The following is a 69,411-nucleotide window of genomic DNA, read 5'->3' as shown; positions in this document are numbered from 1 at the left end:
CTCTATACCCTCTTCAGGATGCTGGAGGGTTCTGGAGTTTGCCCAAGCAGTCCACATGTGTTTCGTGGTGGATTTGGAGAAGTGTAATCGACCGGGTTCCCTTGGTGTCCTGTGGGGTGATCTGGGAATATGGGGTGAGGCGGCCCTTGCTGCTGGGCTGTCCAATCCCTGTATGGATCCAGAGCAGTGAGCTTAGTTACGCGTGCGGCATTAGAAGTCAGACTTGTTCCCAGTGCATGTTGGACTCCGACAGGAGCTGCCCTTTGTCACCGGTCCTGTTCTATTATTTTTATGGACAGGATTTCACAGGCGCGGCAGGGAGCCTGAGGGGGTCTGGGTTTGGCGGCCACAGGATAGCTTCTCTGCTTTTTGGCTGATGATGTTGTTCTGTTGGCTGCATCTGGCCAAGACCTACAGTGTGCTGGGGTAGTTTGCAGCTGAGTGTAGAAGCGGCTGGGATGAGAATCAGCACCTCCAGGTCTGAGGCCATGGTCCCTCGGTCGGACAAAGCATAGCTTGCCTTCAGGTTTCCAGGGGAGCTACTGCCTCAGGTGGAGGAGTTCAAGTATCTTGTGGTCTTGTTCACGAGTGAGGGAAAGTGAATTTAATTTATACATATTTATCACATACTTATCTCCCTGTACATTTTTACCTGTATGTACACTTATAATTTACTCTTGTACCTATTATCCTGCACTTGCTGCTTATTGCACTCCTAGACAGAACCTAAACTGCATTTTGTTACCTTGTATTTGTACATGTAATGACAATAAAGTTGAATCTAATCTAATCTAATCTAATCTAATCTAATCTAAAGCATTTGTAGACCACAATAATAATACAAAAAAACAAAAAACAAAACTAGTGCTGCAAGAGAGCAAAGCTCATCAAATTATGTAGAAGCTGTACACGCTTTATTTAAAGGAAATGGAAAATGCGGTTGAGGTGACTGTGCATTGCTTTGAAAAGCTGTAGCTTGATCTGCATTTTCTGCAAAGGATAGACACAGTAGAGAAGGTCATGTTTCTTTTGTGTTTTTTTGTACAGGATCATTCAGATCGCTTCCAGTGTAAATGTATTCTACTTTACAATTTTACATCATTAACCTTAACAGATGTTTATCTAAATCAATTCCAATAATCAGTTTATGATTTTTGTCAGATGTTTCAGAACATGATGTAGGTATTTTTCACGAAGTCCAGCTGAACAGAAAGCATCAGTCTGAGCTGCAGCATGACTGACCAGTGTATGAAATCTCCTGGTATCATCAGAATCGTGATTCTGGACAACTAACATTACTGATGTCTGCTAAGGTCAGCGCACTGCTGCAGGACGAAAACTGCTAGTTAGGTACAATCAGAATTGGGTCGTCAGACAGTTACAAAGCAGATGTGAGGATCAACACAGTCACACTAGATATTACTGGACTAACAGAGTCAGATTCAGGTCTTTATTTCTGTGGAACAAAATCAACGGAAATGCACTTCTCGACAAACCCATCAGACTACAAATGGAGGGTTAGTTCTGCTTTGACATTTCATATCTTCCATCTTCATAATGATTTCAATGAGGAAAATTGTAATTTTCAATCTGTCACTATATCATTTGACTAAAAGTCTCCAGAAAGTTTTTTCTATAACAGTGCCATAGAAGAACCATTTTGTTTTCGACAAGAACCTTCCAGTGCACATTTCATGAAAGAAGCATTGTTTTTTTAGTGTGATTAACATTGAACCGTCTATAGAACCATAGAAACATTACTAGTGTGCATCTTAAGACAAAACAAATCCATTGACGTTTTATGGTCAGCTGAATCAGCTCAGATTTACATTAAGTCTTGGACTAGGCTCAAGCCTTGTCTACATTTTATAAAGTGCTCACATATTTAAAATATTTTCAGACAAGCTAACACACAGAGAGAGCAAAGTTCCCTCCATCACAGAGCTGCCAGAGGATGATGAGAACACAGGTGAGAGCGCACATCTCTAACTCTAAAATAAGAATTTCCCAGCACTTGTGTAAACATTATATAATGCACAGAAATCAAATTAACTTTTCATGTTTTATGTACACAAATCTGCATTTTGTGGAGAAAATGTTTGAAAAAGTACAGCATTTTATAATCTAAAGCCTTTCTGGGACTTCTTTAGATGCCAAGCAATGCAATTTACAGAATGTGTATCACAATATTTTACTACAGCATCAAATATGAACCAGGATTAGAGTCCCAATTATGATTATTTTGATAATGTTATTTGAATAATTCTGTCGGTCTGTATAGATGGAGTGACTCTGACAGGCGCGTGCTGATGTTCGGTGGAGTTGGTCTGGCTGTGTTTGTGTTTTTCTGGCTACAGTCTTCGTGAGGAATAATCATTCACTATCACGGCTGGCAGAAAGGATGGGCTGCGGCCAAGCGCTCAGTTTATCATCAAAAGTCAGCTAAATGATACACAATAATCAGGATTGCTGTAGGTCACAACTGACATTGGTTCACCAATGTGGAATTATTATAAGCTGAATTCAAGAGGTAATATACATGCTATCTGTTTCTGACACATTAAGCTTGATTAAATCAAAATGTTTTCAGTGTTAAATCTGCTGTTTAGAACTATTGGTCAAACAAATTGCACTTAAACTAAGAAATAGAAATGCATTTTTCTGTCAGAAAACCTGTGTTGGGGTGGTGTGGTGGTGGCCTGGGGTCTGAAATTAAGGAATTTTGTGTGATATTGATAAATAAATAATATTTTGCTGAATGTATTTTTGGCTGGTTTAGATCTGTCATGGATAAATAAATGGCAATACAACTGCCAGTAGGTGACAGCAAGTCCCTGATTTATTAAATGATCTATTGAAACATTTCAATCAAACGATTCGTTCAAAACAGCTGACTATTTAGGAAGGGTGGATAGTAGGCTATTTACATTGAATGGATGGTTGAATCACTGGATCACTTGATTCTTTCAAAAACAAATCAATTCAAGGAATATAATTCAATTCAAGGAGATGTTTTGTGCTATAAAATTAATAGCACATATTCTGATATTCAGAAAAGTACATTGATTTTGCAAAGAATATAAAACAGAAACTCATATGTCCATCCATTCTTTGGGTCATGACCCAGAGCTCATGACCATAGGTGAGAGTAGGGATATAGATTGGCAAGTTAATCGATAGCTTCACCATGACAGGCCAGTACATCGACAGCATTACTGCAGAAGCTGCACCGATCCGTCTGTCGATCTCTCGTTCCATCCTTCCCTCACTCGTGAACAAGACCCCAAGATACTGAAACTCCTTCTCCTCCTTCACCTGAGGCAGGAGTTTCCCACCAACCTGAAGGGCGCATGCCACCCTTGCCCAACTGAAAACCATACCCTCAGACTTGGAGGTGCTCATTCTCATCCCAGTCGCTTCACACGCTGTAGGTCCTGGCTAGATGCAGCCAAAAGGACAACATCATCCACAAAAAGCAGAGATGAGATCCCTTACCCCGTATTCCCAGATCACCATCCACAGGACATAATGAGGAACCCGGTCAAATGCCTTCTCCAAATCCAGAAAACACACGTGGACTGGTTGGGCAAACTCCCAGGAACCCTCCAGTATCCTGAAGAGGGTATAGAGCTGGTCCAGTTTTCCATGAAACCGCATTGTTCCTCCTGAAGGTTCGACTATCGGACTAATTCTCCTCTCCAGTACCCTGGCATAGACTTTCTTGGGGAGGCTGAGGAGTGTGATCCCCTATAGCTGGAGCACACCCTCCGGAACCCCTTATTAAAAATAGGAACCACCACCCTGGTCTGCCAGTCCAGAGGTACCCCCGCCTCCACATGATGCTGCAAAGGCGTGTCACCCAAGACAGCCCCACAACATCCAGAGACCTAAGGTACATAGGGTAGATTTGCTCTTGCGCACCTTCACCTGGTCTGTTCCTCGCTGGTGGAACGATCTGCCCGTTGCCACTAGGGCAGCAGAGTCACTAGCAATCTTCAAAAACCAACTCAAAACTCATCTTTTTCGTTTACACTTGATCCAACATCGATAGCACTTTCTTCTTCTCCTGCTCTTTCCTATCTTGTTCTTTCCTATTCTTTAAAGAAAAAAAAGCCTTGTGTCTGCGTTAGGTAAGCCAAGACCCCACTCAGAGCACTTATGCACTACTGCCCTTTTGTTGATATTAATTGCTTCTATTGCCTACCTCATTTGTACGTCGCTTTGGATAAAAGCGTCTGCTAAATGACTAAATGTAAATGTAAATGTTTGCCACTGAGGAGCTTCTGAACTACTTCGGTGACCTTATCTAGGGTGATAGTCGAGTCCTCCTCTAGGTCCCAGGCCTCTGCTTCCTCAGTGTAAGATGTTAGCAGGATTGAGAGATCCTCAAGTATTACTTCCACTGCCCGACAACGTCCTCAGTCAAAAGTCAGCAGATTCCCACTCCTGTACACAGTGTTGGCACGGCACTGCTTCCCTCTCCTGAGGTGTCGGACAGTATGCCAGAATCTCTTCGAGTCTGTCCAATAGTCCTTCTCCATGGTCTCACCGAAACTCCTCCCAGACCTCGGTTTTCACCTCCACAACCACCAGAGTAGTGGAAAGTCCAGTCCCTTCAATAAGATGGGTTCCGGAGCCCATCTATCTCCAGTCGGTACCTCTCAACCTACCGGCTCCTTCCTCCCAAAGGCCCCCGCCTTCAGTTGCCGCCCAAACCACAAAGCACCGGCGCTGGACCCGGCCACCAGGCGCTCGCATGCCAGCCCCAACCCCAGGCCTGGCTCCTGGCAGTGTCCTACCGGGCGACTTCATGACATCACATTTAGACAAGACTAATAAAATGAACAAATTAGTAAGAGCTAAATTCGGATGACACGGTAGAAAAACCGTCATCAGGGCGTTTCCCAACCAGAAGCCGTGGGTAGACAAAACTATCCGCGACTCTCTGAGATCCCGCTCCGCAGCCTATAATCACGGGATTGTCAACGGGGATATGTCTGAATACAAGGCTGCGTCGTACAGCGTCGCAGAGCGTAAAAGGAGGCAAAGAGGCGCTACGGAGAGAAACTTGAGTCACAGTTTCAACACAGTGACTCTAGGAGCCTTTGGCAGGGACTGAGAAACATCACGGACTATAAAGCGCCAACCTCCAGAGGAGAGCGCGGATGCTTCTCTGGCAGACAGCTAAACACCTTTATGCTCGTTTGAGGCTGCAGCTAATCACGCTAGCGCCGCTAGCGCGCATGATGAAAAGCACGCGCGCCGAGAGAGCCGGAGAGAAATCGCGTTCACCATTTGGAGCACGACGTAAGGAGGGCATTCAGGAGAGTGAACACCAGGAAGGCAGCAGGACCTGGCGGCATCACAGGTCGGGTTCTGAGAGCCTGTGCTGACCAGCTAGCACCGGTGTTCACTGAGATATTTAATCTTTCCCTGAAACAGTCTGTAGTCCTCTCGTGTTTCAAAGAGTCCATCATTGTTCCTGTGCCAAAAAACCTCAACCATCTTCCCTTAATGATTACCGCCCTGTAGCTCTGACGTCTGTAGTGATGAAGTGCTTGAGAGACTGCGTCAGAGACTTCATCACCGCATCACTACGGACACACTCGACCCACTACAGTTTGCTTACCGCCAAAACCGGTCTACGGAGGATGCCATCACACACCTCCTCCACACAACCACAAGCCACCTGGATTTTAGGAAAGGAACTATGTGAAAATGCTGTTACGTGGACTATAGTTCAGCGTTCAACACCATAGTTCCCTCCACGCTCACCTCGAAGTTGGAGGTCCTGGGACTCAGCCCATCCCTGCGTCACTGGATCACCAACTTCCCTGACCGACAGACCACAAGCCGTGACGGATGGGAAAACACACCTCATCCTCCCTCACTCTCAGCACTGGAGCCCTCAGGGTTGTGTTCTGAGCCCCTGCTGTACTCGCTGTACACACATGACTGTGTGGCCACTACAAACTCCACCACCATCATTAAATTTGCTGACGACACTGTCGGTGGTGGGCCTGATCTCCAACAACGATGAGATGGCCTACCTTCAGGAGATCAACAACCTGGAGAGATGGTGTCAGGAGAACAATCTTCTCTGAACGTCAGCAAAAACAAAGGAGTTAATAGTGGACTTCAGCACGAAGCAGGTGCGCTCTTACCATCCCATCAAGATCGACGGGACCCCAGTGGAGAGAGTGGACAGTTTCGGTACCTGGGTGTTCACATCACGCAGGACCTGTCTTGGTCCTGTCACATCAACACCCTGGTGAAGAAGGCCCGGCAGCGTCTATACCATCTGAGGCGCTTAAGGGACTTCAGACTCCCATCTCAGGTGCTCAGGAACTTTTACACCTGCACCATCGAGTGTCCTGACGGAAACATCACCTCCTGGTTTGGAAACAGCACCATGCAGGACAGGCGAGTCCTTCAGAGGGTGGTGCGGTCAGCTGAGCGCACCATCCGCACTGAGCTCCCTGTGCTGCAGCACATCTACAACAAGCGGTGCTGTACCAGGGCCAGGAAGATCGTGGAAGACCTCAGCCATCCCAACAATGGACTCTTTTCTCTGCTGCGTTCAGGAAAGCGCTTACGTTCCCTGAAGGCAAACACAGAGAGAATGAGGAGGAGCTTCTTCCCTGCAGGCCATTGAGTCTGAACCAGAGAACACCCAGCACCTAAATACCGGGAATTCCCATGTTCACCCCTCTTTCCCAGATACTCGCCACTTACATTTGGACAATTGCACTAGCCACTTTGCACTGGACATTGCACAGCCACTTTACACTACACTTTACACTTTATATCTTATACTTTATATTTATATTCTATTTTATTTTATTTTTATATTCTACTTTGCACACTTCTTTTTATATATATTTCTTATATTTTATATTTATATATACATTTAAATTTTGTTTCTATTTTGATGCTGGGCAGGTTGTAAAGAACATTTCACTGCATGTCATTACCATGTATGTATGTGTATGTGACAAATAAAATTTGAATTTGAATTTGAATTTGAATTTAAATTCACTGAATACATGGGAAGATGAAGAAGATACTTCCCTTAAGAACAGTTATAATAATTATATAAAACATTTGCTGATTTACACAAAGTCATGAAACCAGCTGGTGTTGAAAAATACTTCAATCACACTCACACACATAATGTTATGTTTCCATGTTTTATGGGGACTCTATAAGCGTAATGGTTTTATGTACAGATTGTATTTTTGTTAGTGTCCTACACCAACCCCTACCCCTGACATTTAAAAAAATGAAATCCTGTATGTTTTATAAACTTGTTTACTCATGGGGACCTAAAAAAGACCCCACAAGGTCAGCATTTACTGGTATTTCTATCCTTGTGGGGACATTTGTTCCCTTTACCTGTTATGCCAGTAGGTGGCGAACAGTGACTGCTAAAATGTAGGTCTAATAATCTCTATTATGCATAGTTTTGTCTATTTAAAAACAGCTGTTTTTAGACTAAAGAGAAAGTTTTGAGTTCTGAAATTTATAAATTGTACAAAGCGACCTTTCAAAAAAGTAAAAGGTAATAAATCTCGAAAGGTCAAAGTATTTTGTTTTCTATAGGACCCCCATTATTGTTATCAAATAAACAAAGCAGATCAAGTAAAACCAATAAATGATGTATTTTTGCACTTTCTGTCAGAAAACCTGATCATTAGCAATGCAGATTAATATTGTCTATTACACCTATCGGTATTTAATTTGTTTTACCGCATAAGAAAGTGCACAGTCTTACAGTCTGGGATGTACAATGTATATTCTTGTAATATTTGTGACCATGCATATTAAAGGGCAATTCTAAAGAGGTTTTACATTTTAAGTGACAATTCCCATTCAGCGTGTGAAGTTCAGCAAGATTTAAGCAACTGGAGACAGATTTGTTTAGAAAGAACAGTTGTAAATAAAAAGAAAAAAAGTCTGACAAATCTGATTTATTGATAATTATTTATTTTATTCATAAATACAATTAATTATAATAAAAAAAAGACCAATAGGCCAATAAGTGCTCCTCTGCTGCCATTTCCTGCTTATGGTAATTGTGTCATTTGATCACCACAAGGTTCATTTTGGTTAAATGGGAATAATTTTAAAACTTAAAGTGCTTCCAGTTGTGTGAAAGGCTTGAAAGTCATTGAAACAAGCTTGATTTTCTCAAAAGTGTACAAAGCCTGAGGTCGCTCCAGAGTCAAACTTATAAAGGAGAACAGATATGAGAAGTTAATGGAAGCCATGCAGCTGAACATAATCTCACAATCAAGGGAAGACAGAAACTAGGGCACGCGGTGGGTGGAAACAAACAGTCCAGAGATGTGACACTTTTACTTTTTAACAATACAGATGAATAGTTTGTTTTCAAAGCATGAAAATGGTAAGCCAGTAACGCAAAAGGATGATAGCGAACGCTGATTTCTCAGTGGATCTCCATTGAGTGTCACCAGATCAACAAAAACAATAAAGCTGGTTTTGGTTTTGGATTTATGTTTTGAGTTATGTTTTGGAGTTCTAGTGATGTGATGTTTTTGCCATATAACCTACCCCTAATTTTTATATTATGCATAATCACGAACATCAAACAGCAAAGCACAATAAACCATAGCTTTAAGAAAACGCTTTTCAAATGAAGTAGAAGCTGCATAATCTTTCCTTAAGAAAGGAAGAGGAAACGCTGTGGTTAGTGTCTCTGCTGAACTGAAGGCTGCAGATCAATGCTGTTAGAAACGAAAGACGATGGAGAAGGTCGTGCTCTTTTGTGTTTTTGCACTTGATTGTTCAGATCACTTCTAGCGGTAAATATATTCTCTTTTGCAATTTCACATCACTGCACATTCAAAGAATCATGTTTTTTTCCAGTTTCAGAACATGGTGTGAGTCTGTTAAGGTTTCGGATGAGCAGGCGCATCGCTCTGAACTGCAGCTTCACTCATAAAACTGATGATATAGCCTGGTATCGCAGAGTCCCAATCTTGGAAGACTAACTCTGCTGGTGTTTGCCAGCAGCATCGGAAAAAACCTGTTTACAGACTCTTACAGTCGCCTGACACTTACAGCAGACACAGCGAGGAAAACAGTCTCGCTAGTGATCTCTGCACTAACAGAGTCGGACGCAGAGTCTTTATTTCTGTGGAAAAAGTGTCATGATTTCAGGAATGCACTTCAAAACCCCATCAGACTAGAGATGGAGGGTTAGTACTGCTGACTTTTCAGTTTTCTCAGATTTTCATGCTGTTTTTAATGCTGAGCATGATTTATGTGTTCATGACACTCAGCGCCATGAAAGAACAGGTTTTGTTTGATTGCCTTGTAGTGAACAGTTCTTTAAAAGCATTGCTTTAGTTTGAAGAATTTATTTTAAAATTCTGTTTTCCACTGGAAGGATTTGGTGGCTGCTGGTCTGTTTGTGCTCCAGATGTGAATAATCTCTGACTTTAAATCATATGTTAAGGAGTGATGGTATAATTTCAGGCCGTGAGGACGAAGATCATTCTGATGTAGAGATCTCAGGTGAGAGCTCTTTATTTTAAGAGCTCGGAGTCAGTGTCTGTTTCTTTATTCTGTCGTTTCTGAATGTTTTCTGTAGACAGGAGCTGACTCTGGCGGAGCGTGTGATGGTGTTGGCGGAGCCGGTTTGGCCCGTGCTTGTGTTTTTTTCTGGCTACGGTCATCGCGGGAAGACGCATTTACATTCACGGCTGGCAGAAAGGATGGACCGCGGCGAACGCGCTGGTCTGACGCTGCAAAACCAACTATTTTTCACAATAATCGGCAGGATACGTCTGTGGCGTCTGAGCAATGATTCACGATCTCGCTCGGACTCTGGAGGAGCATCAATGTCCACAAACTTGTTCAAATAAACATCTTCAGCGGGTTGTTGAGAGTTCTGATCAAACAAGCAACAATAAAACCAAAAAAAATCACATCGCTGTTGTATTTTTGATGAACAAGTTGTAGAAATGAACACAGTGATTATAATAAACAGAAATAAATATGGGAAATGCTATATTTCTGTGTGACTAATCTGCAATCCTAAAACAATTTAATTTATTACAATCGCTGTATGATTATTATTGTACAACTGCTGTGGTTTAAATCTCTAGTAAACTACAAATAAAGAAAAAAATCATTATCTGTTCGTTTTGTGATAAAACTGTTCTTGAAATGCTGTGGTTGTGAGACAGGAACCTCTCTGATTTGATGTCACATATCAAACATCTGTGTTTTTTAGATGAATGAATAATATTCATGAAGCACATTTAAAACTCAGCTAACAATAATTACACATAACAACAAACTATGAAATGAAGTAGTATTTCAGGTTCGTACAGTGAAAAATCTGATAAGATTGTTTTTAGTCTTAAAACACTGCTGTTATCTCCTGTCACGATTGCTTTCTGCTTCGTCTTACATAACTTCATAATTTTGAGTTTGATTAACTTAAACCGCTTAAAGCCTTTAATTAATTACAAAGCTGTTTAGTCTCTGATATCTGAATTCAAACTGACTGAGGAATGAACTTCTAATTGAATTTAAATAGTTTATAGTACTCATAAGTACTGGTATGGCAATCCGTTTTCTTGAATCAGAGGTAACTGAAGAAGGAAGCGGAAAGACTGGTTTGGTGTCTCTGCACTGAAGGCTGCAGATCAGATCTTCACAGACGGAAGACGATGGAGAAGATCGCCTCTTTTGTCTTTTTTCCTACAGGGTTCTTCAGATCAGCTCCGGCGGTAAATCGATTCTACTTTACAATTTCACACCATCGATCTCTTTATTCTTAGACATGAAGGATGGGTTTGTGACGTTTCAGGAGGTGATGTGACTCTGTGGAGATTCAGTCTGAATGGAAACATCACTCTGAACTGCAGCGCAAACGACAGACGCAGAATCTCGTGGTATCACCAGAATCCTGGCTCTGGACGACTCACGCTACTGACGTCTCTCGGTTATGTGCGAACCCGTGAAAGAAGCCGCATGGTATTTACAAGAACGGGCTCCAACACGACCTCGCTACTCATCACTGGACTAACAGAGTCAGATGCAGGCCTTTATTTCTGTGGAAAATCAATGCATTCAGAAATGCTCTTCAACAAACCTATCAGACTAGTGATGGAGGGTTAGTTCTTCTGTTTCTCAGTTCATTCATCACTACTACAGTATGTTACAGTTACAGTTTTTTAATGCAGTGCCAAAGAAGAACCATTTTATTCCCACAAACAACCTTCTAGTGATCGCTAGCATTGTTTTCTTCTCGTGAAGAACATTGTAAAGTACCTTTTGTGCGATGGAAAGATTCTGTGGATGTTTACGCTCCAGATGTGAATGATTCCTGACATCAAGCGTGTCGTTGTTAATAATAAAATCGAAACTCTTTGTGTTTGAGTAAGTTGTCACATATTGTAAATATTTTCAGACGAGCCGACGGACGGAGAGGTCAAAGTTCATTCAGTCACAGAACCACCAGAAGAGGCTGAGATCGCAGGTGAGAGCGCAAAAATGATCGTCGCTCGTATTTTAATTTAATATAATTTAATTCATTTCAATTCAGGAAGTAAAATTATTTATTTATTCACTTACATTATTTTATTTCAGGAATACAGCGCATTAGTGCGTGTGTCCGAGGTTTAATGATGGATGTTAGAGAAATAGTTCTCCCCAAAAAAAAAACAATTATTTAATTATTCACTTTCATGTAGTTCCAAACCTGTATGAATTTCTTTGTTTTGCAGTACAGTGGTTTTAATTGTTTTATCTGTTTCTGTGTCTCTGTGTATGTGTATGTATGTGTATGTGTGTACGCGTGTGTGTGTATGTGTGTGTGTGTGTGTGTGTGTGTGTGTGTGTATGTATGTGTATGTCTGTGTATGTGTGTGTGTGTATGTATGTATGTATGTGTGTGTGTGTGTGTGTGTGTGTATGTGTGTGTGTGTGTGTGTATGTATGTATGTATGTATGTATGTGTGTGTGTGTGTGTGTGTGTGTGTGTGTGTGTGTGTGTGTATGTGTGTGTGTGTGTGTGTATGTGTATGTATGTGTGTGTGTGTGTGTGTGTGTGTGTGTGTGTGTGTGTGTATGTGTGTATGTGTGTGTGTGTGTGTTTGTGTGTGTGTGTGTGTGTGTGTGTATGTATGTGTGTGTGTGTGTGTGTGTGTGTGTGTGTCCACAGTCGCGGTGACTCTGACGGAGCGTGTGCTGATCTTCGGTGGAGTTGGTCTGGCTGTGGTTGTGTTTTTTCTGGCTTCAGTCGTCGCAGGAGGAATCATTCACTGTTACGGTCAGCAGAAAGGATGGGCTGCAGCCAGACGCGCTGGTCTGACTGATTAAAAACTGACTGATATATTACCCTAAACAACACTAAGTTTGCGTGCTGTAGTTTGACTTTATTACAGTAACCAGCACTGCTGTATGGCTCAGATCTCACTTAGACTTCTGTTCTGACAAAACTCTCGGGAAGCATTAAACTGGCTCTTTTATGCTACTTTAAAGGTTCATGATTTGGTTTAGAGAGTTCTCAACAATAGGTGTGCATGCACTGTCCTTGACTCTTTCTTGCATGATTATCAAACGATTCATTTGGAGATTCATCTTTCATTCTTTGTGCGAGATATATAACCCTGGAACATAAAACCAATCCTAAGTAGCAAAAAAAACGTTGCATGGGTCAAAAAGATCAAGCTGTGGTAAACATTTTTATAAATACCACGTCCCAAAATGGAGATCGTTAAAATATATTGATTTAACTAACACACATGAGTGCATTTTGAAATGTTTTAAGGCTCATAAATTGTATAATAATAAGATTTTTAAACCTTAAGTGTCTAAAATGATTTTCTATTTTTAATTCACATTGACCGAAATTAATCTTTTCTAATATTTTTACAATGATTTTTACGTTTTATGTTACCATTGTTACCTTTATAAAGCCCTTTTTTCCTGAACTTGTACACTATCTTTTGAATCTAATTCCGGTATTTAATCAGTTATAATTATAATTATAATTATCATTATAATTTGGGCCAATGAAAAGCTGTGGCATTTATGTATTAATGCATTTACTGTACTATTTGCATATTAAACATAAAACGTTAAATAGCCTACTGATATTCGAAATGATTTTAAACATGAAAAAAAGGGAAAATGTGAAATTAAAACCACTAATAGCTTGCAGCAAATCACTGCGACTGAACCAAAACTATTAATTCCATAAAGTCCATTAATTAACTTTTTGTTTATTGAGCTGTTTTAAAACGATTAATATCACATTTGTAATCATGCAAATTTTATTTGGAGAAAAATGGCACTATTTGTGTGAAACTGATTATATGATGTTGTATAAATGTATATATTAAGGGGCATTTTAACTGAATCTAGACCTCATGTGCATGAGGAGGGCTGCTTTGAATGTTTTTTGCTAAATACTTGATCATGTTATCGCAGGATATGCATCACACACCTCTGGCTCTTTCTTCTGAGAGTCAATAACCTTGAAGAGCGCTTACTTTCACATACAGCCGCATTACAAAGCACATAAAATCTCAAAAAAAAAAATGTCTTCAGTGTTAAATGTGTTGTTGAGAGCGTTCTAATAAAATAAAGAGCGGCAAGAAATCACGTGTTTGTTGGATTTAGTTATGAGAACGTAGTGTGTTCACTTACGTCAGGTCTGTGCGGTTTCCGAACAAGAAAAAAAAATGGTTTCACATCAGTGTCGCGCAACGAGCGAATGATTTCCTGAATGACTGCAGTAACATCATGCAGCTAAATTTGCAAAACACAAAGAAGATATGATGTCATTAAGAGATTCATGTGGCAAGAATCAAACTAAAAAAAGCATTAGTAAATGCTATCATTGGAATCAATACATGCTTTACGATTATTTTTCATTGTTAGTTCATGTTGACTAATTATTATCAAAGCCTACTATATTAGCCTTTTTCTACACTTACAAAATTGATTATATATATATATAAATCTAATATAAAAGTATTATTATATTTTTGACTTTATTATTCTACAATTTATGCTACATATACTTTTTAATATTACGCATTATTCTAGATTTATATAACATAGCACCATAACCGTATAAGAGCTTAAAGCATGTGATGTGCTTGTAGTTTCACAGACTTGGTTTAAAGATTATTAGGAATATGAGTATCGCTTTTACCTCAAATATCACTTTTTAGTGTCTAAGCAGTTAAAAAAAACTAATGTACAATGTAAAGAAGAAAATACTGAGCCAATTATAAGCATGAGCTTTACTGGATGGGAGGTAAATGCATTTATGTTTATCTTTTTAGGTTTAATCCACTTCTTTGGGCTCATCCAGCCTGAAATACAGGTTAAGTTGGATGTTAAGTTGCCAGTTGTTCATCAAGCATCATAACAAAACGATCATGTTGTGTCATACTCATGTTTTCATGTCTTATATTAAGTCTTGCTGCACTGTATCTCTGCCCTGTGTACGTGTCTTGTTCTCATTGGTTTATTGGGTCCATCCCAATCCAATGTCGAGGACTTTAAAGGGTTAAAGAGTCGAGGTTAATTAGATAATTAAGTGACTAATGTTTGTGCATTAGAAATGAACACCTGCTGTTATCGAGAATTACAGAGAATCAGATGGAGATGTTTTTTGGTTAAATGTCGCCATAATTGAGATCAGTGTTTGCTTAAGTTGAAGATTGAACCGTCATGCATGCATTTATTTGAGTTTGTGTAAGATGTTGCACTACACTCACTGAGAGTATTTCTCTGAATACGATAAGATGTGTGTGTTGTAGTTTGCGTCTGTTTAAGGTTTGAGAACATAGTTGGATTTCTCATTTTTAAATATCAATGGATTTTCATTTAAACCTGTGGTATAAGTGCGTAGTTGAGTTAAGTTAAGTTTGATTGATTAAGTTTATTTGACGAGCACCATCGCACTGTTAAAACCTCCTTGTCAAGAATAACACAATAAAGCTGGAGTAACTTATTTCCATCACAGTCCTTGCTTTAAAAGAGAGAAGAAGAACATATAGTCCTAAATCGGCTCAGTCCCATACAACAAAAGCTGAGAGTAAGCACTAAAATGAGTTCTTTTGGACGCTTTATTGAGCTTAAATGGTCAAATACACTTGAATAATTATTCATGTCTGTATTTGCAGAAACCAAAAAAAGAGAGAACTAAAGGCCAGAGAGATGTTTCATATTCGTTTAAGCAGACAGTCAAAAAACATCCTTGTTTATCAAAATATAAAATAGCAGTAAACGAGTACACGTAAAAGACGCTGGATCTGAGACTGAGAGACACTGGGAAAGACATTTTACATGTATTTCTATTACAGTCAGTGCTGGAGCCACTTTTTACGGTAAACCAACAAAAAATATCGGCTTGAGTTTTCTGGTTCTCCGTTAGTAATTATGAGTATTGCATACAGCCAACAGAGATTATGACTGTGTTGAACTTAATCAGATCATCGTTGAATATATTTTGCAATTCCATTATAACAAGGATTACAGACACACAACCAGACTGCTGAACAATTTCTTCCCACAAGCCATCCTCACATAACCACACCTGAATGGACTTTCCCTTCCATGTGCATTCTTGCACTTCATATTTATTGTTGTCTTGTATATTGTGTTCTTGCACTGATTTTGTCTTTGCACTAGTTTGCACACTGGGTTTTGCCCTCTACTTCCTTGCTGTTTGCACTAGTCTGCACACTTTGCACTGTATGTGGCTAAGACACTGTCTTAGCTCAGTATGTGAGGTTTTTTTTTGTGTGTGTGACTTCATGTAGCACCAGGTCCAGGAGAAACAGTGTCTCATTTCACTATTTACTGCACAGCTATATGTAGTTGAAATTACAATAAAAAGCCACTTGACTTGAGTTGATTAATGTCTTTCTGGTTCTCCTCAGATGATATTTCTGTGAAAACAGGTGAAAGGCTAAAACTGGATGTTAGTTTTAGTTCCTTACCAAAAACTAGTATACTTCAAGTTTATTTTATAACTCAGTTCTAGAATATTTGGAAGTATACTTTATGTAGTAAGTAGTGCACTAGTAGTATACTCATCGAGGTACTATTTCAATACTCCTTGGGACTAAATCGGCCATCTTTCTACAATATAGATGTGTAATCAAGAGCAAGTTAGCTTCCGCTCTGTTTTTGTGTATTGATCCAGTCAGTGCCGCCGGCTAAAAACACAGCTAATGACGAGTAATGAAGTTGGTCTCAGGTTAATGTGCTGTGGGATGTGTTTCCCGTGCAGTGACTAATATCAAAACTGACCGATTTTCCAAAAGGCTTTGTAGAACAAACATGAGCATGTGACACACGTTTAAAAAACTTTCATCCTGTGGCAGCGTTTGTGAGCTACAAACCCTCATTTCTCGCACTTAAAGCACCTCCTACTGGCTGGGAATGAACTGGCATTTGTAATAAATCTGTCTGATTTACACAGGAAACATTTTTTCTTGTTATATATATATATATATATATATATATATATATATATATATATATATATATATATATATATATATATAAAAAAATCAGTTCTTGTCAGAACCGGGACTTGAACATCGGTCTCTAGTGCCGTAATAAAATATTCTCCACCGAATGTTGGACCCAAAATCTTTTAAAAGAATATATTTTATTACCAGGGTAAAAATAACAGTCCAAACAGAAAAATACTCCAAAAGGCAAAATAAATTCTCTTAAGAGTAGACAAAAATATCAGAAGCCCAGGACAAAAAATTCAAAGAAAAGAGATGCTTCAAGAGAACTTACACATAAACCAAAAGGGCACCAGCAAGCAAAAATAACCAACCCTAAGTGGGAGGAATAGGCAGAGGGTATAGGAGACCTGAGGGGCAAGATGACGTACTTGAGGTCTCCAGAGCCCAACGCAGGGGGCCACAATTCTGGCTGTCGGAATAATAGGCAAGGGGCATCTTCTTGGGACACACAGATATAGAATCGAGTCAGTGTGTTTGGCTTAAGATTCTTCGAGCCTGGTCGGAAAGAGAGAATAAAATTTAACCGGTTGAAAAAAAGCGACCATCGTGCCTAGTGGGGATTTAGACGCTTGGCCTGCTGGATGTATTCCATGTTCTTATGGTCAGTCAGCACCTGAAAAAGGGTGTTTGACACCCCTCAAGCCAGTGCCTCCACTCCTCCAGAGCAATCTTAACAGCCAGCAGTTCCCGGTCCCCCACGTGGTAATTCCTCTCAGCAGGACTCAGCCGTTGGGACAAAAAGGCACACGGGTGGAGCCTGTCATCCTTCCTCTCTGGGACAGAACAGCTCCAACGCCAACATCTGACGCATCTACTTCAACAATAAAGGGAAGTTCAGGGTCAGGATTAAATTTGGTGAGACTACCTCTAGTAAGGGCAGTGAGAGGGGCCACCACTGAGCTGATATTCCGTACAAACCTTCTATAAAAATTGGCAAACCCAATAAACCTTTGTACCTCCTTAACGGAGGTAGGGACTGGCCAGTCCAATACAGCACTCACTTTCTTGGGATCCACCTGAGTTGTAGTGTGGAACTCACATTTCTTTAACATAGAAGTGGTTCTCTAGCAGGCATCCCAAGACGCCTTTCTGACATGACTCACATGCTCTTGGACGGACCTTGAAAAAATGAAAATGTCATTGAGGTACACAAAACAAGCTTGTTGGGCGTTTCCCTTTAATTCTGGACACTGTGAGCGATAATGGCCCTGCAACCCACAATAGAGGCAGAGATGTGAACTCATCCGGCCACTGCGCTCTAGGGAGGACAACCGGGCTCTGCCTACTTGCATGGGCTCAGGGGACTCCACGGGCACAGTCGCTGAGGTGACTGACGAAAGGATAGGGATGATGGCATGTTAGGTCTGGGCACTCGCCTTTGTCTCAGTTGATTATCCAACAGGATGACCTGATAAATAAGTCTCTCAAGGGAGTACACAGGAACTCGAGTAGCCAGCTCATCCTTGAGCTCCTCTGAGAGTCCGTTCTCAAAACAAACAATGAGAGCCTCATCATTCCACCTGCTGCCTGCGTGTAGGGTCCAATACAATACACTTCAAGATGGCGTCCACGACTGCTCCGGCAAAACCTTTGTTTTTCTGTTAATTATTAGTATTTTGGATAGTCTGCGCTGTTTTCTTTATACAAGATGGCTATCACTAAATATGATCGAGCCACTCTTATATCTATTGGTGTACAATGCACCCAACTTTCGCCGCTTTTAAACCCGGACCCATGTTGGCGAGCGAGATCCTGACGAAGACAAAAGGACGTGACCGCACCGGCGCCCACGAGGGAACGAGCCGGGCGCCAGGAACAGGTTGAGGGCACGCCACACCGCGCTCCCCTACCTAGTGTCCTGTTAGCCAACGTCCAGTCTCTGGAAAACAAGCTCGACGACCTCAGGGCAAGGATCAAGTTCCAGAGAGACATTCGGGACTGCAACCTCCTCTGCTTCACCGAGACATGGCTGAACCCAGCGGTACCGGACCACGCCATACAACCGGCCGAGTTTTTCTCTGTTTACCGCATGGACAGAACAATGGAGTCGGGAAGACACGGGGAGGTGGAGTGTGTCTGATGGTGAACAACCGCTGGTGCGACAGCGCGAGCGTTGCTCCTCTCTCACGCTCCTGCACACCAAACCTGAAACTTCTGACCATCAAATGTCGCCCTTTCTATCTTCCACGGGAATTCAGCTTGGTCATAGTCAGCGCCGTTTACATTCCACCTCAAGCGGACACGGACACTGCAATATCGGATTTACACGATCACCTCACTACACACCAGTCACAGCACCGGGACGCCGCACTCATTGTGCTGGGGGATTTTAACAGTGCAAACCTCAAGCGCGCACTGCCGAACTTTCACCAGCACATCACCTGCCCCACCAGGGGCGAAAGGACACTGGATCACTGCTACACACCCTTCAGAGACAGCTACAAGGCAAAATCATGCCCACCGTTTGGTAAATCGGACCATGCCGCCATTTTCCTCGTACCTGTTTACAAACAGAGGCTGAAACAGGAAGCCCCGGTACAGAGGGAGGTGTCACGCTGGTCTGACCATTCGGTGGCCGCTCTGCAGGACGCTTTGGATGACGCGAGACTGGGCCATGTTCAGGTGTAGCTCCGAGGACGCCAACGCGTTCACGGAAGCGGTGGTGGGATTCATCGGAAACTAGCGGATGACACGGTAGAGAAAACCGCTATCAGGACGCTTTCCCAACCAGAAGCCGTGGGTAGACAAAACTATCCGCGACTCTCTGAGATCCCGCTCCGCAGCCTATAATACGGGATTGTCAACGGGATATGACCTGAATACAAGGCTGCGTCAGACAGCGTGGCGCAGAGTGGTAAAGGAGGCAAAGAGGCGCTACGGAGGAAACTAGAGTCACAGTTTCAACACAGTGACTCTAGGAGCCTTTGGCAGGGACTGAGAAACATCACGGACTATAAAACGCCAACCTCCAGAGTGGAGAGCGCGGATGCTTCTCTGGCAGACGAGCTAAACACCTTTTATGCTCGCTTTCGAGGCTGCAGCTAATCACGCTAATCACGCTAGCACCGCTAGCGCATGATCAACAGCACGCACGCCGAGAGAGCCGGAGAGAGATCGCTGTTCACCATTTCGAGCACGACGTAAGGAGGGCATTCAGAGAGTGAACACCAGGAAGGCAGCAGGACCTGACGGCATCACAGGTCGGGTTCTGAGAGCCTGTGCTGACCAGCTAGCACCGGTGTTCACTGAGATATTTAATCTCTCCCTGAAACAGTCTACAGTCCCCGTGTTTCAAAGAGTCCATCATTGTTCCTATGCCAAGAAACCTCAACCATCTTACCTAAATGATTACCGCCCTGTAGCTCTGACGCTGTAGTGATGAAGTGCTTCGAGAGACTCGCCAGAGACTTCATCACCTCATCACTACCGGACACACTGGACCCACTACAGTTTGCCTACCGCCAGAATCGGTCTCACGGAGGATGCCATCACGCACCTCCTCCACACAACCACAAGCCACCTGGATTTTAGGAAAGGGAACTATGTGAAAATGCTGTTCATGGACTATAGTTCAGCGCTCAACACCATAGTTCCCTCCACGCCACCTCGGTTGGAGGTCCTGGGACTCAGCCCATCCCCGCGTCACTGGATCACCAACTTCCTAACTGACAGACCACAAGCCGTGACGGATGGGAAAACACACCTCATCCTCCTCACTCTCAGCACTGGAGCCCCTCAGGGTTGTGTTCTGAGCCCTGCTGTAGACTCGCTGTACACACATGACTGTGTGGCCACTACAAACTCCACCACCATCATGGTGGGCCTGATCTCCAACAACGATGAGATGGCCTACCTTCAGGAGATCAACAACCTGGAGAGATGGTGTCAGGAGAACAATCTGCTCCTGAACGTCAGCAAAATAAAGGAGTTAATAGTGGACTTCAGCACGGCAGGTGCGCCTTACCATCCCATCAAGATCGACGGGACCCCAGTGGAGAGAGTGGACAGTTTCTCGGTACCTGGGTGTTCACATCACGCAGGACCTGTCTTGGTCCTGTCACATCAACACCCTGGTGAAGAAGGCCCGGCAGCTGCCTATACCATCTGAGGTGCTTAAGGGACTTCAGACTCCTATCTCAGGTGCTCAGGAACTTTTACACCTGCACCATCGAGAGTGTCCTGACGGGAAACATCACCTCCTGGTTCAGGAACAGCACCATGCAGGACAGGCGAGTCCTTCAGAGGGTGGTGCGGTCAGCTGAGCTCCCTGTGCTGCAGCACATCTACAACAAGCGGTGCTGTACCAGGGCCAGGAAGATCGTGGAAGACCTCAGCCATCCCAACAATGGACTCCTTTTCTCTGCTGCGTCAGGAAATCGCTGCGTTCCCTGAAGGCAAACACAGACAGAATGAGGAGGAGCTTCTTCCCGCAGGCCATTCAGAGTCTGAACCAGAGAACACCCAGCACCTAATTACCGGGATTCCCATGTTCACCCCTCTTTCCCCAGATACTCGCCACTTACACTGGACATTCGCACAGCCACTTTACATTTTACACTTTATATTTTATATTCTACACTTTACTTTATTTTCTATACTTTGCACACTTCTTTTTTTATACATATTTTTATACATTTTTTTATATTTTATATTTATATATATTTAAATTCTGTTTTCTATTTTGACTGTTTTCTATTTTGATGCTGGACGGTTGTAAAGAACATTTCACTGCATGTCATACCATGTATGTATGTGTATGTGACAAATAAAATTTGAATTTGAATTGAAGTTTACTATAGTAAAACTAAAGTCTACTACAATATTTATTACAGTTTATCAGTTCACTGTATACATTGAAATAAATATGAAAAATACATAGAAAATTTCCTTCAAGTAAAACATACAAGGACAAATTTATGCAGTACAGGAAACCTTTTATTTATATTTAAAGAAAATGTGACACAATTTCTGTACATAAAACAGAAATACGTTAAGAATCATGATGTTTATAATTACATTTTTTAATTTAATTTAATTTAGTTTTATTCATGAATCACAATGTGACCAACGCTTTCGAGCTCGTTTAAAATAGCTACAAGTAACAATCGAAAATGTTTTGATTATCTTTGTTTATGTATAATATCTTATTAAAAAGTAATTTTTTGTCACAGTGGCTCAGAACAGATGGGGGTGCTATTATATATACTGCATTCCCTGGAGAAAACCATATAGCGTGGAAAATAGTTTTTTAATTAAATGGAGGGTAAATTAGTGTGATATTTTATATGCACAGTTGCTTTTCCTGTTGTTTGTATATTTAAATGTGTAACATAATAAATAAGTTTACCTTAATTTTTTAATGACAGATAGTGATTTAAAAATGCAGTATAAGCTTCCTGCCCTTATTTACTGTTATTTAAATAGTGCTTCTGTGCAGTTTTAATTTTGAAGCAAGAAGTATCACCAAAAGGGTAACTAGGACAATCCACTATATATCAGGTGGAGGGGAAGCTGAAAAGAAAGCGCAATAATTAATGAATGCAGTAAATAAAAATGTTAAGCACAATGTTTAAAGGGGGCATAACACACCGATCTCATGTTAATCTTGAGTACCTATAGAGTAGTACTGCATCCTTCATATCTCCCAAAAGTGTTTAGTTTTATCATATTTACAAAGTAAAATATACAGCTTTAGCTCCTGGAGGCGTGGCGTGTGGGCGGAGCTAAAGAGTGACCACAGACATAACGCTGTTTCATTTACCATCTGCACTTCTGAATCACGACCGTGTCAAACTGGGCCTTGTGTATAAAACCTTTGTCAGCAAGCGCACTTAGAAGCTCTTTGCTGGTCCGGAGCAATAAAGTGCGTCCACCATTCACAAAACGCTGGGTCCTTTTAGAAAGCTCATCAAGGTTGTCTTTCTCTTACAACCAAAAAACACACCACTTTAGAGACATTCTTCCCTAGCGCTGCTGAATGAAGCAATCTCTCTCTCTTTGGGACATTAATACTCAGCCATATATCCAAATTATTACTTTGTCCATGCATAACTCTTTTAACAGAGTAGACGCGGCATGAAACGGCATGTTACTCCCTCTTTAAAGATTTAGTAAAGAGCTGAATGCCTTTACTTACTATCTCGTCGCGATTCACCGTTTGTGTCGTTTATTTTCTTCTTTGATTCTGTAGAGGATATTGATATTGTTTAAGTCATGCTGTAACCATACCTGTTTAATTGATTTATAATAATACTTCTCTCACCTTTGATTGTCAGCATGATCAGGATTCCTCCTTCAGTGTCCAGAACCTCATATGTTCCAGCCGCCAGTGGCTGTAAAGTTATTAATGATCAGGTTTCATCTCTAAAGGTCACCGATGACTCCTGACCCCACGACCTCTGATCCAGTCCTCCTTCTCCCCTGTGCCTCTTTGGTCCAGTGCACGACTTTATAAGCGTTGGACAACAGAACGCCCAGCTTCAGCTCTCACCTTTCTTCACAGAAATCTCACCTGAAGACATTATTCACTATCATAATGGTGTCAATCAGTCAAGACCAAATGTAATAATAGAGAATACTGACACAAATACTGAAAGTGCTAATGCTGATCATTTTTGACTTTACCATGAAAATGAAGTCGGTACACGCTGGTTTGTTCCTTCACTTCTGTCTGAGTATCGTGTAAAAGACTTTCAAAATGTATTTCCAGCATCACTCAGTCTCAGATCCGTGATAATCACGCCACATGATTTGTTCCAAATACTCTTCCATTTTGACTCTCACTCTCACGCTTCTTCATTCTGACAAAAACGACGCTTTTTAACCTGCTTAACTCAACATAATAAATGTCTTTGGCCTCAATTTCACATCGACAGAGTGGCGTTGCCTCCTTTTTTTCCTTTCACGGTTATAACGCTGGTTCCTGCAAATATATAATGTTAATACAATACAAAAGTATGGCCACCTTATTCTCTCTAGTTATTCCAGTCAACTGGATAATAAAAATATAACACAAAACATATCAATGAAACAATTAAGAAGACAACAATTCACATTTTAAAGTAATACAAAACTATATCAGATGTGTCAGTGTGGTTGTACCGCATTTTTTAACAAATACATTTCTCAACAGAGAAACAGTCAACTAGAAGAACTCTACCTGACAAAATCAAATATTGTTGCAATTAATAAGCTAGAACAACTGAATACTGACCGCTGTAATCGAAAAGGCCCAGCAGCAGCAGAAGATTAAAGCGCTTGAGCCTGAGAAGAAAACACAAGGGCTGTGACGTCACATAAACATCCCTAAGACATTGCTACAGGGATTCACTTTCATTTCATCTGAATACATTACATCTCAATGCACGTGTCATTACGAGGCGCAGGGTTTCATTTGGTTTTGTCTGTGTATGTTTTTTTTACTCTCAAAGATTGTGTGCCCATCGACTGTCATTATATGACTGACAGACTGCAACGGTTTGAGTTAAAATCGTATCCTACTGAAGAAACAAAGTCACCTACATCTCACTTAAACATCGCATTTTCAAATTTGGGCAAACTATCCCACTAAAAATGGCCAGTAAGAAACATAAAAAAGAAATTAAAAATAAATAATAATAATTACTGATCACCAACACCTGCAATCATTCACCTGCCTCCCTGATCTCGAGGTTACACCCGCTCTGCTGGTTACCTACCCGTCTGCCTGCCTATTTATTCGATCCTTATTGGAACTGAGACTTTACTTTTGCTTTCTGTTTTGTCTGGTTAAGAATATTCCTGTGTTGTTTCTACGGCGATTCGCCCCATCCTCTGTTGCTTTATTAAAAGATTCCTTCTGATAAATTTATCCAGTGTCTGCCTCTCCAACTATATATATATATATATATATATATTTTAAAATAAAAAGGTACAAATGCTGAGACTGGGGTGGCACCCTTTCAAAAAAGTAATAGAGGGTAAATAAGGCTAATATGTGTACACTCCACTGGCAGCTTCTGTACCTTTTTTTCCCAAGATTGTAAATTATTCTTGTATAATTGTCACAATGATCACACAAACAAAAAGTCCCAATATGCAAACTATAGGTTCAGTAACAATCTAACAATTATAATAAAACCCCGCTAATTAAAACCAGCGTCAAAATAATTGTCATATCACTGATTATTCTGTGTTAAGAATTTCCTTGGTATCACTAGCAGGTTTAGTTTCCAAGAAACAGTAGGCCAACGAGTATATATTATATACAGCAACACAAAAACAGAGGCTGGAGTTATATTTTAATAAGTAAATTCTATGAAATAGTAAAAAAAGAACTTACATGATCAAAATGAAGTGTTGTGGGTGTCTTTATAAGTCCCAGATGTTACATTTCAGTGAAAACAAAACTAAAAGAATGGCCCAGACACAGGTGAGTTTGGTGCCTCCCACTAATGGAGAGGAAATACTGCTTATTATTATCATTATCAAAGAAGGTTTGGAATAATAATTTCACCTATTAAGGAGGGAAAAAGCTAGCACTATGTGAAAAAGTGATTGCTCCATAAATCTAATAATTATGAAGAATTAACCATTATGTAAATGTATAGCTTTTCAGTTGCTCTTAGGCATTTGTGAAAATATTTCAACCTGTCCTGCAATTAATACGCTCGTATAAGTTTGTAAGGGTCCCCCTTTTCCTTGCGTTTCTTTAAAAATCACTCATATTTATGAATCGTTTGCTTTTCCAATTTTAACCCTTCACATCATTTTATCTGACTCCAGTCTTTTGTGATTTTAGTTATATTTATTTAAATGTAACTGCTGATCCCTCTAGTTGTGATTACATTTGGATCATTAATTAACTATAATATTTCCTAGTTTCGACTTATCGTTCGTTAGGAGTCTGGGTCGCTTAGAGACCTTGTTTGGCCAGAACAGACTCACGACACATCTGGTCTAGTCCAGGTCTTAGTCAGAGACTACCCCGTAGATCGCTACCTTAATGCAGCCATCTCCTCGATAGACTCAAAAAGAGTCATTTTTTTATGGGTTCCCGGTAATTGCATGCTAAGCCAGTTTGGTGGCCAGAAGTCAAGATCTCAGAAACGTGGCCCGCGGCTTCCATCGATCGTTGATCTGACTCACCCTAGCACGCCAACAATGAGGAAAACCTCAGAAGTCACTAACCTACTAGAAAAGTTATTTCAGACAATATTATAAGTTAACCAAGATTGACATAGTAAATTGATTGTGTACTAACAGGAAGTGTGTTAGAGGAGGTGAACTGGAACAGCAAAGACGTGAAAAGAGAGAAATCAACAATGTGGATTGAAAACAAAATCGTCAAGTAAATTATTGCAATACATTTGTTTAGTTTGATTTTGCTGTGTTGCTTTGGACTCTTTAGGTGGGAATTTCTTTTTGCATACTCTCAAAGAAGTAAGGCAGAGAGTCGGTAACACAAAGGCAGTCAGAGTTCAAGGGAGATCCAAAAGGCAGTGGTCATAAAACAGGCAAAGTGTCAGGGCTTGGACTTCCTGCGCTTATATTGTAAATTACTATATAATTTCAGATTGGAAACTGTGTTTAACCTTTTATAAATTTGTAATACAACACAGGTTATTAGAACAACGAGACACTTGATGAGGCCGTAGAACTCACAATACTTTGCATTGAGAACATGGAGGACCTCTGGCCCTCAAACAGGAAATGGTCATAGAAGCACAGCTAGTACTCGAGCGACGGCTCCCTCTTCTGGCTTGACGTTACATTATCTTACAGCCTGCTGTTTGACTTGCACTGAAACAGATACAACACAATAAACTAGCGGAAATGACGCAGAGGTTTGTATGTGGTTTCCAGTCACATATACATTTAACTTCCTTAACTGTGACAGAAAACGGTTGAGGACAGTTTTGTTTGTGATGATGGCACTGTTTGTGTTATTAATTCTTCTTATGAACAACACAGGTAGAGATAACCCAATTTATTTATTATGATAAATATTCTTCTGGTGGGAATTAATGAACTGAAAGTTATTAGTTTATCTCTTCAATTAACTTTAAATTCATCATGTTTATGGTGACTGATTTATTTTATTTTTTTAAATATTTTTTAAAATTTGGGTTCGTTTTTGAAATCACACACGATTTGACAACAGAAAAAACACAGGCAACAAACAAGATTTATTACACCAGTTTATAGCGTTGGGTTCGAGATCATTTGTGAAGGTTTGATTTAGTTGGGCTCTTGACTCTTGTTTGATTAGTGGAAGCTTCTTTCCTTCAGGGTCTGGAGTTTTGAGAATATTCATAAGCTTTTCAAAAGCCTCTTTGAACAAATTACATATAAAAAAAAGCCAATGATGCATTGTGGCATGAATAAATTAGTTGATCTGTCATTGTTGTTGAGATTCATACGCTTTTCTTTATTGAAAAAAACAACAACTATTATCTGTAGGTGCTGTATGACACAAAATTATCATTAACTGATTTAAAATAAATACATTTAGTTCAATCCTTTATTTTCTGGTGACTGTATGATGACTGTCTATGAAAACAGCTACTATTTTTTCCTACAAATGTTGTCTCTCCTCAGGGCTCTGTGCTGAGATCTCTGTGTTTGTGAAGACGGGAGCTCTTGTTCAGCTGGATGTACAGACACAAGAACCAGAGTTTACTATTTTATTCTGGAGTAATGAAAAATCACAGAATATAATTACATATTTAAAAGAAACTAAAAGTGTAACACCTAATGATATCTACAAGGACAGAGTGGTTTTCAATAAAACAAGCTTTTCTCTGACACTGAAGAACATGCAGAAGAAGGACAGTGGACTCTACAGAGCAAGAACCAGTGGACAATCAGAAAATATTCTTGTTATATACAGAGTGTCTGTTTTAGGTGAGAGTGACGTGTACTGCTTAGTCTATGATGTAAATATAAGACTAAATATATTCAGTTATAGTTTATTTGAAAACAATATAAAATCAAGCTTTTTAAATTATTTATATTTAATGTTATTTTTTCTTTAATATCAAAACCTGCTGCACATATTTGACACATGTTAACAATAATAATTCTGTCCATTTGAGGACGTCTGAACAAAATATTGTGATTAAATCATGTTTGGTCTTGGTTTACCTAAGTTTTCTTTGTTACTCTGTGTTTCAGATGAAGTTGAAGATCCGGTCCTGACCGTAAACTCAAGCTGGTCCAGTCCTCAGCCCTGTAGCTTTACATGTAACGGAAGTAACAGTTTTTTCAGCTCCGTCTTTAATGCTAACAGCTGTTCCCCAGAGGAAGTGACATCAGCTGATAATCACACCCTAAAACTGAGCTGCAGCGAGGACTCCATCACGTGTAACTATAGCAACCTCGTGAGCTCCAAGACTGTAGTAAAGAAGGTTTATGAACTCTGCGCTCCTAAGCAATTCTGTATCCGCTCTGAGCTATAAATAGACTCACAGATGAAGAAATATAAAAACAATGACTTCATCTTAAATATTGTATGATATGCCAGGTTTCATTTTAAATGGAAAACACTGGACTGAATTTTCTGTCCAAAATGAGGAACTAACTGGGGTTTAAATAAGCAGCTGAATTGAGACATGATCGATCTCCAATGTTGTATCTGTGTCTCCAACTCTTCAATAAAATTGTTGATTATTGCTAAGTATTATCGGTGTTCCTTATTCCCAAGAAGAATTCCATGACATTTTGGCGCTGTGAGCAGAGTTGCAGAGGGGATTCAATTTAGATCGGGAGGGACGGAGACTTTGAGTCTCGGGGGGAAGCCTGTCTCCTGAACGCTCCAGGTATTGCTACATTGGGCACTGAACTGCATAGACTGGCACCAATCATTTAAAATAGAGGTAAGCAAAGTCTTACTTGCTGTATTTCTGATTGTTTTAGCACTTTGAGGAGTTCTTGAGATTACAGACAGAACAACCATAAACAAACGTTTGGTTTCTGATTGGGAATAGAGTGAAGTTTGTACACATTTTATGTATTTCTGTTTATACATTTAATAGTGAAACTAAAAGCATGTGAGAAGAGAAAACCTGGGCTAATTTTTTTACTTTTTAGTTTTCAGTGTGCTTCAAATTACCAGCCAGGGCAAGGATAAGACTTCACAAAGAGTTCTGGCTGGTTGCAGCTTAAATAGCAGTCTTAACAAGGTACACCTGGGCAGGTAATTAGAGCTGGAAGGAGGCATGATGGGAAATGTAGTTCTGGGGATTAATACTTTAGATATGGCCACCGGAGGGAGCCACAGAGGCGCGGTTCATGACACTAAGGATCTAGAGCGTTGTTGCATTTTTGATTTTTTTGATTAAAAGGAAGCCTTAAAACCCCAAGCCCGAAATGGCGCACTTTTAAAAGATTTAATTAGTGGCGATGAAACCACTGCAACAGTGCCCAAGCCCGAAACATGGGGTTTGAAACTGGAAAATTTGATGGTCAGGGAACCGCTATATGAAAAACTGTGGATGTTTTTAGTTTCTCGTTTTTAGTTAATCTTCCGGTCGTAGGCAAGATCATTGAAAAGGTAGTTCTGAATCAGCTGAACAGCTACTTGAACTCAAATGGTTATCTGGATCATTTTCAATCTGGTTTCAGACCGCACCACAGCACAGAGACAGCGTTAGTTAAGATAATAAATGATATTCTCGCCAAACTCTGATTCTGGTAAAATATCAGTGCTGGTACTACTAGATCTTAGTGCTGCGCTTGACACTGTCGATCATAACATTCTTCTAGACAGACTGGAAAACTGGCTCGGCTTTTCTGGAATGGCTCTAAACTGGTTCAGGTCATATTTAGAGGGAGGGGTTATTATGTGAGTATAGGAGAGCATAAGTCTAAGTGGACGCCCATGACATGTGGAGTCCCACAAGGCTCACCCTTGCGCCGCTCTTGTTTAGCCTGTATATGCTCTCTACTAAGTCAAATAATGAGAAAAGAATCAAATTGCCTATCACAGCTATGCTGACGACACGCAGATCTACCTAGCCTTATCACCAAATGACTACAGCCCCATTGACTCACTCTGCCAATGCATTGATGAAATCAACAGTTGATGTGCCAAAAATTTTCTTCAGTTAAACAAGGAGAAAACTGAGGTCATTGCATTTGGAAATAAAGATGAAGTTCACAAGGTGAATGCATACCTTGACTCAAGGGGTCAAACAACCAAAAGGCAAGTCAAGAATCTTGGTGTGATTCTAGAGACCGACCTTAGTTTCAGCTGTCATGTCAAAGCAGTGACTAAATCAGCGTACTATCACCTAAAAATATTGCAAGAATCAGATGCTTTGTGCCCAGGCAAGACCTGGAGAAACTAGTCCATGCCTTCATCACCAGCAGGGTGGACTATTGTAATGGTCTCCTCACTGGCCTTCCCAAAAGACCATCAGACAGCTGCAGCTCATCCAGAACGCTGCTGCCAGGATCCTGACTCGAACCAGAAAATCAGAGCACATCACACCAGTCCTCAGGTCCTTACACTGGCTTCCAGTGACATTTAGAATTGATTTTAAAGCACTTTACTCGCTTATAAATCACTCAATGGACTAGGACCTAAATACATTGCAGATATGATCACTATTTATACACCTAACAGACCACTCAGATCACTAGGATCAAGTCAGTTAGAAATACCAAAGGTTCACACCAAACAAGGAGAATCTGCTTTAGTTATTATGCTGCTCGCATCTGGAACCAGCTTCCTGAAGAGATCAGATGTGCTGAAACATTAGTCACTTTTAAATCCAGACTCAAAACTCATCTGTTTAGTTGTGCATTTACAGAATGAGCACTGTGCTGCGTCCCAACTGTGCTACTTTGCTTCTTTTATTTTAAACTGTTTTAAATCAATCTCTTTTTGCTTTTAATTCAATTTATCTTAAATCAGTGTTTTTATTTTATTTTAATTTCTTTTATTGTTATTTAAATCTTGCAATTATTTTATTTCCTCTTTTGTAAAGCACTTTGAATTACCATTGTGTATGAAATGTGCTATATAAATAAACTTGCCTTGCCTTGCCTTTCATTTTATAACAAGCGATGTATAATACTGAACACTGAATCTGCATTGCTGTGTATGGTGATAAATCTTTTTTGTATTTTGTATGTCATATGTAATTGACATCAAATGCACTATTCATAGAGAGCCTCTTTCTATAGAAGCAGTTGCAGAAAACTGTTTGTATTATTCTTTCTTTAACTAAAAAACAACTGTTTGCAGGAAATGTGACAGTAACAGAAGGAAAGAGAAAATTTAAATCAGTCAGCACATCTGCCTGATTGTTATCAATTGCTGATATAGTATGGTTAGAGTTCCCTGTGCATTATGATTGTCACAGTTTTCAGTTCAAGTGTGTGAGAACGTATTACAGACAGGGAATTACTTTAGTGACAAAAGTTGAGTTAAAGTCAAATCATATTGCTCACAAGTGAAACACTGAGTACCTCATGGCTTAGTGCTAGGACTGTTACTTTTCACACTATAAATGTTACCTTTGGGAGATATTATCAGGACACATGGTGTTAGCTTTTTAAAGTCTTATTAATTACATATAAAGCCCTGAATAGTTTATATCCTCAATACTTGAGCAAGCTCTTATCACATTATAGTTCCGCCCGTCCGCTGCGTTCTCAAAACTCTGGCCATTTGATAATACCTAGAATATCAAAATCAACTGCGGGCACCAGATCCTTTTCCTATCTAGCACCTAAACTCTGAAAAGATCTCCCTAACTCTGTTCGGGAAGCAGACACACTCTGCCAGTTTAAATCTAGATTAAAGCCACATCTTTTTAACTTAGCCTACACATAACAAAGTGATACACTTTTATTATTTAAATCCATTAAATGATTGCTAGGCTGCATTAATTAGATCAGATGGAACTGGAAACACTCCTCATAAAACACAATGTACTTGTGATATTGTAAAAAGAATGGCATCTACGCTAATATTAGTTCTGTTTTTTTTTCTTATTCTGTTTCTCAATTTGTATCCAGTTTAGATGGTGGCATCCAGAGATTATGTTCATCAGAGACCAGAACACCTAGATGAGCCCGTGGACAGATCACCAGATCCTGATGCACACACACACACACACACACACACACACACACACACACACACACACACACACACACACACACACACACACACACACACACACACACACACACACACACACACACACACACACACACACACACACACACACAAAATAAGTCATTTACACTATCTGACACATCTGCGTTTGAAAATTTTACAGGAAGTTAAGTGCTGGGCGTCCGGTCAGAGGAGAACTGGCCCCAACTGAGACTCAGTTGACTGAGGTTTCTCCCAAGTTTTTTTTTCTCCATTCTGTATGCATGGGGTTTTGGTTCCTCTGGCTTGCTTGGTTGGGGACACTTAACTTCTAGTGATTTAATGTCGAATTGATTACAGAGACCGTCTCTGCATTTAATAACAAGTGCAAGTATACAGTTCTTCACTGGGCACAATTCATTACCAGAGAGAAGCATTTAGAGATTGTGTTCGTTTCTGTGGGACCATTTCAGGTTTTTAGTACTCATCCTACGCACATTTTATGTAGATGTGACGTCCACAAGTGTTACATTTGTGTGGTGGTAGAAATGGCATTTAATTTTTATGTATTACATAAATATATGTATATTTTTTTAATACCTTGGAATGTATTTTATTTCAGGTGCTTATAATGTGTCTTTATTCTAAGTTTTATGTGATGCTCACTAGGGCCTGCAGGGGGTGCTTCGTGTAGTGCTTCTAAAGGAATCGTGGACTCAAACATAACTGCGTTGAACTCTGAGCACTCGACATGCTGTTGCCCTGTCTCATGATTATTGTCCTGTATTTCAGGTTGGTAATGTGAAAACATCACAAAAATATGATGAAACAAAAGATGGACATTAACTAACTATGCTGGCCAGGTAGTTGGTTATGTGAAATAAAGTTTATCACTGTTTCAGCCGAGTTTTAAAATACTCTTTCTTCACGACCAAATGTAATTCCTTTATTTTATATCTGATTTGATATTTGTTTTAATATTACATTTATGTATTTCTTTTGTGGCCACATGAGCTTTGGTGTAAAGACATGCATACACCACTAGACACCACCGTTTAGTGGCCAACTGAGGGAACCTGGACTAAAGAGAAAAAAGAGAAACCGGTTGAAGGTATATAAAGCCAGTGATACTAGCAAACATAGGGAACAACAAAGGGAGAATAAATTGAAAGGAATGGAAGCATGGGTAAAAGCTAGGGAGTTGTGAAGCACACAGGCTGAGAAAACGATGACAGAGAGACAAAGGCTGAAAGCTGAAAAGAAGCAAACAATGAAACAGAGAAAACTGGAGAGTAGGGAGGAAGGAGGTGCCTACTCACACACCACAACCACCCTAGATGAACCTCCATCTGCATACGAGCACTGCCCCTCCCCTGTACTCATGGTATCCATGGTACATATCCTACAATATCGTGATAGCTTACATTAAAAGGCAGGATAGAATTAGATGAGGACTTCAAGAAGCCACAGCTATTGAGAGACCGATTAGCAGATCAGAGCCATTGGAGATTGTAATAGAGTGAAATAGGAAGTGAACAGCCTAACAGAGAGAGAGAGAGAGAGATCCAGAGCAGCTGAAATTAAATCACACAATGATACTAAAGTAAAGGATATAGAAAAACGTAGACAAGAAGTAGAAAAACTGACAGTGGAATTTTAAGCAGCAGAGGAAAGAGGAAGAAGCAGTAGGGTACACAGAAAAGAGGGAACCGAGAGAGAGGAGGAATTAGGAAGAGAATTACGGAGGAAATACTCACAACAGTCAGCTGATGATTTAGACAAGCTGCGACCTGAAGGACTTGATGCTATGAAACGTTATAGGGAACACAATGTAAAACATGACACAGGAATACTAAAAGTACTTCTGACCAAATGCTTAAGCATGAGAGAGGCTGAGGAGGTATGGTTTGATGCAGGATTGAGCCAAGCTGTGGGAATGCCTGACTTTTTATGGGCAAAGCTTCGATCAAAATCGAGGAGTAGTCTGGAACTCTTTAAGGGCCTTATACACAATGAAATTTGATGAGGAAAAACTGACTCCTGCGCCCACTAGGGAACAGGACTGTATAGGCTGGATACGCAGCATGCCGATATATGGAGGCAACAGGGGGGTGAAGACCCCACCACAAGTCCATGATGCATAGAAACTCAACTGTTCAGAAATGGGCTCCTAAATGCACTGTCAGCTCCAGTTAAAACAAAGGTACTGACACTACCGGACTGAGTCAGAAAGCTCTAAAAAGACACTCTAAAAGACACAAACAGAGCGGGAATGCTCTAAAGAAACAGGCAGATAAGGTCCAGAAAAGGCCAATGCAGGTGACTCTGGAGGAGAAGAAAAAGCAGGGTTCATGAATTCATGAATCAGGCTGTACCACAAGAGAGCAACCAGGCAGCAAGCAATTTTGGGGAACCAAATCAGGTAATAGGTAGCCTAACATCCCAACCTGGACCTGTCCCTTAAATAATTCAAGTTAACATACCATATCCCACCACTAGGAGAGAGGGAGGACAGAACCATCGGAACTTTAGAGGTAGGCAGAGAGGAAATAAAGAGAGAGGCAAGGTGAATTTAATTCAGGGAGAAAGGGGACCTTTCCCGAAATTCCAAGGTAATGTTGAAGGTTTAGGGAGCACTGCATAATAAAATATCGTCCAGAGGGACCTGACCCAGAATATGAGTGCAGATTTAAGATAGAATCAGTGCAGGTGATGGCTGAGGTGATAGTGGTTGGTGAAGCAGAGTAGTAGTCAGGATTATATAAGCCAAATTGAAATTTTTCGAGGTACCAGAGGGAACCTCTGACCAGTAATTGAGGGAATGCTAAAGGCTGGAGTGAGCAAATCTACTTGCAACATGCCCTTTTGCCTGTAGGAAAACCTAATGGCAAGCGGAGACGAGTACATGACTTGAGAGCAGTTAATGAGACCCTCAAACCAATTGAGGCAGTAGTGCTGAATCTGTATGTTATTTTAAATAACACAGAAACATAGAAAAAGTGGTTCAGCACAAGTGATTTGATTTTAGCATTTTTCTCCATTCCATTGATTGAAAAGAGAAAGGATCTGTTTATGTTTCCTTTGTACAGCATGAAAGGGCCGTTTGTGCTTTTGGTAATGGATTTTGTTGATATGATCACACCAGTGAAAGGAAAAAAGGTACATGCTTGTGATAGTGGACAGGTTTTCAAGGTGGGTTGAAACCTTCCCAGTGGGGAAACAGAATACTGAGGCGGTGGCTCAGACTCTTGCAAGGGAAATTTTTCCTAGGTTTGGACTTTCTAAAATAGTTCAAACACATAACGGTCCAGGATTTTGGGCCAATGTTCTTAAGCTGGCGCTGCTGAATTTGGAATTAAATCAGAAATCGGGGTCAGTGTACAGACCACAAGCTCAAGGGATTATTGACTGTCAAAATAGGGTTTTAAAATCAAAAAAATTGCAAAAATCTTATTTTTGCAAAGGATTTTGAAAAAGTCATACACTGTTTAAGCCTACTTTTTAAACACTGAGGTTGGTTGAGACTGTTGGTTTCAGATAGTAACTTCATCAGTGGGTGAAAAGCACAAACAATTCTACAACATATTAAATTTGTTCTTAAATAAGCATTTTAAAAGAATTAGTTTTAACTACATTAAGTTATAATGCTCTATAAGATTTGCTTTGCTTGTTTCTAAACCGGTGTAAAATCTTTTATTTGTTGCCTGTGTTGTTTCTGTTGTCATATCATGCGTGATTTTAATTTAAAAACAATCCAACATTTTATATACTGTATATTGTATGAACAATGCTTTCAGAGCAATTTGTTGTAGTGATGTATCCTGTAACTACATGGAGTAAAGGAGGCACAAGTTGACTTAAATACAGAACTGTTGTGTATTTGCTCAGTAATTACATACAAAAATTGCACTTGTTTTAATTGAATTTAATTGATAAATAACCAGTATAAAATTATAAATCTTTATAAATCTCTCCCAAATATAAGATTAATGTTTAGGCCATACGCACCACATATTAGAATAGGTCACCCCTTAATTTAAAAATACTTACAACATAATTTTTTTGTAATTTTACAGGTTGTGTTCCCCATCATATTAATACCTTAAACCTCACGTACACTATAAGTATAGAAATGTTCACAAATAAAATACTAGTAACATTTTTTAACTGAAATGACTTTAAAAAGACTTGTTTTGCTCTGAACATTGTGTGCATTTGGGGATGGCGCTACGGGAGGAAACTTGAGTCACAGTTTCAACACAGTGACTCTAGGATCCTTTGGCAGGGACTGAGAAACATCACAGACTATAAAACGCCAACCTCCAGAGTGGAGAGCGCGGATGCTTCTCTGGCAGACGAGCTAAACACCTTTATGCTCGTTTCGAGGCTGCAGCTAATCACGCTAATCACGCTAGCGCCGCTTAGCGGCATGATGAACAGCACGCATGCCGAGAGCCGGAGAGGAAATCGCGCTCACCAATTTCGAGCACGACATAAGGAGGGCATTCAGAGAGTGAACACCAAGAAGGCAGCAGGACCTGACGGCATCACAGGTCGGGTTCTGAGAGCCTGTGCTGACCAGCTAGCACCGGTGTTCACTGAGATATTTAATCTCTCCCTGAAACAGTCTATAGTCCCCATGTTTCAAAGAGTCCATCATTGTTCCTGTGCCGAAGAAACCTCAACCATCTTGCCTAAATGATTACCGCCCTATAGCTCTGACGCCTGTAGTGATGAAGTGCTTCGAGAGACTACCGGACACACTGGACCCACTACAGTTTGCTTACCGCCAAAACCGGCCCACGGAGGATGCCATCACACACCTCCTCCACACAACCACAAGCCACCTGGATTTTAGGAAAGGGAACTATGTGAAAATGCTGTTCGTGGACTATAGTTCAGTGTTCAACACCATAGTTCCTCCACGCTCACCTCGGTTGGAGGTCCTGGGACTCAGCCCATCCCCGCGCGCCACTGGATCACTAACTTCCTGACCGACAGACCACAAGCCGTGACGGATGGGAAAACACACCTCATCCTCCCTCACTCTCAGCACTGGAGCCCTCAGGGTTGTGTTCTGAGCCTCTGCTGTACTCGCTGTACACACATGACTGTGTGGCCACTACAAACTCCACCACCATCATTAAATTTGCTGACGACACTGTCGTGGTGGGCCTGATCTCCAACAACAATGAGATCGCCTACCTTCAGGAGATCAACAACCTGGAGAGATGGTGTCAGGAGAACAATCTGCTCCTGAACGCCAGCAAAACAAAGGAGTTAATAGTGGACTTCAGCACGAAAGCAGGTGCGCTCTACCATCCCATCATGATCGACGGGACCCCAGTGGAGAGAGTGGACAGTTTCCGGTACCTGGGTGTTCACATCACGCAGGACCTGTCTTGGTCCTGTCACATCAACACCCTGGTGAAGAAGGCCCGGCAGCGTCTATACCATCTGAGGCGCTTAAGGGACTTCAGACTCCCATCTCAGGTGCTCAGGAACTTTTACACCTGCACCATCGAGAGTGTCCTGACGGGAAACATCACCTCCTGGTTTGGAAACAGCACCATGCAGGACAGGCGAGCTCTTCAGAAGGTGGTGCGGTCAGCTGAGCTCCCTGTGCTGCAGCACATCTACAACAAGCGGTGCTGTACCAGGGCCAGGAAGATCGTGGAAGACCTCAGCCATCCCAACAATGGATTCTTTTCTCTGCTGCGTTCAGGAAAGCGCTGCTCCTGAAGGCAAACACAGAGAGAATGAGGAGGAGCTTCTTCCGCAGGCCATTCGGAGTCTGGAACCAGAGAACACCCAGCACCTAAATACCGAATTCCCATGTTCACCCCTCTTTCCCAGATACTCGCCACTTACATTTGGACAATTGCACTAGCCACTTTGCACTGGACATTCGCACAGCCACTTTTACATTTTACACTTTATATTTTATATTCTACACTTTATTTTTTAAACTTTGCACACTTTTTATACATATTTTTATACATATTTTTTTATATTTTATATTTATATATATTTAAATTCTGTTTTCTATTTTGATGCTGGACGGTTGTAAAAAAACATTTCACTGCATGTCGTACCATGTATGTATGTGTATGTGACAAATACAATTTGAATTTGATGTTAACCAGTAGAGTGTGTTTGAGAATTGATTGTGTACTAACAGGAAGTGAGTAAGTGTGAGACGAGGTGAAGGGGAACATAGCGAAGATGTGAAGAGAGAAATCATCATGAAAACAACATTTTCAAGTAAATTATTGCAATAAATTAGTTTAGTTTGATTTTGCTGTGTTGCTCTGGACTCGTGGGAATTTCTTTTTGCATACTCCCAAAGAAGTAATATATTTTATGTTACAGTCCTCTTTTTGACTTAAACTTGCACTAGAAAAAACACAGAAACCTAGAGGAAATGACGCAGAGGTTTGTATGTGGTTTCCAGGCACACTTCATATATATTTAACTCCCTTAACTGTGACAGAAAACGGTTGAGGACAGTTTTGTTCGTGACGATGGCATTTGTCACCAAGCCAGCAGAGGGAGCTCTTACCCCTGGGTGATCTGCGATCACTTCCTCTGCTGCTACTTCCTGTTCCAGGACTATAAAAACTGTAGCAAGCCACTCACCTGCAGGTTGCATTGTTTCGCCTGTTTCGTTGTTAGATCGCCCGTGGATTATTGTCTCTGGTTTATCTGGTTTTGACCCTGCCTGTCTTCTGATTCCGTGTTTGTTTGCTGCCTGACCTGACCACCGCCTGTCTCTGGATTTTGCTATTGTCTTGCCTCTGATATTCCTGTTCGCCCTGTTTGACGCCTGCCTGTTTTGACCATGCCTTCATTTAATAAAAGCCTGCACATGGATCCGCACGCCTCAGACCCTTCATACGTGACAGAATGCAACCTCACACAGGATCCAGCGGCTTTTCACTCCGAACCATGGCCAGGTATGCACCTTGCAATGTCTTTGCTAACCCTCAAGCAGGGCACCCGATCACTTGAGGATTATACTCAGGAATTTCTGGACCTGGCTTACTTCTCTGATTTACCGGACTGTTTGCTAATTGAATTTTTTCACGAGGAATAAATCAGCCACTCAAAACACAACTTGTTCGAGAGGGTCCACGTGAATCACTGGCACACTTTATTGAGTTTGGTTTAGTGACTGTGGGCCAGCTCACGTTGGGTATTATGGAGGAAGAAGACACTGCATTTATTCCCAAGATGGCCGCTCTTCCCGAGCCGCTGCCCAAGATGGCCGCCTTCCCGAGCCGCTGCCCAAGATGGCCGCCTTCCCGAGCCCGCTGCCCAAGATGGCCCTCCCGAGCTGGGCTGCTCAAGATGGTCGCCGCCTGCCCAGAGCCGCTTCCCAAGATGGTCGCCGCCGCTGCCCAGAGCCGCTTCCCAAGATGGTCGCCGCCTGCCCAGAGCCGCTTCCCAAGATGGTCGCCGCCTGCCCAGAGCCGCTTCCCAAGATGGTCGCCGCCTGCCCAGAGCCGCTTCCCAAGATGGTCGCCGCCTGCCCAGAGCCGCTTCCCAAGATGGTCGCCGCCTGCCCAGAGCGCTTCCAAGATGGTCGCCGCCTGCCCAGAGCCGCTTCCCAAGATGAATGCCGCCTGCCCAGAGCCGCTTCCCAAGATGGCTGCCGCCTGCCCAGAGCCGCTTCCCAAGATGGCTGCCGCCTGCCCAGAGCCGCTTCCCAAGATGGCTGCGCCTGCCCAGAGCCGCTTCCCAAGATGGCTGCCGCCTGCCCAGAGCCGCTTCCCAAGATGGCTGCCGCCTGCCCAGTGCCCGGCGCCTGCGTGCAGAGCCTCCAGTGCCCGCCTGCGTGCAGAGCCTCCAGTGCCCGCGCCTCGTGCAGAGCCTCCAGTGCCCGCGCCTGCAGTGCAGAGCCTCCAGTGCCCGCGCCATGCGTGCAGAGCCTCCAGTGCCAGCGCTGCAGAGCCTCTTCAGTGCCCGCGCTCGTGCAGAGCCTCCAGTGCCCGCGCCGTGCAGAGCCTCCAGTGCCCGCCTCGTGCGCCCGTCCCACTGCCCGCGCCGCCGCGCCCGCCCACTGCCCGGCGCCGCGTGGCGCCCGCCCACTGCCCGCGCCAGGCGCGTCGCCCCACTGCCCGGCGCCAGCGCCCCGGCCCACTGCCCGCGCCGCGGCGCCGTCCACTGCCCGCGCCTGCGCCCGCCCACTGCCCGCCGCCGCGCCTGCCCGTCCACTGCCCGCGCCTGCGTGCGCGCCTCAAGCTATCCCACCCTCCCACCCTTGCCACACGTCCGACGATGGATCCCAGCAGCCCTGCACTCATCCTCTGCCCTCCACCTGAGCTCGCCACGGGTCTGCCAGTCTCCATCGCCGCCGTGGGTGAAGGATCCCTCACTTCATCGTCCGCCTCCGAACCCCGGACTCCACCTCGGCTTCAGGTGACCCGCCGGCTTCCCTTAGGCTCCTAGCTCCCTCCGCTCCACCGTGCCTCCGTCCAATCCACCAGCTCCACCAGGCTCCATCGTCTCTCCGCTACGCCTTGGTCGGTCGTCGACCATCCGCTCGCTCAGGATTCCACTCCAGCAGCCGCCTCATCCCTCCATCCCTCCGGCTCTGTCAGGCTCCTCCTTCCCGGCCCACCTCAGTCCTCTGTCGCTCTGGCTCCGCAGCAGCCGCCTTCTCGCCCCCGCCTCCGCATCAGTTGCCGAAGCCTGTGGCGTCGCCTAGGACCTCCAGCGCCAACGTCACCCTTGGCTCTTTCGGCTCTCCACCTCCGCTTCAGTCTCTCCGCCACCTGCTCCGCCGCCATCGGTCGGCGCCATGGAAATCGATGGCTGTTTCCTCTTCCATGGCTCCTCCTCCGTCGGCTCCACTGTTGACCACCATAGCTGGGCTCTGGATCACCTCCCGCTCCGGACTCCTGTCTTCTCCTGGCTCCTCCTCCGCCTCTTCCTCCTGGACTCCGCTTGCTGACCCCTCCCGGAACCCCTCCCAAGCTCACAGTGTTTTTTGTTTGTTTTATGGAGCGCCAGGAGTCGCTCCTAGGAGGGGGGCTATGTCACCAAGCCAGCAGAGGGAGCTCTTACCCCTGGGTGATCTGCGATCACTTCCTCTGCTGCTACTTCCTGTTCCAGGACTATAAAAACTGTAGCAAGCCACTCACCTGCAGGTTGCATTGTTTCGCCTGTTTCGTTGTTAGATCGCCCGTGGATTATTGTCTCTGGTTTATCTGGTTTTGACCCTGCCTGTCTTCTGATTCCGTGTTTGTTTGCTGCCTGACCTGACCACCGCCTGTCTCTGGATTTTGCTATTGTCTTGCCTCTGATATTCCTGTTCGCCCTGTTTGACGCCTGCCTGTTTTGACCATGCCTTCATTTAATAAAAGCCTGCACATGGATCCGCACGCCTCAGACCCTTCATACGTGACAGCATTAAGGCTGTTTGTGTCTTTTATTCTTCTTATGAACAACACAGGTAGAGATAATCCAATTTATTTATTATGATAAATATTCTTCTGATGAGAATTAATGAACTGAAAGTTATTAGATTATCTCTTAAATTAACTTTAAATTCATCATGTTTATGATGACATGGTGACTAATTTATTTTATTTAAATATTATTAAAACTTGACTTTAAATTAAAATCACACACGATTTGACAACAGAAACAACACAGGCAACAAACAAGATTTATTACACCGGTTTATAGCGTTGGGTTCGAGATCATTTGTCAGGAGTTTGATTTAGTTGGGCTCTTGACTCTAAACGCTGAGGATTTCACTTTGTTTTTCACAAAAAGGGATAAGTATAAGCTTATTGAAGGTATAAGCAAACGGTCTAATTATTAATTACAAGCAAAATAAATGTATCAGTCAAAAATACCAAAGAGATTTTTTAGGTTTTTAAAAAGGTTCAACAGGAAATCATTCAACAGGCATTTAATCAGGGGTTAAAGTAGTGTTTGTTTTACTGGGGACACTGTTTCAGGCGTTCAGGATGTGTTTCAGGGATGCTTCATGTGTATGCAAAGACTAAAAATGTTTTTAGCAATTTGCAAACTTAAAATATCACAATCGAGAGTCTTCTGCCATGAACAAAGGCTGATCGGAATCCTAGATGCTAGCAGTGTGCGAAGCTACATCTGTGCCGGATTGAATAATCAAATCTAAAACTTTTCAAGAGTTGAAACAATTAGTTTGAAATGAATAACCTACCATATGAGCAGAGTAGGGCAATGTCTTTGGTAACGGCTCAAACCGTAAAATTAATGCAAAAACGTCATCAAGAGATGTATAAACGATTAAATCTGGGTTAAATGTGTGAACAAAAGCTGCAGAGGGGTGCAAAGCATTACTGTAATTAAATTACTTATTCACTGAAAAATAAGGAAGCGATTACTGTTACTTTTTAGGTACTTTAATTACACTTACTTATAAAGTACATGCTGTACATCCATACTGTACATCCCTCTGTGTGCCTGAGGAAAACTGCATCTGAGTCTGTGACAAGTGCCAGTGTTTTCATAAAAACTGTACTCAAGACCAGACTGAGTATGAGTCCTAGTACCCCAGCTCTACCAGTTTAGAGAGAAGCAAAGCTTATATATGTAGCTTATAGTTAAATAGCTCATAACTTATAAGTTAAACTAAATTCTTTTGAAAAGCTTGTTTAAGAACAGATTTAAGATTTTGATTCATTTGTTTGTTGTCACTGATGAAGTTAAACTAATAATTTGTACTTTTATAGGTTATTACCCCTTTGTTGCCCAGGTGACAAAGAGTAAATGTTCTAGTCATGAACATATGATTTCACCAGAAGAGGAACCAAGTCATTCTTTCAAGCCACAAACAAAGTCTCAAAATAACCCTATGAAACTACAGCATGCAAGGAATTGCTTCTCTAATAATCACAGTCGGTGAATTTTAAATATACGTAACATATATAAATATTTCAACTCCAGTACTATTTAGACACGTAGACATCAAGAAGCAGAAGATGAATCTCAACAATGGCGACAATCAACAAAACATACTGCAATGTTCATACTTGCTTCATACTGCAATGCATGCTGGGATTGAATGATAAATGTCTAAACGCCGAAAAAAGACTTCCCCCAATCCATATTAAAACATAATTTTTTCTTTAACAGTCAAAAAACTCATAGTTAGAAAATAGTTTAAAAACTGAAGAGATAGACATAAGCATAAGCTAATCTGCTGGTCCTGCACTGCCTGTGTAACGTTGAATCTTACAAATATCAAATGTGAGAAACTATTAATTGATTATTCTACAATTAACTACTATTGTAAGGTTCATTAAACTAAACACTGTAAGTTCCTAAACTGTTCTTCGTGATGTCTCTGACAGCTCCTGCAGTCTCATTTAGCAACTTGTTAGCAACCATCTTTTTAAAGAAACATAACAGTTTTTAAAAAAATTATGAGTAGTGTGATATTTGTTGTAAATTAAATGTATCTTGAGCTTGTGTAAACCTTATTTTGGAGTTTGAACCAAAATCGTATAAAAAAAACCCCATTGACTCTGAAATAAAGGTACCAGAAGAGTTAAAATGCTACCTCACTTTCAGGTTTTTATAGTTCCACTCTATTTGTCACTGTTTCCGGGTCCAAATGCTCCAAGCTCTCCCTCAGAAAACAACAAAACGTTCTAATATGCATTCACAATGTGATAAAATACTACCAAAAAATAAAAATTCTAATTGTTAACTCCAATACTGAAACCCACATAGCCATACAATGAAAATAGAAATAAAAATAAGTGGACATAAAAATTATTTGTGTTCGGGTGCGCTGTTAGCATGGAGACTGAAGTAGTTAGCTTAAATATTTCATATCCAAATAAACAGGGCTCATAAGCGGCTGCTGAGATATTTTCAATAGAAACGAGTTGAAGGCAATACATTCTAAAATAATGGTTTGTTTAAAAAAACTTCTCCTTTAGTTTGTAGTATTTTAACTCACGTGTAGAAAGGGTTAATGTTACCATTAGTTGGAAATCAGACTTGATTTTAGCCTTAAAGTGTTCCATCTCAAAATAAAAATGTGGTCATTAATGGTCATTTTCGCTTTGATTTGTACAAACAGAGTATCTTTCCAAACTTTGAGTTTTTACTGAAAGAATCAACTTATATCTGTAGGTGCTGTATGCCACAAAGATCATTAACTGATTTAAAATAAATAAATTTAGTTCAATCCTTTAGTTTCTGGTGACTGTATGATGACTGTCTATGAAAACAGCTACTATTTTTTCCTACAAATGTTGTCTCTCCTCAGGGCTCTGTGCTGAGATCTCTGTGTTTAGAAGACGGGAGCTTTTGTTCAGCTGGATGTACAGACACAAGAAGCAAAGTTTTTAATTTTATTCTGGAGTAATGAAAAATTAGAGAATATAATTACATATATAAAACAAACTAAAAGTGTAACACCTAATGATATCTACAAGGACAGAGTGGTTTTCAATGAAACAAGCTTTTCTCTGACACTGAAGAACATGCAGAAGAAGGACAGTGGACTCTACAAAGCAAGAACCAGTGGACAATCAGAAAATATTCTTGTTATATACAGAGTGACTGTTTTAGGTGAGAGTGACGTGTACTGCTTAGTCTATGATGTAAATATAAGACTAAATATATTATATATAGTTTATTTGAAAACAATATAACATCAAGCTTTTTAAATTATTTATATTTAATGTTATTTTTTTCTTTAATATCAAAACCTGCTGCACATATTTGACATATGTTAACAATAATAATTCTGTCCATTTGAGGACGTCTGAACAAAATAGTATGATTAAATCATGTTTGGTCTTGGTTTACCTAAGTTTTCTTTGTGACATTGACTCTGTGTTTCAGATGAAGTTGAAGATCCGGTCCTGACCGTAAACTCAAGCTGGTCCAGTCCTCAGCCCTGTAGCTTCACATGTAACGGGAGTAACAGTTTTTTCAGCTCCGTCTTTAATGGTAGCCGCTGTTCCCCAGAGGAAGTGACATCAGCTGATAATCACACCCTAAAACTGAGCTGCAGCGAGGACTCCATCACGTGTAACTATAGCAACCCCGTGAGCTCCAAGACTGTAGTAAAGAAGGTTTATGAACTCTGCGCTGCTGAGCAAGGTACGTTCTGTATCCACACTGTAAACCGACTCAAAGATGAAGAAATATAAAAACAATGACTTCATCTTAAATATTATATGGTGTGCCAAACACTGGACTGAAATTTCCGTTAATATAATACTCAGTCTCTGAAAACTTTAAGATGTATGTTCTTCTTTTTAATGTCTATAAACAGGAAAATATGAAGAAGCATCAGCATTTACACACTGGAGCATTGCTTCTGTTTGTCTACCCATACTGGCATTGGTGGCAGTGATCAGCTTTATTTTTTTTTATTATATTTACAAAAGAAAGAAAGGTACAGAGCATTAATCATCCAGTTATCTTAAGACACATCATAAAGATTTTTAAAAACACCATTAGCACATTCATATTGTTAGTGTCATATCTCTGGACTCTTTTTGTTATGGTTTTTGTCTCGTGCCATGTGCTCCCTGTGCCCTGCCTTCCCTCCGTGTTAATTATATCATTGTCTTCAGCTGCGTCTTGTTAATTTAGTTAATTTTAGTGTATTTAGTCCTGTGTGTTTTGAGTTCAAGTGGTCCGATTGTCAATGTCCCTACGTGGTTTTTGTTCTGCCTGCCCTTTGTATCTTTATTTTTGCCCGTTTTGGATTAAATCCGTTTAAGCTTATTTCGAGTCACGTGTGCTATGCCTTGCATAGAAATACAAATATTCCATGTAAATTCCCAATTAACATGATATATTAACTACATTTACAGTAGTTATAAAACTAGCACCTCAATGCTATTTGAGGTGAATACTAACCACATGGCCTGCCAACTTTCTATTCACTTTCATTTTTGCACAGTTCTGCTTTTAAACCCTTATGGTGCACTTGTTTGCTTCCATTAGCAGAGCATTAACCATGTTATGAAAGCCAAGGACTGACAAATCTCTACAAGCTCTGTAGAGCAAAAATGTATATTTGTTTTGTCTATATACTATAAATAGTCTTGAAAACTGATGTTCTGTTTTAAACACTGTAGGCGCCCAGGGGCCTGAACAAACAGTTTATGCACACCCTTTTGACGTAAGTGATATACCACTATTCTTCATTAACCAGACTGTAATTGTCATTTCACCATTATCTTTTAAAGGTTTTATATTCTTTGTCTCGGTTGTAAAATCCTACACAAAGCTGTCACTTGAGGTACCCTTTCAAAAGATACTAATATTTACTTATAGATACTAATATATACCTTAATGGTACTTATATACACCCATTAGGGGTAAATAAAGTACAACGGTGTACATTTTGATTTAAGACACTTAATTTATTGTGTCTGCATTAATTTATTAATTTGTATTGGTAATTTACTATTGCACGGGCACAAGTGATCACTTCTTTTTTCTTTAGTATTTCCTACAGAGAATTATTTATTATGAAAAAAAGGGGTGAGGGGTCGAAACGTACTGCATTGGTTAAAATGCTGTACGTGTTCCTCATGCCTCATGACTTATGAAATAAATCAAAGGCAAACTAGAAATGATAAGTCACAAATGAGTCTAAAACAGACTTTTAGACTGGACTGTGTTTGCAGGAGAACGTCAAGCCACAAAATCCACTGGAGATGTTGGAGAAATCAGAGAAACCTTCTACAGTGTATGATACTGTGAGAGATGCTGGACAGACTGACGATACCAACCACATCACAGCCAACGATGACCCTATGAATCAGGTGAAGATTAAATAATGACTCCAATCTCACTTAGCAACAATTTATTGAAAATTAAATGACTGTTAATATGGATTAAATATCTTAATTTGGAATAAAAGTGAATGACATTCATATGATAAACCAGTTTGCAGCCTGTAGTTTGAATTATTTGTTGGAAATAGTTTTAAATGAAATGAATTTTTCAGAGTGCATCACTCCCAGATGAGAAGGGACCACATTCATCTATCACTGTCTACTCTACCATTCAAAAGCATTCAACCCCTCCCCAAACTCAAACTGATCTCACCATTTATTCTTGCAGTCAAAACTGCCTGCTGGATATGAATCACATCCACAATCAGAATAAAATTGGACTTTGAACAAAGCTAAACTTTTACAGGAATTTAAAGCGATAAAGGACTTTATGTCTTCGGGAAGACAGTGTTAATCTCAGTGTAAATAAGGACCATATTTATCATGTGCAACGTACAGAGTGGAGCAGGGGTGTCAAACTCAATTCCTGGAGGGCCGGAGCCCTGCAGAGTTTACATTCAACCCTGCTAAAACACATATACTATGTATGTGTGAAGTGCTTGATTAGCTGGATCAGGTGTGTTTGATTAGGGTTGAATCTAAACTCTGCAGGGCTCCGGCCCGCCAGGAACTGAGTTTGACACCCCTGGTTTAGAGTTTCTGTAGAATTGTGTTGGAAATTACTCACTGATTTTGCAAGCAACACCTAAAAAACACTTCCTGAAAAGTATTTGTCAGTCTTTAGGTTTTTTTTAAGCTTTCACAGAGGTGTTCATTGCTCATTCGCTCTGAAAGGAGGAGCACGATCAGTCAAGTGACGGTTGACCATTATTGAAGACAACTGATGTTGACAAGCAGAGTCACGAAAGAAACAAATAAATAAAATCAAACATGTTTTAATCATTACAGTGAATAATGTTTTCTTTAGTTGGGCTCTTTAACATCAGATTTTGTTTAGCTGCTGTAACTGGATTTTAAGAAGAGCAGAAGTCATGTATTAACATAATCATTGTTTGAAATGAATCTTTGAGTCTACTTTCTATACATTTTGGATTTTTTCTAGACACACAATCAGTGTAGGAATCGCAAAAGCAGTGACAAAAACTATATTCAAAATTAAAGTTTCAAAGACAATTTATTCATTCCACAACGCATGATGGGAGCCATGGATGAGCCATGCATGAAAGAAAAAGAAAAATGTATATTTTATACATAAAAATAGAGTGGCGCACTGCTCACTTATAACACTATCTCAGAAAAAAACTCAGCAGCTCCGTCTCCTGTGGTTTTTCAGTTTAATGTGTTTATTTCCCCTCATCAGGCGGTGAGAGTGCTACAATCACACTACTTCTTGATGTCTGTGTGTCGAAATTAAAGTTTTTTTTTTTTTTTTTTTTTTTAAATAACAAGCTTTAGAAACATCTGTCCTTATATTATTCACATGTATAATGTAAACAGTAAAGAAAGCATAACTAAGGTTTGTGAGGCTGTTATAACAGACAAACAAAATGTAATGGTCAAGAGCCCAAATGAAACACTGAACACCATAACAATGATTTAAAAATGTGATTTGATTTTCTTATATTATACTCTATTTTAAACATTCACAATTTTTTTCTTCATTGATCATTTTTTATTTTATAACAGGGATTTTATAAATTCAAATTATAAAGCAAAAAAGTGGAAGTAAAGTCCTAAAAAGTCAGTGAGTGCTGATCTGCTGCTATCTGGTGGTTACAGTGATATAGATCTCACACTAGGCTGATTTTTTTATCAAATAACTATTAGTCAAATAACTTCTGTTTTAGCTTTTCAAATTAAAGACTAGTTAGTTTAATTGGTCTTAAACAATTAATAAATAATGTTAATTATAATAAAAAAATACTAGATATTGCTTATTTTTCATGCAAGACTTGGCTGCAGTGCTTTCTTGTGCCACGTTCAATTATTGTAGCCTTTTTTAGTTTGCATTTGAATGTTTCTCTCATGCACCAGAAATGTCTTAAAAGATGTGTAAAGCGGTGCATCAGTGCAACTCATAAACAAGTTTTTGCATTCTTTCTTCTTATGAAGAAGAGAGTTATGTTTGGAGTTCTAGTGATGTTTTTACCATATAATTTACCCCTAATTTTTATACTATGCATAATTACGACATCAAACAGCAAAGCACAATAAACCACAGCTTTAAGAAAACGCTTCAATGCTGTTAGAAATGAAAGACGATGGAGAAGGTCGTGCTCTTTTGTGTTTTTTGCACTTTGTTCAGATCACTTCTAGCAGTTAATATATCTTTACTTTAGAATACTGATCCAAAAATAGTAGTAACACCTGAATAACTAGAATACTGATCCTGATAATTAGTAACTCCCTCAGAAATATTAGATAATACTTGAGTCATTACTAGTGGGTTACCATGACCTTCACTTTAGAATTAATTATACATTAAGTATATGTAACGGGCTCCCTGGTGCTATACAATCATTGGAGTTTAAAGCTATTCAGTAGTTCAAGTTCTTGGACCAAAACATGAGCCAGCGTTGCAGCAAGACAAGGGAAAAAACCACAGATGAAAGTTGATGTTATCAAAATATAAGAGGTTTCCTTATTTGTATTTGACTGTATGAAATAAAACAAATAAAATGTCAACAATACAATTGGGTTGTTGTTTTCTTTGAATGGAAAAACTTATTGTCACGACCCGAGACATGAACTCAGGTCTCTGGTGAGGTGGTCAAGTGAATTACCAATTAGCCACAAGGGGAGTAGTGTTGAACCCAAATGAAACACTTTAGGCAGAGTTCCAAGCAATATAGATTTAATAAAAAAATCTTTGCACAAAAAAACCAAAAAAAACAATTCCAACAAAAGTTCTTCCCGGACTGAGGTATAGTTCATATTCAAATTCAAATTCAAATTTTATTTGTCACATACACATACATACATGGTACGACATGCAGTGAAATGTTCTTTACAACCGTCAGCATCAAAATAGAAAACAAAATTTAAATGTATATATAAATATAAAATATAAAAAATATGTATAAAAAAAAAAGTGTGCAAAAGTAGAATATATAAAATAAAATAAAGTATAGAGTATAAATATAAAGTATAAGATATAAAGTGTAAAGTGTAAAGTGGCTGTGCAAATGTCCAGTGCAAAGTGACTAGTGCAATTGTCCAAATGTAAGTGGCGAGTATCTGGGGAAGAGGGAGTAAACATGGGAATCCCGGTGATTAGGTACTGGGTGTTCTCTGGTTCAGACTCAGAATGGCCTGCGGAAGAAGCTCCTCCTCATTCTCTCTGTGTTTACCTTCAGGGAGCAAAGCGCTTTCCTGAACGCAGCAGAGAAAGAGTCCATTGTTGGGATGGCTGAGGTCTTCCACGATCTTCCTGGCCCTGGTACAGCACCGCTTGTTGTAGATGTGCTGCAGCACAGGGAGCTCAGTGCGGATGGTGCACTCAGCTGACCGCACAACCCTCTGAAGAGCTCGCCTGTCCTGCATGGTGCTGTTCCCGAACCAGGAGGTGATGTTTCCCGTCAGGACACTCTCGATGGTGCAGGTGTAAAAGTTCCTGAGCACCTGAGATGGGAGTCTGAAGTCCCTTAAGCGCCTCAGATGGTATAGACGCTGCCGGGCCTTCTTCACCAGGGTGTTGATGTGACAGGACCAAGACAGGTCCTGCACGTGATGTGAACACCCAGGTACGAAAAACTGTCCACTCTCTCCACTGGGGTCCGTCGATCATGATGGGATGGTAAGAGCGCACCTGCTTTCGTGCTGAAGTCCACTATTAACTCCTTTGTTTTGCTGACGTTCAGGAGCAGATTGTTCTTCTGACACCATCTCTACAGGTTGTTGATCTCCTGAAGGTAGGCCATCTCATCGTTGTTGGAGATCAGGCCCACCACGACAGTGTCGTCAGCAAATTTAATGATGGTGGTGGAGTTTGTAGTGGCCACACAGTCATGTGTGTACAGCGAGTACAGCAGGGGCTCAGAACACAACCCTGAGGGCTCCAGTGCTGAGCACTGTTGAGCGCTGAACTATAGTCCACAAACAGCATTTTCACATAGTTCCCTTTCCTAAAATCCAAGTGGCTTGTGGTTGTGTGGAGGGTGTGTGATGGCATCCTCCGTGAACCGGTTTGGTGGTAGGCAAACTGTAATGGGTCCAGTGTGTCTGGTAGTGATGCGGTGATGAAGTCTCTGACGAGTCTCTCGAAGCACTTCATCACTACAGACGTCAGAGCTACAGGGCAGTAGTCATTAAGGCAAGATGGTTGAGGTTTCTTCGGCACAGGAACAATGATGGACTGTTTGAAACACGAGGGGACTGTGAGACTGTTTCAGGAGAGATTAAATATCTCAGTGAACACCGGTGCTAGCTGGTCACCACAGGCTCTCAGAACCCGACCTGTGATGCCGTCAAGTCCTGCTGCCTTCCTGGTGTTCACTCTCCTGAATGCCCTCCTTACGTTGTGCTCCGAAATGGTGAACGCAATTTCCTCTCCGGCTCTCTCGGCATGCATGCTGTTCATCAGGCCGCTAGCGGCGCTAGCGTGATTAGCGTGATTAGCTGCAGCCTCAAAGCGAGCATAGAAGTTATTTAGCTCGCCTGCCAGAGAAGCATCCGCTCTCCACTCTGGAGGTTGGCGTTTTATAGTCCGTGATGTTTCTCAGTCCCTGTCAAAGGCTCCTAGAGTCACTGTGTTGAAACTGTGACTCTAGTTTCCCCGTAGCGCCTCTTTGCCTCCTTTTACCGCTCTCGCCACACTGCACGCAGCGCCAGCCTTGTATTCGACACGGTGACTATCCCGTGTTATAGGCTGCAGAGCGGGATCTCAGAGAGTTGCGGATAGTTTTGTCTACCCACGGCTTCTGGTTGGGAAACGTCCTGATGGCGGTTTTCTCTACTGTGTCATCCGCTAGTTTCCGATGAATCCCACCACCACTTCCGTGAACACGTTGACGTCTTCGGAGCTACACCTGAACGTGGCCCATTCTGCGTCATCCAAAGCGTCCTGCAGAGTGGCCACCGAATGGTCAGACCAGCGTGACACCTCTCTCTGTACCGGGGCTTCCTGTTTTAGCCTCTGTTTGTAAACAGGTGCGAGGAAAATGGCGGCATGGTCCGATTTACCAAATGGTGGGCATGATTTTGCCTTGTAGCTGTATCTGAAGGGTGTGTAGCAGTGATCCAGTGTCCTTTCGCCCCTGGTGGGGCAGGTGATGTGCTGGTGAAAGTTCAGCAGTGCGCGCTTGAGGTTTGCACTGTTAAAATCCCCCAGCACAATGAGTGCGGCGTCCCGATGCTGTGTCTGGTGTGTTGTGAGGTGGTCGTGTAAGTCCCATATTGCAGTGTCCGTGTCCGCTTGAGGTGGAATATAAACGGCGCTGACTATGACCGAGCTGAATTCCGTGGAAGATAGAAAGGGCGACATTTGATGGTCAGAAGTTCCAGGTTTGGTGTGCAGGAGCGTGAGAGGAACAACGCTCGCGCTGTCGCACCAGCGGTTGTTCACCATCAGACACACTCCACCTCCCCGTGTCTTCCCCGACTCCATTGTTCTGTCCATGCGGTAAACAGAGAAAAACTCGGCCGGTTGTATGGCGTGGTCCGGTACCGCTGGGTTCAGCCATGTCTCGGTGAAGCAGAGGAGGTTGCAGGCCCGAATGTCTCTCTGGAACTTGATCCTTGCCCTGAGGTCATCGAGCTTGTTTTCCAGAGACGTTGGCTAACAGGACACTAGGTAGGGGAGCACGGTGTGAGCGTGCCCTCAACCTGTTCATGGCGCCGGCTCGTTTCCCTCGTGGACGCCGGTGCGGGTCGCGTCCTTTTGTCTTCGACAGGATCTCGCTCGGCCAACATGGGTCCGGGTTTAAAAACGGCGAAAGTTGGGTGCATTGTACACCAATAGATATAAGAGTGGCTCGGTCGTATGTATTAATAGCCATCTTATATAAAGAAAACTGCGCAGACTATCCAAAATACTAACAATTAAAAAAAAACAAAAAGTTTTGCAGGAGCGGTCGTGATGGCAGCTGAACTCAACGGGCGCCATCATGATGGTTAACAACGCAAACAATAGAAAGGAGTACTTGGAAAATAAAAACTACACGGGGGGAGAAAACAAAACCAGTAAACTGCACAAAGAAAAAAATACCCAAACAACTTACTAGAGACATAGCTTGAGGGACTAGGAAACACAAGGCAGAAACTCATAGTAACGACTCAATAACCGAGTGAAGAACAAAGGAGAACATCACAACTTAAATACCCAATGGTAAACAAGACACAGGTGAACTAGATATCACTAAACTAGGACACATGAGGAAGAACTAAGGCAGGGGGGAACATAGGGGTCCCCTGGCCCGTAACCTTCCCAGTCCACCAGATACTGCAAAGAGTTCTGGACCCTACGGGAATCCTGTATCCGGCGGAACATATAGGCCGGCTGGCCATTGATGATCCTGGGAGGAGGAGGGGGTCTGCGTCTGGGGGCAAAGGGAGAAGACAAGACAGGTTTTAAAAAAGAGACATGAAACGTAGGGTTAATTCTGAGGGAATGAGGGAGAAACAAACGTTAAGAAACCGGGTTAACTTTCCTTGCTATGCGGAACGAGCCAATGTATTTCTGGGTCAGCTTCTTGAACTCGACCCGGAGAGGCAGGTTTTTTGTAGCTAACCAAACTCTTTGACTAGCTCAGAAGTTAGGGGCCATCCGCCGGCGATGATTAGCCTGGGTCTGGTATATCTGGGAAGTCCGAGGGAGCATATGCTGGGAACAGTGCTGGACAAAGTGCTGGGCTGAGGCAACACCAACCTGCACCTCTTCCTCAAGAAACAATGGAGGGGTATACCCAAACTGCCATTCAAAGGGGGAGAGTCCAGTGGCTGAGGACTGGAGGGTGTTGTGGGCATATTCAGCCCAAATGATGTAGGTGGCCCAAGATGTGGGATTACTGGCCGCCATGCACCGCAGGGTGGTCTCCAGATCTTGATTAATCCGTTCAGTCTGGTCGTTAGACTCTGGATGGAACCCAGATGATAGGCTAACTGTGGCCCCAATAAGCTTGCAGAAGGCCCCCCAGAACCGAGACGAGAACTGGGGACCACGATCAGAGACAATGTCCAGGGGAATTCCAAATACCCAGAAGTCTCTTTGGCCGAAGGAAGCTTGGGCAGAGGAATGAACCGGGCAGTCTTAGAGAACCGTTCCACTACCACTAGAATGACCCAGAGATGGTGGTCCGGTGACGAAGTCTAGAAATAGGTGTGACCATGGTCTACGGGGGAACAGGTAAAGGGTGGAGCAGTGCCTGTGGTCGCTGATGTGTGGACTTTCCCTGGCAGCACACGTGGCAGGCCTCCACATAGCCCTTTACATCCTCCTTGATGGACAGCCACCAAAAGCGTTGTTGAAGGAATTCAAGTGTGCAAGCACTTCCTGAATGACATGTCAAGGAAGTTTCATGACCCCACTGCAAGACCTGGGCTCGGGTAGGATGAGGAACATATAGGCGTCCAGCGGGACCACCACCTGGATCGGGCTCATGGGCAAGGGCCTCTCGTACCACTCTTTCCAGTTCAGATTGGAGGGGTGCGATAATCCTAGACCTCGGAATAACTGATGTCAAAGGTCTCTCTTGTTTTTGGGAGAGTAGGCTTGAAACAGGGCGTCTGGTTTGACATTCTTGGTGCCGGGTCTGTAAGATAAGAGAAACTAGAATCGATTAAAAAACAGGGACCATCAAGCTTGTAGGGGGTTCAATCGCTTGGCCTGCTGGAGGCATTCCAGGTTCTTGTGGTCCGTGAGGACCTGGAAAGGGTGCGGTGCCCCTCAAGCCAGTGGCGCCACTCCTCCAAGGCAAGTTTAACTGCCAGCAGCTCTCGATCCCCCACGTGGTAGTTGCGCTCGGCATCTGACAGGCGTGAGACATGAAGAAGGCGCACGGGTGTAATTTGCCATCCTCACCCTTTTGTGACAGGATGGCCCCTACCCCCACCTCTGAGGCGTCCACCTCCACCACAAAAGGTCTTTCGGGGTCAGGGACCAAAAGAATGGGAGCAGACATGAAGCAGCACTTGAGTTTCTCGAATGCCCTCGCTGCCTCTGGACCCCAGTGAATCTTGGTCCTTTTTCCTTTGGAAAGCGCCACAAGGGGGCCACCACAGTGCTGAAATTCTTAATGAACTTCCTATAGAATGATAGATTCCTATAGATGAACCCAAGAAATTGAGTCTGTGTAACATGAAATTCACATTTTTCGGGTTTAATGTAGAGATGATTGTCAAGAAGCCTCTGAAATACCCTGCCAACATGCTCTTGCGCTCCTCCAAAGACCTTGAGAAAAATGAGAATATCATCTAGGTATACGAAAACAAATTGATTGAGTAGATCCCGAAGAACATCATTAATTAGTGCTTGGGAAAATTGCAGGGCGTTGGTGAGCCTAAGCGGCATTACCAGATATTCATAGTGGCCCGTGGGGTGTTGAAGGTTACATTCGTCCCCTTGCCAGATCCGCACATGAAATGGTAAGCATTGCGGAGGTCCAGTTTAGTAAAAAATAGAAGCCCCTGAAGGAGCTCCAAGGCAGTGGCCATTAGGGGAAGGGGGTATTGATTCAGAACCGTGATCTTGTTGAGGCCCCGGTAATCGATGCAAGGCCTAAGACCCCCGTCTTTCTTTTCTACAAAGAAGAAGCCCGCCCCAGCCGGGGAAGTGGAAGTGCCGATGATGCCAGCTGCAAAGACTCCTTAATGTAGTTATCCATAGCTGAGCGCTCGGGGGAAGACAAGGAGAAGATCCGACCCCTGGGAGGACAGGAACCAGGGAGTAGATCAATGGCACAGTCGTAAGTGTGGTGAGGTGGTAAGGAGGTAGCCCGGGACTTGCTGAACACTGCTTTGAGATATTCTGGGAAGTTCTGGATGAAGAAAAGGTAACAGGCCTGCCCAGAGGTACTTGGGACAGGGACTCCTTGCGGGCGAGCTCCACTCCTCTAAGCTTCGCAGGCAATTGTCCAGGCGGATGGGCCATTGCTATGAGGACTCTAGATCATCAGCTGGCTCTCGGGTCGCTAATTCATCTTAAAGAGGTTCGGACAACCCTCCCTGAAAGCAGACCCTCAGTGTCTCATCATTCCATCTGCTACTGGCTGCTATGGTCCGAAACTCAATGGCAAAATCTGCTGTGCTACGGGAACCCTTATGGAGAGTGAGCAGCTGTTTGGAAACCCCCCTGCCCACTGATTGGATTATCAAACACTCGATTGAACTCCTCTCTACAAATGCGGTGCAGGACTCACAACAGAGATCCTGAGATAGCCATACTGCGGAGGCCCAGGAGAGTGCCTTGTCTGAAAGCAGGGTGATAATGTAGGCAATCTGTGGGAAAGCTTGAGGTTGGGCGGAGGTGAGGAAGCAGTGGGTGAGAAAACCCTGGCAGGAACTAGGATCTCAGAGAAGGGCTTGGGAGGGGGGTAATCGGAGCTCTGCTACAGGAGAAGGCCTGACACCACTAGGAGGAGATACAGAGGAAGATGAAAGGCATGGAAGACGTTCAAAGAGCTGGTGAATTGAACTCATAACATCAGCCAGGAGTTGAGAGTTGTTCTTGTCTGCTGAGAACAGCTTCATGGCGCTGTGTGTGAGGATGTGTGGGGTCCTGTACTATATTGTGGGGCTTTGCGGATGCAGCGTGTGGTGAAGATGTCCGTGATAGAGGGCAGAGAGACGCCAATGATCTTTTCAGCTGTCCTCACTATCCTTTGGAAGGTCTTTGCTATCCGATACCCAACCAGGCAGTGTATGCAGCTGGACAGGACCTCTCAATGGTCCCCTATAGAACATAGTCAGGATGGGTGGAGGAGATGAGCTTTCCCTCAGCCTCCTCAAGAAGTAGAGACGCTGCTGGGCTTTCTTGGAGATGGAGCTGGTGTTGGAGTGACCAGGTGAAGTTATCCGCCAGACCCGTCGATGGACAGCAGAGAATGGCCGCTCTTTGCTCGCTTTTGAAGTCAACAATCATCTCCTTTGTCTTGTTGATGTTCAGAAATACACCAAGGCTCTACACACCCAGTTGTGAGCTGCTGCACATCATCTCTGTATGCTGACTCATCGTTCTTGCTGATGAGACCTACAACGGTGGTGTCATCAGCAAACTTGATTATATGATTGTAGCTGTGCATCGCTGCACAGTCATGAGTCAGCAAAGTGAACAGCAGATGAACTGAGCACACAGCCCTGAGGAGCTCCAGTGTTCAGTGTGGTGGTGCTGGAGATGCTGTTCCCGATCCAGACTGACTGAGGTCTGCCTGTCAGAAAGTCAGGATCCAGTTGCAGAGAGAGAGTGTTCAGGCCCAGCAGGCTTAGCTTCTCTATAAGTTGCTGAGGATGATGGTGTTAAATGCTGAGCTGAAGTCAATGAACAGCATTCGGACGTAGTTTCCTGAGTCCAGATGTGAGAGGCGAGATGGAGGTTGTTAGTAGTGATAGCATCGTCCATAAGAGCGGTTTGGGCGATCGCAAACTATGTCGGTCAAGTGAAGGTGGTAGTTGAGACTTGATGTGTCTCATGACAAGCCTCTCGAAGCATTTCATCACAATTGGTGTAGGTCACGCGGGATTGATGAGTTATTGAGGCACGAAACCACAGACTTCTTAGGCACCGGGACAATTGTTGTTGTTTTGAGGCACGTTGGAATGACAGAAGTACTGCAGAAAGGTTGTTTTTGCACGGATTTCAGATGCAGTTTCTCAGCTCCCTCTACTTTATGGAAATACAATAAAAACCACTTCCTCTAATAACAGCATTTAAGTTAATTCTTACTGTTCCTTTTCTCGTATCCATTCTAAAAATCACAAAATGAGATGAAACACTTCTCTGTCCATACATTACGTGAAAACATCCCTTCCTTCTCTGAACTACCTTGATTGCCGTAAGGCTGCTGTGGGCGGGGCTATGTCCCCAATTTTTCTCATTTACATATGAGAATGCAATTTAGATTTCTTAAGTGAGAAAATTCTAATTGTTTTTCCATTATAGTGATATCTAAAATTATAAAATAGAATATATAAAATAAATAAATATAAATATAAAATATTATCTTATTATCTTTTGGTACTCTGGGCTTCATATAATTCTATATTAATTATAAACATGTATACTGTAATTCTTAGTAGCTTTTAGGGAGGTATGGAAAAAAATCATAGTTACTGATTAGCTGATAGTGAACTACTACATTCGACTATTACTAACTAATTCAATCAGAGTTTCTTGTTAGTTAGCAGTAGTTACTAATATTCAAATCCACTCACCATCAGACTAGAGATGGAGGTGAGTGCGGCTGACCTTTTTCAGTTTCTCAGATTTTCATGCTGTTTTTAATGCTGAGCATGATTTATGTGTTCATGACACTCCAGCGCCAGGAAAGAACGGGTTTGTTTGATTGCCTTGTAGTAGACAGTTCTTTAAAAGCATTGCTTTAGTTTAAAGAATTCATTTTACAATTCTATTTTCCACTGGAAGGATTTGGTGGCTGCTGGTCTGTTTGTGTCCAGATATGAATAATCTCTGAGCAGTTTCAGTCTTTGTTTATTTCTTTAAAGTCTGTTTTCTATTGTGTGGTATTGTTTTGCGTTGATAATTCCGTAAGTAACAATATTTGTTATCATTGTAGATGTGTTTTAGAGTGTGTTATAACGTATTCAGTTTATTCTACCTCACATTGTGTTATTACGATTGCGTCATTATAAATGCAATAGCGATAATTCTTAGGCATTTGACACATCATTCGATTGTTTGCAATCAAAGAGTATAATTTACTTGTATAAAGTATCGTTTGTTGGGTACTGATGTAAATATTGATTCAGTCCCTGATGGGCATTACATGGAGCACCCGAGAGTGTAATTTGACACCGCAAAACAGCAGCAGCAGCTCGGTCTGTTTAATAAAGCTGTGCTCATATGCTGACAAGAAGCTCTTGTTTAGTTTAGTTCAGTATCACAATTATAGTTTTTATATAGAGTTCTTATAGAGTATGTTGTTCATATCTGTATCTTTGTCATCTCATATATATAATCACATGTATTTACCATCTGTATTTGTTCTCAACAGAAACCACACACACGTTCATGATATTCACACACCAATCAATAAACTTTGAGATTGAACATGTTCACTCTAGAATAACTGCAGTTCTTTCCAATCGAAGAATCAGGCCAGCTGAGTTTCAGCCATTACAACTGCTCACAGAATATCTCATGCATTTTTAACCAAGCCATTATCGGCTTTGTGTTCTGTTTTGCTGGATGGATTTATTGTTTTTTTTTTCTAAAATCCTTGCTATCTCATATTTCATTTAGCAATTTGTAGTTTTTAGATGCATATGAACATTTCAGCATCAATAAAAACATACAAAAATGTTATATTAATACCTACGTATGAACAGGAGAAGAGCAGAGGCAGGAGACCAAGTGATGATAAAAAAAGCAATTTTATTAAATAATCACTTTCAGTGCTCAGACTTCAACCGATGAACCCAAATCCAACATTTATGTGTTATACAAACAACAGCAATGGAAAGATACAGCTTCACAACAACCTGTGATATGGGAGACATCCTCTGATCATTACTTAGAATATAAACCAAATATCCTAATCAATTAAATACATAGTTTGAATTAATATAACTGCTTAATGGTATGAGATGCTTAAATGAATATAAAGTAAAACACCAGCAAATGAATGAAACAAGTTACTATAATAGAATTATAAAAAATTATCTGTTTTGTTCCAAATTCACAATAGGTTTCCTGATAATGCAGAATATTTCCATCTGCATATTAATGCTTATATATGACGTACAAGAGCAGTTTTAAATGTTCAATGTTTGACTGACACGCAAAGTAGCTCTAGTATAAATCCATAGCTTAAAGGGGTCATTAAATTATATATATATTATATAAACCCTCCCTGTTCTACCAGTTATGTTAAAAAAATGTTAAAACATTTATAGGAATTATAGGCATGTTCCCAAATCTGAATACCGTTTTTGTAAAGAATAAAACTAAAGCGTATTCTTTTTTTTTTTTTTAGCTGTGTAGCCAATTACAGACATGCTGATTTCTGAAACACTGACAAACAACCTCTGACTATAACATACAACAGCAAGCTACTGTCAGGAGCAGACTCGGATTCAGTTGCAGGTGTTGAACTTAATTTTATTTACTCGTCTTCAAACAGAACTTGACTGAGGCAGAGGAACAGAAGACTCTAACATCAGATAATAAAAAACAAAGGTCAAAAACAAGTCCCCAGTCACTCCACTAGGCAGAGAGCGTCTGGCATGGAGAATCCCTCTCAAAAAGTCTCTACCACAGTCCTGCTGATTCAGTCCCAGCTTAAGATCCAAAAAAGGGGGCAGGTGAGGATGAGCTGCCAAACACAGCACCAGAGGAACCAGGACTGGAACAGGGAGGCAGAGATCTGGGAAAACACAAGGCAGGCGGTAGCACGGAGTAACACTAAAAATAATAGCTAATCTTGGAGCCAAGACAAGACAAGACAAGACAAGACAAGACCAAGACAAGACAAGACAAGATTAAGACAAGACAAGACAAGACAAGACAAGACAAGACAAGACAAGACAAGACAAGACAAGACAAGACAAGAGCTGCCAGAGCAGCTGTCTTCACACTACAACGGTCCAGACGTACAAGACTGCAAGCAGAGAGAACTTAGAGTAGAGGGCAATTAAGGTGCAATGAGCCACGAGTGAGAGCAACGCAGCCTAAAGGGGTTAATCAGATGACAATGGGGCGGAAACACGAGCACATGGCAAACAGTTTGACAGACAAAGCAAAAACAACTGAATCAGACTGGAAGACATGACAGCTTGGCTATGCGATGTATTAATGCTCAGTGCAGGCGTGACACTTTGTCAAACAAGGTGCGACAGCAGTTGGTGCCCTGAACCTTTTAGAGTAAACATGTCAACTTAGGGGCTCTGTGGAATGCATTATTCAGGATCCATGTCTTTCTGAATTCAAACATCTAAAAATATATGAGACACATCTCAGGATTACAGTAGAAAATGTTTTAAAAAGTCTTTAAAATGTGTGCAGTTGTTTATCATTCTGGCAAATTTAATTGGTTTTACCAGCTGGATTATGAGACAAATGACACGTGCATTAAAAATAGACAAATTATTTGCACTTGTAAATTTAATCTATAACAGAACTGCCCAATGATTAGAGGTGTAGACAAAAATAATCACATTTATATCAAAAAGAGTCCCATCCAGAGAGGAATGTGTCAATTGTAAATTCCATCTCCCTCATCCAGTCATCAGTAGTGCTTTTAATGGTCCTCATCACTGATTGGTGTATGAGTGCATGAGGGCGGATTGGACCATAAATGTCTTAGTTGATTCGCAGGTAGCCCGATGTCCTCTTGTTACAAACACACTCCTGAACCACGAAAAAGATCACCAGTATAACAATCCCAGCGGGTATGAAGGCAATCGTAGTGTGTAGAGATGAATTGCCCAGAGGGGTTGCCCAAGCCCATTAAAACAGTCCTGTGGAGAAAAGAAGAGTTTGATGTTCAGACAATGTTTTGATCTGGTACGCTAAAAACTCAAGGCCAGTACCAGGGCCGTTTCCCCTCAATTAAAAAATTTCTATACATCTGTGAATGGAACTGATAAACTGATAATCTGAAACTGTGTGAATCACAATCCTACTAAATACATCTCAAAAACACTTTTATTGGTCTGCACTAGCAGTGCTCCTCACAGAGATCTGATCTCACATCTACTGTGAACATTTTGTGTTTAAAAGCAAAACTTGTGCATAGTTTTCAGACAGCTTTGCAGGAAGGTTTCTTGAAGAGAAGACGTTGTTCTCCACAGTTCTGCTGGATTTAGTCTGTCTCAGTTTGTTCTGTTTCTTCACGTCACTCCAGATAGACTGATGATGATCAGATCTCAAAAAAATCTCACTAGATTACTATAATTACTTGCAAAATTTGTGTTTGGGCATGTAAACTGATATCTCCTGCTCACATGTTACTGTACTGTATGGCACCATTTTTAATGAGGCAACAATACATGATAGACTGGACAGAACTAGATAAGCTATGATAATAATCTTTGATTGTGCAAAGGTAATATAATATTATGAAAGGCTCCATTAGAACCTGTTCCTTGGGACCCACGTACTGTGCTGCAGAGTTTAGCTACATCCCTAATCAAACACAACTGAAGCACCTAATCGAGTTCCTTAAGACTGCTTGAAAATACAAAGGCAGGTGTGCTGAAACAGGTTGTGCAAATGCAAATACACGTTGCGTGCTTTCATTAACTGCTTTAAAAATTGGAAGAAAATTGGAAAATTGGAATGCAAACAGATACGCTCTGCCCTAAATGTGACAATCCAGTGAATGATGGTTAGGTATGTTTTGAAGCACGGCTGCTGGTTTAAGCTGATTTGTGCTGGTCCTGAGCAGGAGCTAGTTGCTTAGGACCAGCTGAGGACTTATCCTATCCCTCCACCCCACCACCGGCCCTCTCATAGATCCTGCTGAGACTATTTCACTCAAACGGCTCTTTACCAGGAAGGATCAACTCAAAGCGAAATAAAACACAAGACAAGTTTTGGATTTTTAGCTTGCAAGGATTGCGCTGTCGGTTGCAAGCGGGGGAATAGCAGGTTTCTCCTTTACCTCCCTTTTGCCTCCGGACGGATCCCAGTCCGCCCGAGACCGGGGGCCGGGCAGGCCTTTGCCTCCCTGCCTGCTTTTTGCCTTCGTTTCCCTGCTTTTGCCTCCGAAGCTCAGATAGCAAGTCACTTTATTTATAGAGGAAAGGACAGAGCAAGATAAGTAAAAGCAACTGGCAAAACAAAGACTTCAGACATGTTCGTCACATAAGTTATGACTAGTCACATCTTTTTGTGCGTCAGAATCTTCATTCCCTCAGATTCCCCTGGCGCCCATACCAGTCTAGGATACTATATAGAGGCCATGTCATGTCATGACCTAGAACAAGACGTGTTATACCAGATGGAAGCTGAAACTGAAGGGTCAAAGTTGCATAATGTCAATACATAACTCTAACAGATCCAATACCCTCACATCTGCTACAAACCATTCCCAATGCAACTTCTCTTCTTCATCACAGCTCAAAATCAAGAAGATCAGACTCTTGTCGTTACTAGGCTGGACTACTGCAACGCTCTTCGAGCTGGTCATCTACAATCAGACCTCTGCAAAATGATTCAAAATGCAGCAGAGCATTTTGTTTGACTCACCAGCTGATGTATTTGGTGGCTTTGTAAAAAGTCGCGTCTCCAGCAGCACCGAAGCTGATGTTCAGCCCATATGTCTGAGGATCCTTTGTGAAGTACGCCTGAACGCGAGGCGGACGGAGGGATCTGGTCCACTGAGCACCAGCTCTGAGTGTTTACAGAGCGCAGCGTCTTCAGGCGTCGGCTTTGCCTTCACGATCGCCACAGGTTTCACTGATTATAACCCCACACACTGTCACTTCACGGAGACGACACACCCGTGAGACATCTGAGAGAAGAGACAGCACAAAGGCTCACTAGAAAAAAACCTGGATATTATGGCTAATAAACTATTTCAAGTTGAGAACACGCAAGCTAAACTTTTTCAAAGACAGCAAAAATATGCAATTTGCAAAATGAATGAATTCTCATGCCTGTAATGAAGATCAGTGAGACCTTAGAAAATTATCTAAATATTAGAAGTCAGTATATCTCCAATAATGTGTCTCTATAAGATGAGATTGAAATATATAAACATATAATGCAATGCAATCCATTGTAATTGAGAGAGCTGTGGAAATAAAGTCTCCTCAGAAGATGTGAGATGTTTTGGAGGCTATTGAAGATTATTGATCCACTGAGGAATAGTGAATGTAAAGCATCTGGAAAGCAAATGCTCCTCAAAAATTGTGATGATCACGCTGAGGCGCTGATTCTTCTAGAAAAATGATTGATAGGGAATCAAGTAATGCTCAGCTGCTTCAGTCAGTACATTTGATCAAGATCAGTCCAGATTTGACACCAGAAAGACATATGAAGCAGCATCTAACGGATATTTGGACAGTTATTCTAAAAGGCCTTTTACTTATGAAAAAAAACCTAAACTATCAATCTGATGTTGAATAAATTGTGTGACAGGTTTAACAGGAAAGTTTTGATCCTGTTGATCATTTAGAGCCTTAGAGCCAAAAATATGAGAGAGTGTCCAGGTTTGCCGGAAGTGTTTACCTGGAAAAAAAGGGTTAGTACTCATCGTCTATAAAGCTCTGGGAATAGACTCTTTCCCGAATCCAGAATCTCCAACAGACTGGAACTCTAGAGCGAATCTGAGCTGGTTCCTCGCGCGCCACGCCCGTCCAGCCACACAGCGCAGCTGAGAGGAGTTTGCGTTATGGACGGAGATTCGCATGACTTCATCACGACCCACTGAATCAAACAGTGACAACTGGAGATAGAAAAGCAATCATCGTGCAAAAGTTACCGTACATCTACACGCAACCTTCTGTTGTTACTGTAGTTCTGCTCACCTGCAGACAGAGGGAGCCGTTGAGGAAACTCTCCGTCGTATCTCTACCACACAGTGTTACTATGTGCTCCGACTGGTTAACAGTGATCTCCGGTTGGGACCAGGTGAAATTCTGCAGCTCGTATGGAGGATAAAAGCTGGACTTTGCCGTCTTCTGTGGGTCAGCAACGTTACTGACGCGTCATTGTACTCCCACACCTGAAAAACACATCAGTCTTCATGTTTTCATTTCCCTATTTATTTATGCTCTTGTATGCTTTAATGCTATCCATTAACTTATCCATTTGTCATAATCCATCCATCTACATCTAATCAATCAACCAATCGGCCCATCCATCTATTTATCAATATATCCATGCATCCCAAAGACACAATGGTAAGCACACAATGTATGAGTTATAATATTAATAGTTCTTTAATAGTACAATTGCATATGTATCCATTTACTTTGGTGAACGCTATTGCCCTGCTGTACCGCACACTGGTCTGAGGAACCACCCTCAGGCTGCTGGGTGATCTGTGGTTGATAAGCGCCCAGGCCAGTCCACCTGCACTGTAGACCGGAGTGCTGTAAGTGTTGACCATCAGCAGAGTCGGAGCTCCATAGTTACACAGAAGGAAGTGAAGTGAGTCACCGTTTCCCAGACCTTGCACGTGAACCAGAGCCACTCCTTGAGGAAGAGCGGATGGAGGAGTCAGACCCGGATTCAGCTCCACGGACATCTGACAAATCAAGAGAAATTAAATTAGACTGAGCTTTATTAAATCATTTGAACTGCAGATATTTGAGAAGTAGTAAAGGCACTGTTCAATAGTCCATGGGACACAGTTTTATCATTTTATGAAGGTCCCACCTGGAATGTCTTAGATGTAATTTCATCTATTTGAGTCAGATTGAGACACCGAGGAGATTAGTGAAGAGGATCATGCAGAACCAAAAGCACAGCTCTAAAGGATTTAGTAGATTTGGGGCCCCAGGTAGATATTGGAACAGGGCCCTTTACATTTGTGCACATTTAGATCAACCTTGAGCTTCCTCTTTTGTTGTGATGCTTGTGAGTCAAGACTACTCAGATATGTTTCACGACAAATGGATATTAAAATACTGAAGCATCAAACTGATTTTTGTTAAAATTGTTCATGTTTGTTAATTACAAAGATTTATTTTTCTCTGTGCATATAGACAAAGCTGATTCTTTAATTATTTGCAGCTATTCAAAACTTCTTTGTTGTTGCTCTGTATGAAGATTGAGTTGCTGTAGTTCTTACCTTCCGTTGAAACATATCTCCACGTGTCAGAATATAAATTATACAACCAATCACACACCATGCCACAGTGGTTATAAGCTTCCCTATAAAACATGCCATGGTTCACCGTCTGAACACAAACATGGAAGAAAAGTTTGCGTTCTCTTTTTTCTTCTTCTTGCTCTTCATGGTGGCTGGGAACTAACATTAAAGGTGCATTTACACCACCTTCAGTGCTGGAGTATGAGACAGAGATTCGGATTTTCCTTACTTTTTTCTTTATTTGTTATGGACTGTAGCGTATGTGAATATTCATCCACTGATAAGAAGTGACAAGAGACAGGGAACTGTTCAAATCTTTATCTGAAATCTTAAAAGTTTTAATGCAAAGGTTGGTACAACATTGATTTAATCTGACTGGATGTCTTTACAGCTGTTAAAAGTGCTGAAATAAACAGAATAAAATACACATAAGTACATCTGCCGAATGTAAATCACTTGGCATAAATAAAAGGAAAGCCCACATGAGAACATCTTTCATGCTAAGTATCTCATTTGGGACAGTAAAAAAAAAATAAAAGGCATTTTTGTGATCTCTCTTATTTTGGTAAAATAACTAACATTGTGTAGATTTTGCAAAGGGGTATGTAAAACTTTAACGCTGTTATAGAACTATATAATTTATAATAAAGCCAGTAAATCTGTGCCTTTAACAGTTGGAAAAGTTGGATAAATATAAGTTTAAAAAATAAAATAAAATAAAATAAAATAAATAATAATAATAATAATAATAATAATAATAATAATAATAATATATAATCGAATTAAATGCAAATGTATACTTATGCAAAAAAAAAAAGCCAAAAGATTTTTATATGATTTTTCTTTTTTTTGATTTTGCTATTTTAAAAGTCTAGCTTACCCTTAAAAGCATAAATACTATTTAAATTAATTACAATTTAAAAATGATATTTCATAGATTTCTTTATGTAATATTGATTAAAGCGCATATAGTATTGTTCTGTCTTTAAACTGCAAATTTATTTGCTGTTGCAATAAGGTTATGCAATTTATTATATAGGGACTCAAAGAGCGCCGATTTCCTGGAACGAACCAGATTTTAATTTACTGAACGACTACTACTACTACTGCACTACAAAGCATTTTTACAGAAGTAAACAACACTACAACAGTCTCCCCGGAGAAAACAACATGCCAAATTAATAGACTACAAATAAGTGTAAAAAGCTCAGGAATGCTTTAATGATAATACTATGGATAACCAGATGAAAATGAGATTTTGGATACATTTTTGGATTTTGCAGGAATAACCAGAAGAGGGCAGTAATGATTCTGGAAGCTCTTCTGTTGGGAATTTTACTTTCGGTTTTGGTTTTACGCGCAGCGTTATAAAATATAAATATAGAAATATAGACAGGCGGAAAGTAAGATTCATGCAGAACGTTTACAGTAGTTTTTAATATAAAGCTTGTGTTATTATTTTGACCTAATAATGCTGCTAACTGCTAATGCAATAATGTCTGTATTTATCTCATAAGAGCTGTCTGTATTGTTCTCGTCAGGTTCAAAGGCTCAAGTGTGCTGCTGCTGTTCTTCATCATATAGTAGTCAATATCATTTTTGTTTATAAATTATAACTATTTTTGATGTTCAAGTTACTTGTTTTTCTATTGCGCTACTAAGTCGCATTGTTTTGTTGGTGTAAAATACTGTATGCAAATATGTGCATTTCAAATGAAAATTTGCCTATTTGCATTTAGTTTTAAATATATGTTTAAACTCAAACTGAGTTGGACAATGAAGACATTACTGTCTTGTGTGTGTGTGTGTACGTGTGTGCGTGTGTCGTGTGTGTGTGTGTGTGTGTGTGTGTGCACTTGGATGGGTTAACTGAAATCACATCTTAAATAAAGGTGACTTGTTTTGACTAGATGCGTGAAAAAAACTATGATCTGCATTCTTTCGGATGAGATGTGTTCGCCCAGCCGAAGTATTTGCAGACCCTCTTATTAACTGAAATGTGGGCGGAAGTATACGTGAAGTGCTTAAATCCCGTTTAAACCAACGAAGTTTTCATTTTAAAGCGACGTTTTACACACCTTTTTATTGTGTTATTGTTTTTGTACCTAATAAAAAGGTTAACTATGAATTAGTCAAACAAATAAACAAATAATTGCAAATAAAAAGCATTTATTGTGTGTTGCTAATCGCAGCCTTTAAAATCATGCAGGTCTTCCTCCACTCTCTGTTTTCTGCCTTGCTACTGCATGATTGATGAATTTTTCTTGAAATCTTTGTTTTGTGCTAAAGCGACTCTCTTCCAAACCACTTGTTTTTGTTTAAAACCTGTTGCCAAAAAAGGAGGAGGGTGGTTGAACTCATCATTTTATTATTATTTTCATTATACACGTTTAAATGTCGTCCAGTAAACACCGTAAAGAGAAATCTATGCATTGCTACGGCTCAGTGTGATTTCTTTCATAGTCTTCATCAAGTCCGAGCTCAGAGATTCTCTGTAATCCATGTGCAATCTCTTCATTTCTTTGACATCATCGCTTTCCATCATTTTGAGATAGTCTTCCTAGTCTGTTGCAACAAACAAAAGAATAAGCATGAACATTGAATCTTTAGTCACTATATTAAATCATCAAAAGCTGTCTGGAATCAGTTTTTCGGAAAGTTTAGTGTTATTGGTTTAATTTTCTTGGCGATCTAATACAGTGCTGCTGATTGTCACTGCACTTATTATTTTTATCTGTTTGTGACTGATCAGTCATTTACCTGATTAAGTAAATATAAACAACTGGTTGTGCATAGAATGAAACAGGAAAAGCTCTACAGCAAACAGTGCGTCTCAACTGTAAACCACTCAATATAAAATTGTTCAGTGAAAGGAAGAATAATGTACATGATTGCATGTTTGTGACCTCACCGGCTCTTCTTCGAAACACTCTCAAGCTTGAGGTCTCTATTCCAGGAAAGCCATCTCACGCTGGAACAGGTCCCTCAAGTTCACAAGCTACTGGATGCAGCTCATCTTCACAGGCAACAGACCCTTCCATCTTCACCCAACAAAGCACCAACTGCAGACCGGAAGGCGTCACACGGGAAGTCATCGATGACACCCCGATCACCTCCATTTCCATCCTTTCTGGCAGGTAATAATCTTTCCAGGCTTCAAGCTCTTCTTCATCCCCTTTCAAACACGGTTCCTCCAGGCCACAGATTCTCAGAACACAACCTCTTGGTTTCAGAGAGGAACTGTTGAGTTGCAGTGAAGCTTCACGAAATCTGCTATTCCACGGAGGTCCACTGGATCTGAAGCACAATTTAATTACTATTAGTAGAAGTACTAATAGATTCGAATAGAAATAAAGAACAATAACATGCAGGTAGATATGTCTATACAGATTTATATTGTAGACAGTGATAAGTGTATTTATTTTTGTACAAAAATAATGTCAAAAACAAATGTCTAGCAGGGAAATGCTGTGTTAGATGAAGTTAATTAAACATTGCACGCTAGTTGTGTTGAGTCCTGACTTTGGCACGTCTCACAAAAATACTCTTGTCATCCTCAACGTCTCGTATCAGTGATCACTAAACACCAGGAAGGGATTTTCTGAGCTTCTTCGTCTCTATATGCACAATCTGAGCAATATCAGAATGCGGTGTCTGTGATCTTCACAAATTGAGGATCTGAATTCTCCATCAATGGAAAATCTTTAGTTGTGTTGAGGGACAGCATCATTAAAATGAAGACCAGGAAACTGTATGACAATGAGAATGAAGACTTCTCTTGACTAGAGACGGCCAATGTCAGATTCATCTTTTCTTTTTTGCTTATTAATAATTGATTGAACCAATTGACAAATCCCACTGAACAGCATGTTTGAGAAAATATGGGCAAAATGATCAATTGTCGATTGATTATGACGCTTTTTGTGCTTTGGATGTCCGGTCTACAGTAACGGTCCCTGGAGCCATTAGATTACACAGAAAGTTGAACAAGAGCAAATATGTTTTTGGAGAAACTCACATATCCAAGTGTCCAATCTTATGGATGCTGCGTGTTTTGGAATCTCCGGGTTTACAGT

At 41.3% G+C, this 69,411-nt stretch overlaps 1 protein-coding gene, 1 long non-coding RNA gene and 1 pseudogene across 2 annotated transcripts; 1 reads left to right on the top strand and 2 right to left on the bottom strand.

Annotated features, from left to right (window-relative positions):
• Positions 1-21,917: 21,917 nt before the first annotated feature.
• On the bottom strand, positions 21,918-22,864 carry LOC122335131. The gene is made up of 3 exons (XR_006248929.1): positions 22,804-22,864; positions 22,678-22,725; positions 21,918-22,052 (listed from the first exon to the last, which is right to left on the bottom strand). It is a non-coding gene; the product is annotated as an uncharacterized LOC122335131 (long non-coding RNA).
• A 3,577-nt stretch (positions 22,865-26,441) lies between these two features.
• On the top strand, positions 26,442-46,719 carry LOC122335121. Its single transcript, XM_043232890.1, has 6 exons — positions 26,442-26,492; positions 27,120-27,425; positions 27,696-27,954; positions 44,922-45,046; positions 45,738-45,781; positions 46,293-46,719. The coding sequence occupies exons 1-6, from the start codon at positions 26,447-26,449 to the stop codon at positions 46,443-46,445; spliced, it is 933 nt and encodes a 310-aa protein (XP_043088825.1). The 5' UTR covers positions 26,442-26,446; the 3' UTR covers positions 46,446-46,719.
• A 17,042-nt stretch (positions 46,720-63,761) lies between these two features.
• On the bottom strand, positions 63,762-65,459 carry LOC122335126 (annotated as a pseudogene).
• Positions 65,460-69,411: the final 3,952 nt, after the last annotated feature.

The sequence above is a fragment of the Puntigrus tetrazona genome, unplaced genomic scaffold (assembly GCF_018831695.1).
Source record: "Puntigrus tetrazona isolate hp1 unplaced genomic scaffold, ASM1883169v1 S000000745, whole genome shotgun sequence".
Classification (NCBI taxonomy): domain Eukaryota; kingdom Metazoa; phylum Chordata; class Actinopteri; order Cypriniformes; family Cyprinidae; genus Puntigrus; species Puntigrus tetrazona.
This window is presented reverse-complemented; position numbering and strand designations above follow the sequence as displayed.

Excerpts from the sequence above, each read along its gene's own strand:
- LOC122335121 (XM_043232890.1), top strand. The coding sequence starts at position 26,447 with ATGATGGCACTGTTTGTGTTATTAATTCTTCTTATGAACAACACAG. Across the intron at positions 26,493-27,119 it reads TCTTCTTATGAACAACACAG|GGCTCTGTGCTGAGATCTCT; the intron begins GTAGAGATAACC and ends GTCTCTCCTCAG. Across the intron at positions 45,047-45,737 it reads TATTTACAAAAGAAAGAAAG|GCGCCCAGGGGCCTGAACAA; the intron begins GTACAGAGCATT and ends TAAACACTGTAG.